General features: G+C 39.4%; 3 protein-coding genes across 3 annotated transcripts; 1 reads left to right on the plus strand and 2 right to left on the minus strand.

Moving 5' to 3' along the window:
- The first annotated feature begins 1,358 nt into the window (after nt 1–1,358).
- On the plus strand, nt 1,359–19,434 carry LOC101517500 (cytochrome P450 2K6-like). Its single transcript, XM_004590539.2, has 9 exons — nt 1,359–1,466; nt 4,032–4,194; nt 6,927–7,076; nt 8,784–8,944; nt 10,514–10,687; nt 11,243–11,384; nt 11,751–11,935; nt 14,273–14,414; nt 19,009–19,434. The coding sequence occupies exons 1-9, from the start codon at nt 1,359–1,361 to the stop codon at nt 19,194–19,196; spliced, it is 1,413 nt and encodes a 470-aa protein (XP_004590596.2). The 3' UTR covers nt 19,197–19,434.
- Nucleotides 19,435–28,212: 8,778 nt separating this feature from the next.
- On the minus strand, nt 28,213–29,339 carry C1H6orf141 (chromosome 1 C6orf141 homolog). The gene is made up of 2 exons (XM_004590538.2): nt 28,336–29,339; nt 28,213–28,256 (listed from the first exon to the last, which is right to left on the minus strand). Exon 1 carries the CDS (start codon nt 29,136–29,138, stop codon nt 28,518–28,520), a length of 621 nt encoding a protein of 206 aa, XP_004590595.2. The 5' UTR covers nt 29,139–29,339; the 3' UTR covers nt 28,213–28,256; nt 28,336–28,517.
- A 19,975-nt stretch (nt 29,340–49,314) lies between these two features.
- Nucleotides 49,315–60,743, minus strand: GLYATL3 (glycine-N-acyltransferase like 3). The gene is made up of 5 exons (XM_004590537.2): nt 60,642–60,743; nt 56,454–56,561; nt 55,235–55,361; nt 54,097–54,223; nt 49,315–49,998 (listed from the first exon to the last, which is right to left on the minus strand). The coding sequence occupies exons 1-5, from the start codon at nt 60,717–60,719 to the stop codon at nt 49,575–49,577; spliced, it is 864 nt and encodes a 287-aa protein (XP_004590594.2). The 5' UTR covers nt 60,720–60,743; the 3' UTR covers nt 49,315–49,574.
- Between the last annotated feature and the right edge of the window lie 7,382 nt (nt 60,744–68,125).

Raw genomic sequence — 68,125 nt, forward strand, 5'->3', positions numbered from 1 at the left:
TTGGGCATCTTCCAGTGCTTTCCCAGACACATTACTATGGAGTGGACTAGAAAGTGGCACAGTAAGGACTTGGACAAGTGTGTACTTGGTTACCGTCATTGTAGGCAACAGATTCACATGCTGTGCCACAAAACCAGGCTCCATCATTGTATTTTTAAAGTTGTGTATACATTGACTCCATTAAAAATGTTTTTTAAAATAATAATAATTTGAGACCCACGGTGATAGTCTAGTGGTTAAAGTCTTTGCCTTGCGTGTGTTGGGATCCCTTATGGGAGACGGTTCGTATCCCAGCTGCTCCATTTCCTTTCCAGTTCCAGCTTCACGGCATTCATTTCATCTTTAAGTAATAATCACTCAGGTATAATACTTGCACGCATGGGAAAATGCATATTCTTTCATCAAAAATCAGTATTCATCTCCAACTCACCACATCACCTCCATACACAAACAAGTTAATTCAATGAATGACAACGTAAAGAGTTGAGCTATTTCCCAAGCAGGTAGGGAAAGGAAGCAAAGAAAGGCAGAAAATGGGTAATAGAGAAAAAGAAGTTTTGTCTTACAGAAAAGAATACAGAGATAAACAGAAAAAAAAAAGCTTGTCAGTGAACAAAAGAAAATAAGGAATACCAGGAACTGGATTCCTATACATAACCAGGGTTATATACCTCTTACTCCTTTATTGATCACAATATTTCAACCATTTATAGCTCATTGTGGTTGAAGTTTAAACTGAAGAGTCTGAAACTCATTTAAGTTGACTGATTTTTTAAAAAATGTAAGCTAGGATCTATGGTCTGCACTCATCAGGTTTGAGATGTGTTCCTTGCATTACACGGAGACTGCCTTAACAGGGTTGAAGAGTAGACCACAACATTGTGTAAGCAACTACAAGTTCCACCTATGATTCTGTTACTTAACCAACCAACCACAGGTCACAGTGCACCCTGCACACATTACAATTCTTGGTATTATGAAAGTGTAGATTTCATATGAAGGATCAAGTATGTTGTATTGTTTTTCTGAAATTCTAAGATTAATCCATATTTTACATCAGAAAAAGCAATCCTATCAGCCTTTAGTAGATAAAACAGATTGAGAGAAAAAGAAAAGGAGGTTAAAAATGGCAAGCATGCAGTGTAGGCTTCATGACTCTAGAGTAAATCAAGCATTGCTAGCAGCATCTTCATCTCCTTGGTTTGCATCGGGAGCTTCTTGTTTTGGCTGTTTATAATCACAAATATTTCTATTTTAACAACTATTTCAACTTAAAGATAATGAAAGGTCTTGATTCTTCTATCATCCTTCCAATTATGGGTTTAATTCTTATTTTGATTTTAAACATTAAAATCTTCATGGTAAAAGCTTCCAAGCTAAGATCACCCCCAGGTCCCAGACCTTTGCCAGTTATTGGAAACCTGCATCTACTCAATCTGAAGAGGCCCTATCAAACCATGCTGGAGGTAAGAAGTAATCATCTGATACGTATCTGTAATTTCCTAGGGAATTGCTGCTCAGAAATTCATTAACATAAATGTATTAGCAACTGAATCATAAGTATAACAAGATAATCAAATAGTAGTCAACATTATTAGTTTCCTCAAACTGGATATATAGTTGATTTTAAATTTTCATATAAATAGAATTCTATTTTTAAAGTGGTATTTTATCCTGAAATTTTTGCAACCTATAATCTTTATCTTCAGTATTTTAGTCCACATGTATTTTTATGTATTCTACTATGAAGAAACTGACTTAGGTTAACTGTCGTGTCATGCAGAGTTCAAGTTAATATCTAAAAACACTGTAGAAAAAACAGTCCAGAGCACAGCTGCCAAAACCAAGAATCTGAACTTGATTCTGTTCTACCATTCATTTTCTGTGTAATTTTTGCCTCTTTCTTTCTTCATTTCTCGATTGAACAGACTGAACTAAGTATTGGACTAAATCTCTTCAATTTTTCATCTCAATGATTCTATGACATTGATTGAAAAGTAAGGCAGACCGAAAAAAAAAAAAAAGATATTATTCACTGAGGTAGCATTTGTGCCAAAAATGTTAGTTTTTGAGTTCAAAAAGGCAGATAAGTCTGCCATAATCTGTAGCATTTTAAACAGAAACATCATCAGTGAAGCTAGTGTTGTGGCACTGGACTGCACTAGAGTCTTGACTACTCTCCTCTCGATCCCAATCCCTGCTGATGGCCTGGGTTAAGGAACCCAGTGCACCAGCAGAAACCAGGCTGCAGCTCCAAGCTTCAACCTGGCTGGTCCCAGCAATGGGCCAGGTCCCAGCAATGGCAGTCATGTGGAGAGTGAACAAGTTTCTCTCCCTCTTTCTCTATAGATAGATAGATAGATAGATAGATAGATAGATAATCTGTTTATGCCTGTATCTATATATATACACATTCCCTCTTTCTCCTAAAAGAAAAATAAATATCATTATTTTATCTCATTAGACAACATAATTATACCTTATATTTGTATTTCATCATTTATTTTAAAAGTATGCCAAATAATTCATTTACTCCTCACAACCACCTGTTTTATATATGAGAAAAGCTTGACAAGATGTATTTTTAAAAACTACAATGTCTTCTTTTTCTACTTTATAGTTCCTTCTTATACATGCGAAAGTCACATTAGAGGTTAATTCTTCAGAAGAACAATACCTTCTTTCAGTGAAGTCTTTCATTTATCTCCAAGGACTCCAATTTAATTTGATTATTTCCGCAATATCTCTGTCCTTTGCTTATATATTAACCAATCTAATCTGTTTATGATTTAATCTTGTTTTTTTTTCACATTTCTGTCTCCATGCCATTTTTCTGAGCTAATCTCACAGAAAATGTCCTTTCTTTTAACCTGCATCTACCATTTTCTCTTTAGCTTTACCTCTGATTGTTTTTTCTTTGTCTGGCATATACTGTATCCATCAAGATACAATGGTTGTCACCTGAGACACTCAGTCCTTAAAGCCTCAGATTCCCATCTAAGTATCAAGGACCATTAATGTTAAGCCAAATTGATTATCTTCCTAACTCATTGAGTCCTTTTGTACCTTCTCCTTCTGTGTTAATACTTTTTTTTCCCAAGGTCTTTTCTCTCAAAGAAAGAAACATTGGAAATCATCATCTTTACTTAAACCTCAACAGTGTTAAAACAGACAATGCAATATGCACCAAGGGATACAGCAGTGTTGGGGATGTAATCAGAAAGTAATGAATTCTAGCTTTTGTTATTTGTCTTCAAAGAAAGTGGCAAGTAACAGACCCAAGTTGGGCCTACTGTGCTCATTAGCATCCCAAAGAAATAATGTGGTCTGGTGATCATTATGGTAGTCAGGACGTTTTTTGTTTTCAAAGCCCCTGGATAGGTACACTGAAGTCCCCCTCGGCGAGTGTTTTCTGAGACCCAGCAAATGTTTAGCAAGCAGGAATTATGGGTCAATTCTATGTCAGAGTGCTTCTATTACAAATTGGAAACAAAATAGAGCTGATTAATGAAATGTTTTTTTTTAAAGATTTATTCATTTTATTACAGTCAGAAATACACAGAGGAGGAGAGACAGAGAGGAAGATCTTCCGTCCGATGATTCACTCCCCAAGTGAGCCACAACAGGCCGGTGCTATGCCAATCCGAAGCCGGGAATCAGGAACCTCTTCCAGGTCTCCCACGCGGGTGCAGGGTCCCAAAGCCTTGGGCCTCCTCGACTGCTTTCCCAGGCCACAAGCAGAGAGCTGGATGGGAAGTGGGGCTGCCGGGATTAGAACTGGCGCCCATATGGGATCCCGGGGCGTTCAAGGCGAGGACTTTAGCCGCTAGGCCACACCGCCGGGCCCAGATTAATGAAATGTTAACCACAACAGTGGATTCAACCACAGCTAGTGTTCTCAGCAAACCCGCCGCCAACTTTCAGTTCACGAGATTATAAAACTTTTACTGTTTTGAAATTAATACTTTAATGAAAATCTAGCTTTTTATTACAGCATGATATTTTCAGATGTTTCTCTCCTTATACTAAAGCTTTCCAAGAAATACGGATCCATTTACAGCATCCAAATGGGACTAAAGAAGGTGGTGGTACTCTCGGGCTATGAGACAGTGAAAGATGCGCTCGTTAATTATGGTGAACAATTTGGGGAACGACCTCAAGTGCCTATATTTGAAAGACTTTTTGAAGGAAAAGGTAATTCACTTGGAACTCTAAACTTCTTCAGTAAATGATTAAATCAGTTGCCTTGAGTTCTCTTACACAGTTTTTTCAGGGCTTAATATTTTTTCCATCATCAAACATTACATAAGCAGTGCTTATTAAAGAGAAAACATAATTTGCAAGTTTGTTTCAATTCACATGACAATACTTCTATACAACAAATGAATACTAACCATTGACTTTTAAAAGCACAGTGTTACAGGATTGGGAAAGTGTCTGAGGCCATTAGCTTTGAGGTCATGAACTCACAGAACAGGTCTTACAGACCTATTAAGCCATGTTTTCTCCTGGGTAAAATTTTTGCAAATTTACCATGTGAGTCTTGGATAAATGTAGAGTGAAATCCTGATTCTCATGATTTATGATATCCCAATAATGAAAAATTCTTTAAAACCAGAGATGAATTTCAAATCTGACTGGCTAATATTTTGGTTATACATAAAGTTGTTTTTACTGTTGTCTGCATCAAATCCAGTAGTTTTTTTTTTCTTCACTCTGTCATGACTTTTCCTTACCTTTCTTTTTTTTAATTTATTTATTTTTATTGCGAAGTCAGGTATACAAAGAGGAGGAGAGAGAAAGGAAGATCTTCGGTCCATTGATTCACTTCGCAAGTGATCCTAATGGTCAGAGTAGAGCCGATCCAAAGCCAGAAGCCAGGAGCTTCTTCCGGGTCTCCCACTTGGGGGCAGGGTCCCAAAGCCTGGGCTGTCCTCTACTGCTTTCCCAGGCCACAAGCAGGGAGCTGGATGGGAAGTGGAGCTGCTGAGACATAAACTGGTGCCCATATGGGATCCCGGTGCATGCAATTCGAATACTTTAGCGTTTAGGCTACTGCTCTCAGCTCTTTTTTTTTTTTTCAAATGTCTTAACTTGAGACATTATTCAAAGGAGAGTGACTATATTTCCCCTTCTCTATATCTAATTATTCAAATAATTGTAAGCATGTTTATATCAATTTTGTATAAACAAAAGACAAAAGGTCCAGTACAGGTACAATGACTCAAATTGGTTAATACTCACCCTTCATAATGCCGGGATCCCATATGAATGCTGGTTTGTGTCCTGGCTACTCCACTTCCCATTCAGTTCTCTGTGGCCTGGGAAAACAGCAGTGAATGGCCCAAAACCTTGGGACCCTGAACTCATGTAGAAGACGCAAAAGAGGCTGTTTCCTCCTGGCTTTGAATCGACTCAGCTCCAGCTATTGCGGCCACTTGAGGAATGAACCAGCAGATTCCAGATCCTTGTCCCTCCTTCTCTCTGTAGATCCTGTCTTTCCAATAAAAGTAAACAAAATAAAAATAAAAAGTAAATTAAATTTTTGTTACTCGTTACACTATTTTGCAGTGTTTATTAAATCACCTTAATAAATTATTTTGATGCATAACAAATATATTTAATATTTTGATGGCAATTTTTAACACAAGCTCATTCCTTCATAGTGTAGAACTAATGTTCTCCACACTTACAGGAGCATTGTATTTGTTGAAAGATGCCATCATTTTCATGGGCCCTTTATAATTTTTTCTAGCCATACATTGTGAATTAAGCAAAAATATGAGATAGTTTGAAGAGTTACATATTTATTATGAAAGTATATTATGCAATTCAGGATTCTTGGCTAGAATAACATTCTGTTAGTGTTAATATAAGAATCAATGCAAACAGAATGTCATTGTTCACTGGTAAACTTTCAAAAGAATGGCTAGCCATTAAATGGCAATAACAACTCTGAAAATACCTTCCCTGTCTTTTGGATGTCTTATTGAGACGAATAAGGCTGGTACTACTCTAATATCTACATTGCCCTAGTCTATTTTAGGTTCCTATTTTTGTTTATCAGTGAAACTCAGAAATTCCTCTCATGTCTTCTATACCTGTAAAGAAAAATTGTTGTTGGAGGTAGGACTACAACTAGTAAACGTAATATAAGCAACAATGCCACTATCAAGACGAACCCCATCATGGAAAGACATAGGTGACCTTAACTACCCTCTCTTGCCTGTTTTATTAGCTACAACAATATGTGTAAAAATTATCACGTATAGCGCTAATGTGGAAGCTTAATTATACCATCAGTAATTATGTATTTCCAACTTTGCACTTGAATAGTCTTGAATTTACTCCGACTTGGTTCTGGCAAGAGATACTTTTTTACTACTCTTAATGAACTCCTCACCTATACCTAGTAAAATATGAGCAAATAATACATTCATAATAATTTTGTATTGATTTGGGGGAGGAAATATAATTAAAAATGCAATCTTTCGATTCTCAAGTACTCTTGCCACAGTTAATGGACAGAGAAAGCATGTATAACTCGGAGCAATGCTCTATCAAGGTTAGCCTCCCACTGGCACAGAAGCTGACAGAGGAGGGTATTTTGTGTGCCCTGACATTCACGTTTTAAAGAGATGGCTCCTAGATCTCTAAGAAAGACAGTCCTGGGCTCCGAAGCTGACAAAAGGAGGTCTGGCAGTCAGGTGGAGTTTTGCCCCTTTCTAAGAGATGAGAAAGTGCCATTCTCTGAAGTATAATGCTGGACAAAAAGAGGGGGAAGAAAAACTATTCTTAGTTTCGAGAAAAAGAATTAACCTTTCAAAATGTGTATCCTTGAGAGAAAGAATTAACCTTTTAAGTGTGTATCCTTGAAAGCTTTTAAATTTTGAAGGTAAAACTCCATTATATTTTCCTCATCTAAGGAATTGTCTTCTCTCATGGTGAAACCTGGAAAACTATGAGAAGATTCAGCCTGACCACCTTACGGAATTTTGGAATGGGCAAGCGAACAATAGAAGACACAATTATAGGGGAATGCCAGCACCTGATACAAAACTTTGAGTCTTATAGAGGTATGTAGAATAAATAAAATCATGGCTTATTTTTCATGAGAAAGAAATCAAGAAAAGATATTTTAATTTCTAATTTTGATACAAGTTCATACCTGTAGAAAAGTTTCTGATAAACTTAAGCCTTAATTTCTTTTGCTTTGTTCCAAGATTATTCTCCACTCAACACTTTGTATTTTGTTTTATTTCCTTCTCTTTCTGTGTGTATTGCATACAATAGACAAAAACATTCCTTCAGTAACTATGCTTTGATTTTCAAAAATTATGAAATTAATATTGACATGATAGTAACATCTAATTTGCAGACGTTATTCAGACTTTCCCAATAATGTCACTGCCCAAAAATATCTTTATTACCAAAAGGAAATGTCGAATTGTTCATTGCATTCAGCATCATGCTTTTTTTTACCTACTTTAGCCTAGAACTTATCAGTAATTTCTATGTTTCTGGTCTGTTTAAAAAATCAATGTATATTATTTTCATATTTTTTCAGTCTATGGAATGAATAGTCCCAAAACATTATTTTCATGTTGGTTTTCCTTCATTTCTCTTTTCAACTGATTCTAACCATTATTATTTATTGAAAATTAGCAAATTGAAATACTACCTCCACTGGTGCAAGAATATGAAGGGAAATGGTCAAAGGTAGACATCTTTGAGATGAATACAATTGGGGGCTTTAAGATCCATATGCTGTATTAACAATGTTTGTATATTTGAAAGGGTTTTTGGATGTATTGTATTCATTCAAAAGACAGAGTTACAGAGAGAGGGGGAGAGACAGAGATCTTCCATTGACTGATCCCCTCCCCAAATGGCCTCAATGGCAAGGGATGGGCTTGTCCAAGCTAGGAGCCAGGAGCTTGTTTCAGGTCTCCTATGTAGCTGTTGGGGCCCAAGCCTTTGGGTCACCCTCTGCTGCTTCCCCATGGCACATTAGCAGGAAGCTGGATGGGAAGTAGAGCAAACGGAACTCAAACCAGCACTCCATTCCACACAGTGACTTAATGTGTTACTCCACAAGGATGGGCCAAAACGAGAGGCCCTTGGACATTGCACGAACTATTCCTTCCCAAGAATTAAGTTCCTAATAGATGTTAATTTTTCAGAGTTTCATGTATACAGCATCCCCAAGTTCTCCCATTCGAAGGACAAAAGTGATTCTCCATTAGAATCCCCCTTGGTCCTTAAGTCTCTGCATTTGGAGGCTAGTGTACTCTTCACTTAAATAACCATGCCTGTCCACTGACCTATGTTTAATAACCTCAGTAGTGATGTTGAGAGAAACAGCATGCAGTGGCAGAAGAATGGAACAAAAAATCACCTTGCAGGAAATTCTTTAAAACAGAATTATGTCAATGTCTTATTTTAAGTTTGAACACAGTCTACTGGATCGAATGGCATTTTGTCAGATACACTCTCCACACTTCTCAAACACTAAACTTCTCTTCACCTGGTGTGTCTTTTCTGTTCTTTTCTTTTATTTAGCTAAATTATATGCAGATATTTAGCTTCCTTATGGAAATATTTCAAAAATTCTGAGTATTTTTCATGGCCTGCTCAGGTTATACGCCTCTTAAGAAAGTATGGTCTCCAATGATTTCTTTCTCCTCTGAAATCCTTTATTTGACAATCTGTTTGAATGCTTCATTAGTTGATTTAATACTGACTATGTACATATCCCTAACCTATTAATGAATCTCTTAAAGGAAAACCCTTCGAGATCAAAGCAGTGTTGAATGCTTCTGTTGCCAACATCATTGTTTCAGTGCTGTTTGGAAAACGCTTTGATTATCAAGACCCTCAGTTCCTGAGACTCTTAACCTTAATTGGTGAAAATGTGAAACTTATTGGAAGTCCTAGAATTACGGTAACTGTGTATTTCCCATTCATTTTTGAATCCTCTGAAATAAACTTGATTGTCCAATAGATCACATCAAATAATTTATCAGACAACTGTCCCTTCAGATATCTTGACTTTCTGAAACATTCTGACTACAGGAAATATCACAAGCTTACTTAACAAAAATACAATTAATTCTATCACAAAATACTCTATCAAAGCAATTGTCAACCACATCAATATTTTAATATTTTTGTAACCTTAAAATTTTGGTCATCTTTCTTTTACCTGTAGCACTAATTAAATGAGGAATAGGGTGGTGGGGAGGGGTGGACAAGGTTGTGTCATAGCAAGTAAAGTCACTGCGTACAGTACCCACATCCCATACAGGTACCCGTTCCTATCCTGGTTGCTCCACACTTTGGACCTAGCTCCCGGCTAATGCACCTGAGAAGGCAGCAGAAACGGACAAGTGCTTGAGACCCTGCCACTAATGTGGGACATCTAGAACAAGTTCTGGGCTTCTGACTACAGCTTTGCCCAGCTCTGGCCATTGATGTCAACTGGGGAATGAGCCAGTGGATGAAAGACTTCTGTCTGTAACTCTGAATTTCAAATAAATAAGTACATGTTTAAAAAAAAGAAAGAAACATGAAATGAGTAAATGAGTAATAAACAATGAGAGAACAAGAAGCAGTTAGCGGAATTCTCTTAGGAGAGTGAATTTTAACCAAGAACGACTGCTAAGTACTAAAAAGAAAAAAGCACGAAATAGAATTCATCAATGTCATTTTATTTTGTATCGTAAAAGTTTGTAATAGTGCTATAATATCATTGTAATCATTATGATATGTAAAATCCCTCTTTTCTAGAATCTGAAAAAAGCACTACTGGTAATCCATCACACACTTTCATGTCGAATAATTTATGCTATTACTATAAATATATCTACTCTAAGTGCAGCCCCATGAGGCAATGGAACAGGTAGCCATACTATCTACTTTAGATTTTTAATAAATCACTTTGGGGGTAATGAGCCCTTTAAGAATATGACTAAACGTATAGACCTTATCAGCCCTGCATGCATTTCATACTAACAAACACAAAATTGAGCAAGCAGTACTGTTAATTTCAAACTTTATTTGAGTCAGTGAATATTAGATGCAATAGTATTTCTCAATAGAGCTTGTAGACAACAAGTCTGGTAACAGTTTAACAATCCAACAGAAAGCTAGTGGTAAAGTGTAATGTGTACATCTATAATAGCTTGTTTACTGTGAGTTGCCAATAATTTCTCAAGAAAAATACAGAATTGTAACTCGGACTATAAAGTCAGTATTATCTTAATGTCCCATTTAAGTATCTCTGTTGCTACAGGCATGAGAAGCAACATGATCAACACACAGCACTTGCAAAGCAAACCAACATTCATTGTAAATGACTCAATTCTGGTAAATGAGAAAAATTTCATTGTGTGGTTCAGTCTGCCACTATTACTGAGGCGAAAATCAAAGTGTTATTCTTAGGATGCTTTCAGAAATAATGTCATTTTCCTTATCACAAGTAAAATACATATATAGTTTTCTTTTCTTTTAGCTTTTCAATGCGTTTCCTGTTTTGGGGTTCCTCTTAAAGAGTCATAAGACAGTCCTCAGGAACAGAGATGAATTGTTTGATTTTATAAAGATGACCTTCCTAGATCATCGTCATAAACTTGACAAAAATGATCCGAGAAGTTTCATTGATGCATTTTTGGTCAGACAACAGGAGGTAATGGTGTTCTTTTAAGAGGTTCTTTATTTTTTAATATTTAATTTTACTGGTATTCAAAAATAAGACTTTCCTTTTGAAGAGGAAACAATTAGATTCAAATTAACAATAAATTCATAATTCTAATAATGCTATTTGTGTCATTTGCATTCTCAAATTTGTTTTCCAATTTTAATATCACTCTGAAAAAACGACACAGAAGACCTGATATATGTTAGTTTTTTAGTTAACATTCTTTTTTATCATTTTAAGAAATTTGCTCCAATTAGTAAATAAGAAAAATATTTTCAACTAAAATTGTTTTAAACATTTCTGGGAATATTCTAATCACTCAAAAAGAATCAAAAGCTATCATCAAACTTCCTGACAGTGTCTCATTTTTAGAACTATATATCATTTGTATCTGGCTTATGTTTCATCCTAAATATTTTTATATTTTATCATAAAAATTGCATTTCATTCATGGAAGAATGCAATGATTTACTGTTTTAATTCATTTATTAAGATAGTACATGATAAAATCCTTTCATCATTAGTAATTTTTTTCCCTTTCAGGAGACAGACATATCTACTGATTTTTTCAGTGATGAAAACTTGTTGGCACTTGTCAGTAACCTGTTTGTGGCAGGTACAGAGACCACAGCCTCCACACTGCGTTGGGGAATTCTACTCATGATGCGATACCCTGAAGTCCAGAGTAAGTCTTCCAAAATACAGAACATTACTTGAAAGAAAAGAACCAAAATCTTTCTGACTAAACATAAGAAAATTCTGCAGCCTCCCTAGGCATCTGTAATTTGCACCCATAAGGATAGTTGGTGTGTTTAATTTCCTTTCGATGCGAGGGAGTAGACTTCACTCTTAGAATATCCTGGAGTGGTCTGAACACATGATGGCATGTATAACCCCAGAGAAGCCTTAGGAGTAGGCACCAAATGGCAGAAGCAACGCAATGGAAGGATGAACCAAAAATTGCTGAAATGCTTCAGTTTCCCTTTCATGAGTTTAAAAAAATGGGGAAGATATTTTAACACCCATTCTAATGTAATGGCACTTTATCCAGAAAAGGTCTGCGAAGAAATCACCAAGGTTGTGGGATCAGCCCAGCCTCGAATTGCACACCGAACTCAAATGCCGTACACAGATGCTGTCATTCACGAAGTACAGAGGTTTGCTGACATTCTGCCCACAGGCTTACCCCGTGCAACAACCACAAATGTTACATTTAAAAATTACCATATCCCAAAGGTAAGTGTTGAAGAAGTGAAAATAAGGGTGGGAAACAGATGCCTTACAATCAGAGAAGCTGGGGTAAACCGTCAATGTAATTCATGAGCATTTTCTCCCTCCTTTTTTCTTTCCCTCCCTCCCTTGCTTCTTATTTCCCCTTTCCAAAATTCTTTGCCTCCCACCCAAGCACTCAACGAAAGATAACCGAGAGTTTACATTGACTATGATAATAATTCTACAAATTTTAGAAGGTAGTACACTTTATAGTTAAAAGTTCGAATAGGTTAAGCAATTCCTGGAACTGAAGAATGAATGAACTATAAAGAGCCAGGATTCCAGGTTACGTGCACCTGTCTTCATCACCTGGGCCTCTCTCCAACAACACCTCCATCTGCATTTCCATCCTCACAAACATGTCTATGTCCTCTGCTTCCCCATACTGAGATATCCGGATGCATACCTCTGGTATCCACTGGCAAACTGCAAAAATATATGTGAATCTTGCCTAAAACTAAACAGAAGACAGGAACTCCCACAAAGTCATTGCACACTCACAGCACTAATTAAGTTCCTCAACACCCAGTCTGTTAGTTGCTTCTGGTCTACCTCTGAATGAATAGAGCTGCCAGTTAAGTGTGTCTCCTCCACAGTGTTACTTCTGCTCATGTAAACCTTGTGAACAAGGGGACTGCACTCACTATCAAAGTCTCCCCTCACCACACTGCTGGGTTGAATCAATCATATTGAGTGACATAGAATTTTGATTAAGTTCCCACCTTTTGTACGTGTGTACAAGAATCCTGCCAAAGGAGTAGTAATAGCGGTAGGATTTTAGTCCTATCTGCCTTTCAGTGAGCTAAGTTGAACATTGTGATTGACAGTTTTGTAGTTCAAGAAGGATCTAACTGACCACTACATCACAAGTTGTTAGGTCACTCAATCTCTTTTGTGAAATGAACATAACCTCAAGTAGGCATTTGGCACACACTTAAAACGCTGCGTGGGGCTCCCATATCCCATAATGAGTGCCTGGGTTTGAGATCCAGCTCCTGTGTTTCGAATCCAGCTTCCTGCAAATGCGCAAGCCAGGACGTAGTAGCAGATGGCTCAAGCACTTGACTCCCTGCCATTCCTGTAGAAGACCTGGACTAAGTTCCAGGTTGCTGGTTTCTACTTGATCCAGCCATACCTATAGCATGCATTTAGAGAGTAAATGCAAAAAATGAAAGATCTCTTTCTTTCTCTATTTTTCATACTAAATAAAAATAAATGATAACTTTTTTTGCAGTAAAGCAGTTTGTGCGTAATAGATGAATACAGAAAGAAAAGAATGTAATGTAGTTGTTATGAGGAAGAGAAAGTAATATACACACAGTTGCTCACAAATCGATGGGCAGTTTTAAAAACAAAATGTTTTTTCAGGTTTATCTATTTTTAGTTGAAGGGCAGATTTACGGAGAGAGGAGAGACACACAGAGAGATCTTCCATGAGCTGGTTCGCTTCCCAAGTGGTGGAAATTGCCAGAGCTGAGCTCATCTGCAGCCAGGAACCAGGAGTTTTTCCAAGTTTCCCACATGGGTGCAAGGGTGCAAGGATTTGAGTCATCCTTTGTGGCTTTTCCAGGCCATAAGCAGGGAGCTGGATGGGAAGTGTAGCAGCAAGGACACGAACCAGTGCCCATATGAGATGCCAATGCTACAGGTAAAGGATTAGGATGCTAGACCAGTGTGCTGGCCCAAAAGCAAAATATTTTTAAAAGTAATGATTTGCTTTTATGGTAAAATAGCTATCATTGAGTATAGATATATCCCCAAAACATACTTTAAGACAGCTGTGATTAATGAAGTAGTGAATATCTTCCCTAATTTCAGGGAAGTGCTTTTGTTTTTATTGTTAGTTTCATTTAGAAAGTTGTTTCAGAATTTGCAGCGAAAAATGAAAGCCGGGATCTTGTTTTTGAGTTTTTATTTTGATGTGTTTTCCCAGGATGTTAGCTTGTACTATCGTAGTCCCTGAAGACAAAATTGAAGGCTTTCACTGAGCTCTCCAGTTTGGCAGCAACTGTTCCAGGTCCCTGCCTGTGTCCTTTTATTTAACTCCCATCATAAAAACTTAGAAACTGAAGTTTACCACCGGAGTAGCAACATGCCATTATCATGCAACCACTAAGAATCTTTTCCCAGTTCTGATCTGAGGTACTTTTTTGGTTGAACACATCTCATCTCAAGTCCTGCCTACTACTTCTACAGTCCCTTCATCTTTTATTTCTTTTCGGAATGCACTGCTTCAAGAAAGTGACACATCATCTGAGCCTCCCTCTTACTAAGGGAGGTTTATCAATATTTTATTTCTAGGGCACTGAAGTCATCACCCTGCTTACCTCAGTACTTCGAGATCAAACTCAGTGGGCGAAACCAGAAGAGTTTAATCCTCAACATTTCCTCAACTCCAAGGGAAAGTTTATCAAGAGAGAAGCTTTCATGCCCTTTTCATTGGGTAAGGAATTCCATCTGAGAAAGGGGGCTTGGAGCATAATGGGAGATTTGAGGTTGCCCTGGTTTGCAGCGATCAGAATCTCAAATTACTTTGTGAAGGTCGAGCAAGCTTTAATCCATGTTCTCATCTTGTCGCAAGTAAGAATATAACCAGGAGATATAGATAGAGGTGAGCAGAGAAGCAGGATTTGTTAAAATACAAAGGGATAATACACACTCTGAGTTGAATGTGAACAACTTTATGTGGGAGAATTGCCCCAATTCAAGTTAAGATTGTTCTAACAGGCTAAAAGGGTGGTGTTTGGGACCCAGCCTGATTGAAAACTCAAAGGAGGCAGATTTGGGGGTTGGGCTGCAGCACACTTGGTGATCTCCAGGAAGGCATTATAACATCTGGTGTGTGATGGGCAGTGAGCCTCAGCTGTGTGCTGTTTTCCTCACCTTATTGAATTCAATTGGCACCGAAGGTGATGGGATTCGGGTTGTGCACACAGCTTGGGCTGCTGGCAGTCCCCAGCTCACTAGCTATCTGCATAGCCATCTCATTAAGACTGTACTAAGATTTTGTAGTTCACATTACAATAATTTTTAGAACCATGGCAAAATGGAAAGAACAGGACCTACCTCTTTCCAAATTTAAACTGGTTATAGGACATATTTTTCTTAGATTCTAAGAATCTTTGAAGATTCTTTGTGGCTGAGCTTGGATACAACTATGGGAATTTGAAGAATGAATGAGCTAAACAAGGAGACATGGATAGCTCACCTCACCCCAACCAGAAAAACTGCTTTGATTTGTGTAAACAACAGTGTGTTCTTACAAGATTTATCTAAGGGGGCCGGGGGTGAGGGTGGAAAAAGTATGCATTAATGTAAATTTTGAAATCAGAGAACTAAATGAACTTATTCCATAACTGGATTTTTAACAGCATACACAAACTTTGTGTTGCCAGTAGGGTCTTAGAAAAACTGCACAACTAGTAATTTGTTGTCTTGGCATCTCTTGTTACACAAACAGTGGATCAGCATGTATTTCCTCCATAGAGAATCCTGCTGTTGGGATGGATTTTCTTCACCCATAATCACTAAGTGAGATGCAGCTACAGAGCACAGCCAATGCTAGTAATTTGCACACACACACACAATGCATGATAAAAAGTTACATGTGATAATGGCTTTGAAAGAAAAATGCAGTGTCTCATCTGGAACAAGATTTAAAAGAAGTGGAAAATAATTCTCAAATCATTCAGGGTGTTATTGAGCTTAATTTCTTTCAACAAGTTTCTTTCATAGAACAGATTAGCTGTAGCCATGTAACAATTGTCTTTGGAAGGCATGTGAGCTATACCTAACTCCAAATCTCATTTTACAAGAGCAGAGATGGAGTAATGATTTTTATCACACCAGAAGTTCCTTGTAAGACTCTTATTACCTCGTATACTTAACCAGTTAGTATTATTAAATGAGGGATTGTCTTCTTATTGACCTTTCATTTTCACCTCAAAAAATTAGTTTAATTTTTCCTGACTTATGATCCGTATGGAATCTGGGCCTTCCCTGTGTTACCAACTGTCTCAATCCAAAATTGGCTATGGACTGAGAGTTGGGCAGCAAGTCTGCATTTTCATAGGGTTGCCAATTACTTCATGCATTAGATTTTTGTTACTGTTGTTGCAATTAAGCAAATTTAGAAGTGGTCATTTTTTAAAGATTCACTTGTTTTTATGGTAAAGACAGATTATTAGAGAGGAGAGAGGACAGAGAGAAAGATCTTCCATCTGCTGGTTCATTCCTCAAGTGGCTGCAACGGCCGGAGCTGAGCCAGTCTGAAGGCAGGAGTCAGGAGCTTCTTCCAGGTCCTCCACTTGCATGCAGCATCCCAAAGCTTTAGGCTGTCCTCTACTGCTTTCCCGGGCCACAAGCAGGGAGCTAGATGGAAAATGGAGCAGCCGGGAAACAAATCAGCTCTTTTATCTGACCTTAGACATACAGGGCAAAGATTTAGACACTAGGCTATCACACTGGGCCCAGTAGTATTGTTTTTACAATAGACAAATAAATTAGTCCTAAGACTGGACAATAAGAAAATAAATTTGCTGTTCAACTATGATTGCTACAGTCTCTTCAAATCATCACCTTCCTCTAGTTGTGTTTAAGGATTCTTGTCTTCATTCTCTTCCTATAATTTATTATTTCTTGTGTTAGAATTTTACTCTCTGGAAAGCTCTTTGATCCAAATGTCTTTTTTTTTTACCTCAAAGATCTTTCCTAGTTGTGCATACAGTTGTGCATCCCTTTCTTCTTCTTCTTTTTAAATAAGTGAGATCATCCTACTGCTTTCACCTATTCATGCTTAAGGGTCAACTGCAATAATATATGATTCATCTAGTTGGGTAGCTATCTTGTACTGTGAAGCTGAGTAAAGCTTAAATATACAGTAGATAATAGGTGCCTTTAAGTTGCTTTAACATTGAATTAGATAATGTCGCTTAATCATGCACTTATTCCTGGGAATATGGGATGATCTAAAATGGGATGAGCTACACTAAGTGCTCCGCCTCAGTTTGGGACACTTTATTATAATTACCTGTTTACTTGGTGCACTCACCCAGTACTCAGCACGCGTGTTGACAGCAATAGCCTCAGAGCCGAGCTCAGTACATGTATCATGTTAACATTAAGCCTATGTTTGTGGACTGAATGCTTAGTTTTATATAATAAACATTTTCTGTAGCAGAAGTAATATCTGTGGTCCTTTGGGGATAATGGGGGTGAAGAAAGAAATGTGGATAGGTTGAGAAGTATCAAAATGCTCTTAAAACTGCATATGTGCAATAAATGAAATGTATCCCCTTTGTAGAAATTCAAAATTTTTAAAAAGTCATGGCCTTTCACTTCCTAAAAAAATTGCTTTTGTTACTAGGCAGAGTACAACACCATTCCTCTAATTCTAGAGTTAGTTTACTCCCTGGAGTTCCTATAAAAACCCAAGTGCTAATTTGAGATAACTTTTTCTGTGTTGTGAAATATCTACAATTTAGTATTTTGGTTTGCTTTGTTTTTTTCTGGAGCTTCGAAGTCTATTATGATTCAGTCCATTTGTGACTTACATGGAAACAAAAAAGAAACAAAAAATAGCATGGGGAATGGAAACCAGACTTCCTGTAATACTTCAGTGGCCATACAAACAGCATCAGGAATGAAAAGATTGGATGAACTTCTGAAGGACCTGGAGTTGAAACTTCTAGTCATGCTATATTCCAGTCAAACACACTATCAAACACAAGCTCATTAAGATGAAAAAACATGCCATGCTCAACACAGCAAGTCTTAGGAAATAATTATTCCAGCTAGAAACACAACACTGTAAGATAAGCTACAGTTTGTAACACCCATTCCCATATCAGAGTGATTTGGTGCAAGCACCACATATTCTACTTCAAGTCCACTTCTCTGCTTATGCTCCTGGGAAGGGACCAAAAGATGATCCAGCTACTTGAGCCTCTGCTCCCTGTGTAGGAGACCAGACTAAAGATATGGACCCATGATTTGGGCCTAACCCAGACTTAGCTGTTGGGGCTGGATGTGAAGTGAACCAGTAAATGGAAGATACTTCAGTTAGCTTGACATTTTCCCAAATAATTCATGCCTCTAATGACTACTAACAAAGACCCTCTTTTCACAGTGCTTTGACAGCTTCTCTTCCTTGATTTCAGGTTCCTGTGAGTTAGTCTCTAGCCACCTGTCTGCCCAAAGTCTGAAACAACATACTTTCTGCTTTGTGCTCCAGCCAGATTCAAAATTCTTCTGGTCCTCATTTTCACTTACCCTTCCACCTCTTACTGAATCTTTACCTGGTTAACTCCTTCTCATCCTTTGTCTGAAAACTGAGGCGAACTTCGCAAAAGATGAGCCCTCCCAAAACCTCAAACCACATTAAGTATCTTTGCTATGTGTTGCATTGACACACTTGGCTTTATGCATCATAACATCTTTCACATTAAAATTTTAATGTTTAATTACCTGTCTCCTTCCTGGAGTTCATAAGATAAAGCCGGTATTTGTATTTAATTTTGTATCTCCAGTGATTAAGTTGGAAGACAAAGCACATGAGACTCAGCAGACATTAAGGAACTAATTCCCACATTCCAAAGTAGTAACAACCACGTATGTATACTCTTTTTGTAAAAATAGATACCCATATTTGAAAGCAATGTGCAGAGGAGAAGATGAGGGACAGGGGCAGGGAGAAAAAGGTAGAGTGGAGGAGAGAGAACCTTCCAAAGAGTGGTTCACTCCATAAGCATCTGCAAAGGCCAGGACTAGACCAGGCCAAAGACAAGTCGGGAAGTCAGTCCAGGTCTCTCGAGTGGCAGGGACCCAAGAACCTGAGCCATCATCTGCTGCTTCCCAGGCTTATTAACAGGGAAAAGAAAGAGCCAGACTCAAATCAGCACTCAAATTATTTATGTGATGAGGGAATCCCAAGCATTACAACATCTATTCCACAAATTGTCTATTCTTGTCTTGAAGATTGTTTTTCTAGGTTCCCCTGTCTCTAAGTCTTATAATCTACTAACATTTCCATCTTTCAGGCCGGCGGATGTGTGCTGGGGAGTCGCTTGCCAAGATGGAGCTTTTCCTTTTTTTCACAAGCCTCATGCAGAAGTTTACCTTCCAGCCACCCCCTGGAGTCTCCCATCTGCACCTGGACCTAACCCCAGATACCGGTTTCACCACTCGTCCATTGCCTCACAAGATATGTGCTCTATTCCACACCTAGAATATCCATGCATGCTGCCATCTCAGCTCTTGGTCTTGTTTTGTGGTGGTCCCTGGCATGAATGTGTCTCCCCAGCAGCCACAATATTGCATCAAGTATTTCAGCATTATTTAAGTAGTCAGCCACATCATCACAAATGTTCCCAGATCACATCAAGTTAAGTTCTTGTGCTATTTGCTGTAGTGAAAACTTCCCTGCTGACATCATATATAAGGTATCAAATGAAGAAGACACTGAACAAACAGAACCTTAATACTCTAGGCTTCTGTCCTTCAGACAGTAAAGTGGATCGGTTCTCAAAGGCATTTGAAACATCTGAGTATCACCCAATCAGTAGCTATGCCATTTATGTAGTGTTTGCTTTTCCCCCACCTTAGAACCAAACAGCAGTGGTTAGCAACAGGTAACTGAAAGTGGGCGCAGCCTGCTGGCTCAGAATGCCATGGAAACAAAGGACAGACAGGCCTTTCATTGACCCTGTCAGCTGTGGAGAGGTCTAGGGATACTTCTATCAACAATGTATGTCCGGAATATTGACTCACTTCTCTACTTACATGTTTTTCTTCCTGACCAGGCCCTCCACGGTTGCTAACTATGATCCACTGACACCCCTACCTCCTCAGAGATCACGAGTAGGGGCTCTATCTTCTCCGAAAGCTACAGTTCAAATGGATGGCTCCCAGGTCTTTAGAAAAGATATACCTGAATTGTAAAATTGGCAAGAAACTTTTAAATGATTTACATCTCAACAGGGCATAATGTAGAATTTAAAAATTAAAACTTTTCTAATAAGCGTTCTAAGAAAGGGAGATCAAAACCTACAATCAGAAAGAAAGCTGCATGGAGTTTAGCAACACTGAGAGCGATTTAGCCAATTTGGCTCATTCCCAAATCAGCATTTTCTACAGTGTCTTTCTGAAGTTACTCCAATGGGAAATACTCAAGTTGACTTCTCGTTTGAACAAAATGAAAATGTAAATGATAAAGAAATGGAATCTGTTAATGTTAATTCGCTATTTGAACACATTTAAGGGTAGTTTTTCTGAGTTAAATTCAGTTCAGAATATACAATGTTAAATTCAAAGTCAGAATTAATTAGTGGGTTTCTTTCTCGAACATAAGGAATTATATAAATGACTTTGATTAGATATGAGGAAATATGAGGTTTCTTTTTTGAAATATGAGTTTTACTTTGATCCTGTGAGCTTCCTATTATTACTATGACTTTATGACCACATAGTAGCAGTGGCAGGTTTAAGCAAATAATTATTAACACAAACAAGAAAATCTATTTACTCACAATTATAATGTAAAACAATTACTTCTATCCTTTGGTTACAACCTGATATAGCAATAATTCATACAATTGCCCACAGTAAACTTTACTAAAATAGAAATATCTGTGAAAGAAACAAGTCAACTAAATCATACACTCATACAATGTTTTACTTCTTTAGTCATTATTTGGTCACAAAATAACTTACATTATAAGAAAATAAATTTTTAATTTTATACATGATAAGTTACATATGAAGTCAGAACTGGACCAGCTTAAGGTTCTTGTCATTCACTATCACATGGTAGAACCAAAGTTTAGAAGAGCTGGAATCCTGGCACCTCTGCATGTTATGCTGTTTCTTTAACTGTTGGTTTAACACATTCACTTTCCTAGGATGCACTTGTGGCATATGATAAGATCCTGCCTTATCTGCCAATGTAATTGGGGTACTATCTCCTTCCTTCATAACAGGGGTGGAAGGCAGGAGAGAGCCTTCTGTCTGCTATAGACCCACTCATAGGTCCTATCCTCATTTCCGCTCTTTGTTCCTTACAACACACTCAGACCCACCACCTTTATGTGTGCTCTTCCCCCACGGAGCTTGGGGGGATCTTCCCCACTCTCCTGTTCTCCCACTTACGGTCAGATCTTCCAAGTTACAGGCACAATTTTTGGTTTTTCCTTTCTCTCTAGTTCAGAGTCAAGTCTTTGGGTATTTCAATGTTGGGTATTTCTTACTGTGAGGTAGCCAACACTCTTATGTGAATAAATGTTTATTCCCTCATTGCCAAATAAATTCTGTTCCTGTTTGCACACAGCACTGGTCTCTGCTTAATATTTTGTCTCTGCAGGAAGCAAGTACCTGGGTTCTAAAAAAATGATATCTATTAATTACCCACATCAACTACAATTGCAGTGTTATTGTTTACATGAAGTTTACTCTTGAACTGCAGGCATATATAAGGATTGGAGACTCAGCGTGTACTCAACAAGCTTGAAAGATTCTGAAACCAAAAGAAGTTGCTGGCAAAATGAATGCAGTTGAGCCTCTGTGCATGCAAATGTGTGCACGTTTGAAAGAGACAGAGGCAGAAAGGCGGATACTAAAGCAATAACATTGACAATTCTTTAAATGAGCTTCAAGACAGAAAAATAGCTAAGGAAATAAAAATATATTAATTTAAAGCTTATGTTTACATTCTTAAAATTCAAACAGTAACCACAGGACTCTTTAATTTTAAATGAACAAAAGTTTTTTTTATTTGTTTTTCAGAGAAGTATTTCATGTCTGAATACATAGCAATAAAGTTCAGATACACTTTTAGTCTGGATTCTTATCACTTTTAAAATCTCTAAAGGTAGTGTCATATTATGGTTCAAGGCATGGCTGATTATAGGCCACTGAATCCATTTTCTTTCACTCCAACATAAGCACCAATGAGAAGAACCATAACCAGTTTTATCACAAGATTACTTCACTTACTTACTACCCAACTGGGACAGAATGATTTTATAGCCTGATCCTTGGACTCTCTAGGATTGGGTCAACCTGAGCCTGTGTAGCAAATCAATGGCTTGTTCAGGGCTTCCTGTGAGGCATGAACTCCAGCTGCAGAGAATTCTCGTAGAAATCAATTGCATGTCTTTGTAAAAATTATCTGGCAGCTCTTGTGTCTCCCAAGTAAGGTGAATTGAAGCTATTCAATTATATCCACTTTTCCATGGACCTAGTAGACTCTCAAAGTCAAAGGTGCAAGAGTTCCTCTAAGTAGAATACATGCCTAAGGATGCTCCAGTCTACATAGAGCAGCTTCAACTTCAGGAATTTGTGTCAGGGAAAGGTATATAACCAAGAGGGTGAGATTCAGAAAAGAGGGTTCAGGGAACAGGGTCAGAGAATCTAAAAGAGCTTATTCATCAGAGCTTCTCTCTCTGATGACATTTCAGAAGGATTATCATGCAATACTGTGCTTGTAGGGGCAGGATGATTAGTCAACCAGGGAAAGTTGCAAGATACCATTCTGAGTCGATTTCAGACATACAACAAATGAAGGTGCTTAAAAAAGGAAGCACTCTTTTTCTCCCCACTTCCTACATGTCAGACACTCCCCTAAGCCTTATGGAAATCCCTGGCAAACTTGCTTCTCAGGAAGGCTGTTTAAAGTAGAGCACTCTATCTTTGCATGTGTTTCCTTTACCTTTCACAAGTAAATAAAACTTTGAGGACATATTCTGCAACACCCTGAGTAGATGTTCCTCCTATGCCTGTTGACAGTTATATGATTGAAATTAAACCTTGAAACCTCAACTGTGCCTAGGTGGGCTCTGAGATCTGTGATTTCATCCCCCAGAATTCTGTGACAGAGCTTTCTGGTACTTCACTCCACTGTCAAGGTTGTTCCAAAGCTAATGAAAGCCCAAATGTGGAAATAGTAGCTCATATATAGTAATACATGAGAAAGAACAGCAAAGTCTGAGTCAAAACCAATGCTCTGGGTTTGATACTATTTCTTGCAGGCTTACTTTCTGTCATTAAATAAAGACTGAAGCTTGGTTGGGAAAAGTGTAGCAGGGGCCAGCACAGTGGCATAACAGGCTAATCCTCTGCCTGCTAGCACCAGCATTCCATATGGGCATGGGTTCCTGACTCACTTCTCCACTTATAAACCCAGCTATCTGCTTGGGAAAGCGTGGAGGATGGCTTAAGTCCCTGGGGCCCTGTGATCATGAGAGAGACCAGGAAGAAGCTCCAGGCTCCCAGCTTTAGATCATCTCAGTTCTGGCCAATTACAGCCATTTGCAAAGTGAACCAAAAAATAAAAGACCTCACTCTCTGTCTGTCCTCTATATAAAATCTGCCTTTCAAATAAGATAATTTTTTTAATGAAGTAAATAATAACAGCACTAATACTTACTAAGAGTAGTGTTATTTTCCTGGCACTGTTAGAAATGCTTTTTCTCTAACGTTAATCCTAGGAAAAATATCATTTATTAAAGAATGACTTCTATGCAAAATAGCCTGCAAGGCCAAGCCACAGTCTCTGCAAGCATCAACCCAGTGAACAGGATTTGGTCCATGACCACAAGCTTCCTGTTTTTGCATTTTGTCAACTCAGGACCCACCTGGAGAATGTCCTACACCAACCAGGTGAGACACTGTTCTCCACACAACTCATCTGCAGATTCCCCCTGTAAACATGATGCAGTCGGAATAAGCATGAAACCTTTTCATTACTGTAAAAAAAATAATTCACAGGACAGCTGAACAAACAAGGAAGACTATTTAAGACTCACATTATTCAAGAGTATTGTTCACAGAGACTGCACTCAATTCTTTTGAACAAAAAAGTGGGAATGTTTTTTAAGCATTGGTTTGAGGACCCTGGGAAAGGATATGAGCCAATGTAATTATGTCATCTGTGTTTGCTAATTGGTATTTAGTGAAGAAGAAATTGAGAGAGTTAGGAGCCTTATCTTATTAAATAACTAAATTTCCAAGGGTTTGATCCTTGTTTCTTGAGAAAGCGTTCCTAGATTGCAAAAAAAACCTTAAAGTTTGAGGAAAGGTTTCCAATTCAGAATGCAAATCAACTAGTTGCAATAGAGTAAAATCTCTGAAGTTTCACAAAAAAAAAAAAATGGGAATGAGGTGCTTATAAGGTTAGGAAGGAGCCTATCTGAGGTTTAGTCAAGTGAAGTAAATTTTTAGGTATTTTTGCTATACAAGATGTGACATCCATTGAAACATTATTCAGCCATTAAACAGCATGAAACTGTTACATTTCTGACAATACAATGGACCCAGAAGATATTATAATAAAACAGGCACAGAAAGGTCTGACTAAACACTTGATCACATTCATATGTAAACCCTAAACCACTGCATTTGGTACAGCAGTTACTACACTCCTTTTGATGGTCACAAGTTGTACACTGCAGTGACTAGGTTCAAGTCTAATGGCTATATCCAACACAGCTTCCTACTAGAGCACACACCTGGAGGGAGCAGGGGATGGCTCCAGTACTTGGGTTTTTGTAACCCACATGGTAGACTCAGGCTAAGTTCTAAATTCATGCCTTTGTCCTAGCCCACCACTGACTATTCTGACATTTGGAGAATGAAGCAGAATATGGAAGACCCTTTGCTATGTTTCAAATCAACTGAAAGTGGTTACAAGAGGCTGAGGAGAGTAAAGGGTGTTGGGAAATAAGAAAAAGCTGGGCAATGAGTATAATATTATATTAGAAGAGAAGGTTTCTAGCATCCTATGGCTCATCAAGGCAAATACAATTAACAATAATGCATTGAATACCTCCAGGTAGTTAAAGGATTTTTAATTAACAACAATAAAGACATGACAGAAGTTTAAGATGACAGTCATGCTAATTACCTTGCGTTGATCACTATTCAATGTACATAAGAACAAAAATTTACCTCATACTACAAAAGCATATACAAATATTATGCATCAACAAAAATTATATATACATCATCTTGGTCATTAAAATGTGTTCTCACTACCCTGCCTACCTCTGTTTTCTCACCAGGCACAAACGATGCTAGCCGACTCACTACACCAAGCTGTGAAAATATTACCTGTTTATTTTTGTGAATGCTGCTTCTTAAAGTATTGCAACTCTGTTTTAACTTTAGGAGTCGGAGTTTAAATTTAAAGCTTATTCCACACTGTGAGCATAAACAAACCATACATCAGTGATAACTACAGGCTGCAGGGTGCATATGAACTGATCCTGACTACTGATTTTTTAAAAAGATTTATTTATTTTATTACAAAGTCAGATACACAGAGAGGAGGATCTTTCACCCAATGATTCACTCCCCATGTGAGCGCAACAGCCAGTGCTATGCCAATCCGAAGCCAGGAGCCAAAAGCTTCTTTCTGGTCTACCACGCGGGTGCAGGGTCCCAGTGCTCTGGACCATCCTCGACTGCCTTCCCAGGCCACAAGCAAGGAGCTGGATGGGAAGTGAAGCTGCCGGGATTAGAACCAGCGCGCATATGGCATCCCAGGTGCATTCAGGTGAGGACTACAGCCGCTAGGCCACGCTGCTGGGCCCCCTGACTATTGATTCTTACACAAGTCGTCTGGATTGTTTCTTTTCTTCACCCAGAAAATACATTCACCAGGATTTTCTCTCCCTAACTAAAGGGCAAAGTATCCACTACAGTTAGAAAGGTCTGCGCGTTAAAGAGTCATAGTTCGTTCTTTCCTCATCGGAAACAGACAATGCAGTCTGTGGCTCCGCCTTTTCCCTGCCCCCTCCCAGTTCATCAGGAGCGGCTGACAGACTGACTCACTCCAGGCGTGTTGGCAATTATGCTTCCTTTAATGATTGCCTGTTCTTCTCCGCTTGAGGAATTTTTAAAAATACATTATTCCACATTCTTAAAAAATGAAAGATGAACATTTCTGAAACAGTCTGAAACCCAATAACTAATCAATGGTTCATTAGGAAAAGCATTACAATATCGAGGTTGTTTTGGAGGATATTACAAAGCTTCTTGCCAATTTACACATCCATATATGCTGCAGTTCACCCTTCTATTCTGTTTCAAGGTTTCAAAATTTTGCATATTACTAACAATTAACAGAGAATATAAAAAAGTAACGACTTTTTAGTTTTAACAAGTGACAAATAATGATGCAGAACTAAATACAGAGTATTTGTAAGTGTCTAATATTTAAATCTTGTCGAAACAAAAATTCTGATTCAGTAGATCTGGAAAGCTCTATGCTGAAAACTATGTTGTAGATTGCAAGGTGCTAGTTCACAGAGTAGTACTAGTTCCTGAGTAGCACTGGTGTTTGTTATATAAAATCCATATTCAGAAAACACATAGAGGTTACACTAAGATTATTTTTATATAGTTGATGCTTAGGAAAATATACACATATATATATGGATACCCATAAAATTAGAACGTGAAAAACCATACTCACAACACAGAAAATTGTAAAAGAAATTTGGGGTCACGACGAATTTTCTGTTCTGTTATTATAATTTGTTTTCTTCACAAAATAATATTCATATGTTCTACAATGAATGAACTTTTTCATTTAATAGAAATCTTTCCCTATCTTTTTTTTTTCCTAAAAGCAAACAGTCACAATGAATTTTAGCCCCAAGAGCTGTTAACATCCAAGAAGAATAAGAGCAGCAAGTCAAACGGATTTCAAAGGTAATAAAGCCTGAGAACGTTTTAAAAGAGGTGAACACTTGATTGATCCAAGAGTTATGCAACTCACGGTCATCCAAGTTACTTCTTTTGGGGTTGTTCAATTCGCCGGATGGGTACTGGAATTCTTTGGTGTGGCTCATCCACTTAACACACTTTTAGATGATCATAATTTTCAGTGTCCTAGCAGTAAGACCAAACAGCAAAAACTTAGCCATCCTCCAGATTTGTTGGAACTGAAAATGTCCAAGATTCAGTTTGTATCGACTCCCAAGACATCCATGGCTGGGTGAAGACTCTTCATCTCCTCACAGACAGGATTGGCCTGGATCCAGACAGCCTGTGAAGCAAATGCAACAGAACTGCAGTTCACTAGGTTTTGTTTCCAGTGAGACACCTGTTCAAAGAAATCTATAAATCTGATGGTGGTGGTTATTAGAAAAGTTGACTAATCAGTGCAAAAATAAGTTTTCACTTGAAACAAATGAAATTTATCGTATTTGGATTAAAGGAGCTAAGCTTGAATAAATGAATACTTCTCTTTTTTTTCAACAGGAAGGAGACAAAATTAAACTTAAGGGTTCCCACTCTGCTGCTCTAAGACATCCGATTTAGAATAGGATTTAGAATCTCAGAAGGGAAATAGACCAACCTGACAAATCTAAACAAAGTATTGAAAGCTGCTATCTGCCCAGATGACCCAGGCGGTCTTCAAACCTTCCCCAGGCTCTGTAGAGCACAGAGCACCTCAGATCTTTGAGCCTCAGCCTAAGTTCTTCAACAGGTGTGCAAACTACTGTTAAGGAACTTAAAGAATTTAAGGAATGTACGTGCTGACCCATTGAATGCTAGGAAACACTAAAACTAAACCTTTACTTTCAGGCTACAGAAAAGGGTCTTAGTAAGAACACTCACTTAGTTCTAATTTTATTTTTTGTGTTACTTACATTTTGCTCTGAACTAAACAACACAAAATCATATTAATATAACAGATAACTGAGTATTCGTTGTACTGCACACTTACTTTAAGTATTTTCATTCAACTTAATCCTAGATGTAACACTATGAGATTGCTATTTATTATTCTCTTTTAACAAGGCCACAGAGAAGAGTGGAGAAAAGGCACTTTGTTTAGTCTCATGGATAGAAACACACCTGGTTTTGAAGCTAGTTTTAAATGCTAGCACTTACTTCCATGAAAAAAGTTAACTGAAAGATGTTAGAGTTCAAGATCATTTCAAGACTTTTCTTTTTGTATATATTCAGTGCTCAATTAATAAATTCAGGTATAAAATGCGTTTACTAAGAAGGTTAACCTCATATAAAAGCCCGGAGCAAGGTTGCTGGAAGAAAAAGGAATCCATTTTATGGGCCAATATTACCTTTGCCGCTTAACAAGCAGTTCTGAACACAAAGCTTTCAGGTGCTGAACTCCTCTCTGAAGGTGCCTGAGCCCTTCCGGAGGGTGAACCTCCAGCCAAGTGGCATAGTAGGATTTGGGGACTTCTGCTTTGGTTCCTTAACGAGAGGGATCCAGGAATGGGAATTAACAGCAAGCCTTCTCATTTCAAAGCTCCCGAATCTGCAGAGTTAAAAACAATTACCAGACCTTCCGGGTTTACAGAAGGTAGGTAAGCTCCCCCAAGCATTACTCTGCTCACAGTGATTCACGGTGTCTCAGCCGCTGTCTGCCTTCCCGGTGCGCCCAGCCAGCTTCCTCCAGGTTCTTTAATCTCCTTGGGGAATAGGCTGCTCCCGTAGGGCACATACAACTTTTCGCTGCTAAGACGCAGTAAGCAGAGTCCGGGCTTGGGAAACAGACCCGGGGTTCCCAAGGGCCGTCTCACTCCCTGCCGGTGCGGAAAGTGACCGCGGTCATGGAGCGCTCCTCAGTCTTGGTGGTCATTTGGCCCCTGGTCCACTCGGTCTGCAGCACTTCCTGCGTCTCATGATAATCCACGACCCGCACAAGCACAGACTTGGGGACGGCCTTGGGGGCCCGCGGTGGGAACCCGGGGGCAGCGGCTATCCGCGGGCCAGAAGTCCTCTTTTCTCCAGGATACGGAGAAAAGCCGTCGGGGTCCCGGTGGTGGCCGTCTCCACCCGAGCGGGGAAGGTCCTCCCAAGCAGTCACTTCTTCCAGGCGAGGGTCCCCGTGAGCCCCCATCCACCTCTCTGGATGCATTAGAAACAGCACTTTGTCTCGGACCCAGGACTCGCAGTTCGAACTGTCTCCCGCCCTAGGGCCTGGAGACCGATCTCGAGGACCACGATCCCTGGTTCCCTTCGCCCCCGCCGCCACCGGCGTCGGTGCGCTGGGAGCCCAGGAAGCCGCGCGCCTCACCTCGTCCGGAAAGGACCCCGTGCGCCTGGGGGGCTTCGTGGGACTCGCTGCTTCACGGGGCGCCCAGGTTCTCATCCTGGCGGTGGGATCGGTCATTGGGGCTTTTTTCCGCCGGTCCATGCAGTAGGCTCCAGCTGAGCCCGGGCAGAGTACCGGAGCACCTGGCCCTGGGTGTGGTCTCAGCGGCCCCGGACTCCCGGCCAGCGAGAGCAGGAGACCGGATCAGCCTCAGGCCCGCCTGGCGCCGAACCCCGCCCCCGCTGCTGGGCTGCTTTCCAGGTCCCTTCTACCTCGCACCTCTCTGCCCCATCCCTCTCTGCCTGCCTGTAGCAGCCCTAGCCCTGCTACACCTGTGTTCTTGTCCCATCTCAGCGCCGTCCTGGTTTCCCACCCACACTTAACATCCCTCGGAGGTCATGCGCAAAAGATTGCCTCATCCCACGCCTCTACCTCCAAAGCAACAGAACAAAGTCTATTTTCTTTACACGGATGTTCTCCTAATATACGACTGAGGAAGTTTACTGCTGTTTTACATTCATCTGAACTAATGAAAATTCCCCTCTACAGGACGTTTCAGTCCTCCGGACCTTCTCCCGTCGTGCCGCTGGAATTTCCCAGTGTAGAGCAGAGTGGAAAAGTGAAAGCTGTGGAAAAAACAGCCTTCGGTTGGCTGGATCTGTGTAGTGGGCAGCCTTGGCTTGGCTTGGTTCTAATCAAAGTTTATCTCAGGGCGGAGCTTGCTGTCTTTGGTTTGAAACAAGCCACTAAACAGAAGCAGAACAAGTAGAAATGAACTGCTCAATGAACTTAAAGATTTAAAAATGTTAAAAGTTTGCACATTTTTAAAATTGTAAAAGCTCTTCTCTGCTTCTACTCTGTAGGGGTCAAGAATGTAGATGTACATACAGGTGTCCCTGGCCAGGCCATGGGAGTGTGCTCACCCACACGGTAATCCTTGCCTTCAGGAGAAAGCTAGCTGAGAAAATAAGAGAAGGTCAGGTTGTGATTTAAATCCTTTCCATCCTTGGGAGCAGGTGGTGGTTGGGAAAAATGCCTTCTGCTTTCCTATCTCATTTAGGAAAACAACTACAATGGTGGAAATTTTTGCCCATATCTGAAAGACCAGGAAATACAATGAGAGATTTTGGAAAAACAACCTTTCGTGTCTGTTATATGAACAGCACATGGTGTAGGAGCAGTAAAAATAAATCCTGGTTGGAGCTGGCAATCTAGAGGTAAGCCTGGGTTAGCTGCTGTTAGATAACCAAGTTTTTCGATGTTTGAGACAAGAATCGTTCTAAGCATTCTGTAACAAGTAAGCATATATTGCTTATGACAAAGAAAGTGCTATTTTTGTTTTTTGCTTTTGTTTTGATAGTCTTGGGTCTTTTCAAGCACAAGAACCAAGTATTTACTCTGGATGGGACCTGATAAGCAGGCGTTCTAAGAGTCTGATGCATTTAAATGCTTGGTCCAAAATGACCTCTAGTTTACCCTTCTATTTCAAATCTATGATCGTGTATTTCAATGACCTAGCCTATTCTGAAAGATGGTGTTCTTATAGATTTGAAGTAGGGCTTACAATACAGATTTTTTTCAACTGTCACTTTTTCCCACTCAAGATTTATTTAACTGAAAGGCATAATGAGACAGAGAGAGAGAGAGAAAAGAATCTTTCATCTCCTGCTCACTCAAAAATGTGCTGAAGCCAGCCAGAGGTAGGCCAACCGAAGCCAGGAGCCAGGGACTGCTGGGTCCCCATGTGGGTGACAGGAACTTTGTTCAGGCAGCTAGGTAGACAGTATCTATGTGTTAAGGCAGCTAGGTAGACAGTATCTATGTGTTACGAGAGACCAGACAAAATGAGAAGAAAATTATTTTATGCTCAATGGTACAAAAAAACAAACCCTGGAAACAGGACCCCGCCTCTTGTCCGTCTCACCATGTCCAAGGTGTCCTGGCCTCTCTTATCAAAAGGAATTAATTGAATTGAGCAAGCAATACAGCTGGTTGAACAGGGTCAGATTCACTAGGCTTGGAAATCATTTGAACATGATAGGTAAGAACGTTGATGATCAGTATCGTTTAGAGGAGTTTATTTAGGAGAATTTGAAATTGAAAACTCCCCAACCCCAACTTTCCTGAAGAGGGAGGAGGAGAGAGTGGCATGCTTGTGTCTATAAAACCCTCCAGTCTGAATGCAGACTTCACACCCTCAGGCCTTTTCTGAGGTTCTTGCCTGGCCTGTCACATGTAGGAACTTGTATCTCTTCAGTTTTTCTGATGAGTTAAAATCAATTTTTCATTTGCATCTTTGTCAACCACGTTCTTTGACATTGATAGAACAAACCCCTGGGGTTCAAATCGGCACTTACAACTTGGGCCATCACCTGCTTCCTCCCAGGCATGTTAATAGGAAACTGCATTAGAGGCATGGAGTAGCCAAGATCAGACCACACCCTCCAACATGGGATGCGGATGACCTCAGCGCTGACATCTCTCTGACATAACGCCTGCTCACAAAGCTCCTGCTTTCCAAACATCTGCAAAGATAAACTCCTGCCCTTCCTCATTATCGTTTTCTTTTCTGTTTTAAAGGAACACTTCTTAAAGTAATAGTGAGAACGCGACCCATTTTCATGTGAGGGAATCAAGTTTTTGGTTTTGTTTATGTTTTTGTCTAGTACTTGCTGGACTTGGTTTAGTAGGATTTGTCAGTTAGAAAGCACACAATACCAGGCCCTCAAATGAAGTGGAAATATATATAAGGAGAGATCAAGTGGGATGGACAATCCAGATTTGTCCTTCAGCTACCAATAGGCATTAGGCGCCCTTGGCAGTAAAACATGCAGTAATACAAATGATGCAACATAGTAATGAAACGAATCAAAAAAAATTACTAAAACTTTACCTTAAAAACTTAAGAAATGCACAGTAGAGTGGAAATGCTTGAATTCTAGTATATTGGCTATAGGTTGTCTTTCTATATCTGGTTCTAGAATTAATGTGATCCTGTAGGTATCCTTATTGAACTGGCAGATTAGCTGCACATTGTGCGACTTGAACAACAGAATTTAAAATTCATAGTTTTCTTTTTCAGCAAAGACTCGTGGGTTTACTTACATACAGTAGATCAGTTGTAAGCAAATTTGTCCAGAAACAGTTTCTTTAGAGATAAATGAGACTGGCATGCTATGACAGTCTATGCCCGTTCACAAAGCCATTATTGTCAGCAAAATAGTTATTGGTAGTTTTAACTGTGACTGGACATCTTCAGTCCACTAGCTCTCGCGCCAGATGGCTATAATGCTGGAGCTGAGCCTGTCCAAACTCAGGAGTTTCTTCTGGGATTTTTTTTAAGATTTATTTATTTTTATTGGAAAGACAGATATACAGAGAGGAGGAGAGACAGAGAGGAAGATCTTCCGTTTGATGATTCACTCTCCAAGTGACTGCAACGGCTAGAGTTGAGCCAATCCAAAGCCAGGAGCCTCTTCCAGGTCTCCCACTCGGGTGCAGGATCCCAAAGCTTTGGGCCATCCTTGACTGCATTCCCAGGCCACAAGCAAGGAACTGGCTGGGAAGCGGGGCCACCGGGATTGAAACTGGCACCCATATGGGTTCCCTGCACATTCAAGGCCAGGACTTTAACCACTACACTATCATGCCGGGCGCTCTTCTGGGCCTCTTACTTGGGTGCAAGGACACAAAGACAGGCCATCCTCCACTGCTTGTCCAGGCCATTTTCAGGGAGATGCATCAAAAATGGAGCAGCTGTAACTTGGGCCTGGCGCGGTGGCCTAGCGACTAAAGTCCTCACCTTGAACGCCTGGATCTCATATGGGTGCTGTTTCTAATCCCTGCAGCTCCACTTCCCATCCAGCTCCCTGCTTGTGGCCTGGGAAAGCAGTCGAGGATGGCCCAAAGCCTTGGGACCCTGCACGCATGTGGGAGACCTAGAAGAAGCTCCTGGCTCCTGGCTTTGGATTGGCGTAGTAACGGTTGTTGCGGTCCAGTCACTTGGGGAGTGAGTCATTGGACAGAAGATCTTACTGCCTCTCCTCCTCTCTGTGTATCTGACTTTGCAATAAAAATAAAATAAAACTTTAAAAGAAATGGAGCAGCTGGAACTCAAACCAGTGTCCTTAGGGGATGCTGGAACTTTAGGCAGAGGCTTAGCTTATATTTTGCCAAGGAGCTGGCTAAGAGATTTTTTTTGCTTGATAGTGTTATCTGAACAATTTTTCTGAATTGGTCTATAGTAGAGCTTGAGGGATGAAAATCAAATAAATAAGTAATACATAAAAGTTTTTTAAAAGATTTATTCATTTTTATTACTGCCAGATATACACAGAGGAGGAGAGACAGAGAGGAAGATCTTCCATCCGATGATTCACTCCCCAAGTGAGCCACAAAGGGCCGATGCGCGCCGATCCGATGCCAGGAACCTGGAACCTCTTCCAGGTCTCCCACGTGGGTGCAGGGTCCCAATGCATTGGGCCGTCCTCAACTGCTTTCCCAGGCTACAAGCAGGGAGCTGGACGGGAAGTGGAGCTGCCGGGATTAGAACCGGCGCCCATATGGGATCCTGGGGCGTTCAAGGCGAGGACTTTGAGCTGCTAGGCCATGCCGCCAGGCCCAATAAAAGTTTTTTTAAAAAGTACCCAGAAGATGCCTGAAGCATTTGGTTTAAAACCCAGTGAATTATGATATCTTTAAGTCTATAGCACTAAATAAATACTTAAAAATAAAAAGTATATTAGAAAATTGAAAGTAAGGACATTTAGTGAAGGGAAGACAGCTAGTGTTATTGAGAAAAGCTTTTTGGAAAAAGTAGAATTCTACTTACATTGGTTTAGGTACTTGGAAGATGCAGAAACCAACTTCTACAACCTAAACTATCTTTCCAAGTTCACAGAATGACATTCTCACTAACCATATATGTGTTTTTAGATATTATCCACAGGAGATATTTAAAGTTGAATGAAGCCATGAGTATATTGTTTTAATTCAAAGGATTATGACATTTTTTTATATTTTTTTATTATGACTGTTAAAAGAAGAAGTGAGAAGATGTCCATGTGCAAGCTGGGAGGAGAGAAACTCCTCCATTCACACATTCCTAGCTCCGAATTCCATTCTCCAAAGCTATAAGAAAATAAACTCCAGCTGTTTAAGCCTGCCTCTAGTTGAGATGTTGTATGGTAGCCTGGACTACCCATTGCAACTCTAACTTGGGAAAAAGAGACTTTATCACAAAGAAGTTAGCAATGCAAATATTTGTTGGCTTTACAATGGTTAGAAATCCAAGCTGTGATAAAGGGCATTGGGGATATAGGAGCAATGTAATCATGCATTCCACTGCTGGTATGAATGAAATCCAACTCCCGCACTTACCGTTGAGGCACTTCCTTAGAATCACTACGCAATCCAAGTGAATCTAGTGTCATGGTGCAGTGGGTTAAGCCATGGTTTGAAAGGTCAGCATTCAATACAGACAACCAAGAAGGACTTTGCGGTTCCTGGTTTTGGCCTGGTCCAGTCCCTGATATTACAGCTCTTTATGGAGCAAACGAGTATATGGGAGTATGGTAGCAGCTTATATTATTAAATAAATAAATAAATAAATAAATAAATAAATAAATAAATAAATAAGATTAATGGGAGTCAGTACAATAGCCTAGTGGCTGAATCCTTATCTTACACGCTCTGGAATCCCATATCAGTGCCAGTTCATTTCCTGACTGCTCCATTTTCCACCCAGCTCCCTGCTTGTGGCCTGAGAAAGGCAGTGGAGGGTGGCCTAAAACCTTGGGACTTTGCATCCAGGTGGAAGACCAATAACAGGCTCCTGTCTCCTGACTTCAGATTGGATCAGCTCCACTCAGACGTTTGTGGCCACTTGGGCAGTGAGACAGTGGATGGTGAATCTTTCTCTCTGTCTTTTTCTGTATGTCTGCTTTTCCTAAATAAATAAACAAATAAAATCTTTTTAAAAGATTTATGCATTTATTAGAAAGGGTTATAGAGTGGGAAAACAGATACACATACATACAGAGAGAGAGTGAGAAAGAGAGAGAGAGAGATTCCATTCAATATTTTATTAGGGCTGGGTCAGACCCAAACCAGGAATCAGGAGACCTATTCTGGTCTTTCTTGTGGGTACCGGGGGCAAAACTCCTGGGTCATCCTCCACTACAATTCCCAAATAATAGCAAAGAGCTAGAAGGAAAGCAGAGCAGCTGGGACTCAAACCAGCACCCACATGGGAAGCTGACATCTCAGGCAGTATGTCTACGTGGCTATGCCACAAAGCCAGGCCCAAGTTGTATTATTAGCTCAAATAATTTGCTTCCTCTTTCTGAAAGAGAATCATACTTCCTTGTGTGTTTGCGGCATCATTTGTAAAGTTCCCTCTGTGGGAAAATAACTGCCAACGCCATGTGACTCATTGCAGCTTATAGAGTGCAAGGAGATGCAAAATTGAAGGCAACTGAGCAGAAGTTTGAAAAGTCATCTCAGAGCTGTCTCTGGGCATGGCTCAGATCAAGGCTTCTATCAACTTTGGTTATTGTAAACTGATGGAATTCAGAGGCTTTTAGAATCATTATTATTATTATTACTATTACTGGAAAGGCAGAAATACTGAGAGGAGGAGAGACAGAGAGGAAGATCTTCTCTCCACTGGTTCATTCCCCAAGTGGCCACAGCAGCCGGAGCTGAGCTCATCCAAAGCCAGGAGCCAGGAGTGTCCTCCGGGTCTCCCATGTGGGTGCAGGGTCCCAAGGTTTTGGGCTGTCCTCTACTGCTTTCCCAGGCCAGAAGCAGGGAGCGGGATGGGAAGCGGGATCACCAGGATTAGAACTGGTGCCCATATGGAATTCCAGCATGTGCAAGGTGAGGACTTTAGCCACTAGGCTACTGTGCCATGCTGGATTTTTTTTTTTTTTTTTTTTACTTTAATCTTGCTGTTAAAGATGCTCTGGGGTGAGCATTTGGTATATGGCTGGTTGGGATGTCTACACTTCACATTGTAGTACCAAATTTCAAATTGCAGCTTTGTTCTTGAATTTAGTTTCCTGTTCTTCCAGATCCTGGAAGGCAGCAGGTGGCTCAATTAATTGGGTCTCTGTGATAGTTGGGTCACCCCTGTTGTAGACCTGGATTGAGCTGCCACTCGTGGCTTCTGCACAATCTAGATCTAGCCATTTAAGGCATTTGGGGAGTGAATTGATACAGAAAAAATCTGTTTTAGTTTTGCTTCTTTGTTTTCCTACCTCTTAAATAAACACATTTTGGAGGCTAGCACTGTGACCCTGCCTGCCACACTGACATCCGATATGGGCACTGAGTCAAGTCTTGGCTGCTCCAGTTCTGACCCAACTCCCTGCCATTGCAGCCAGGGAAGCAGTGAAAAATGGTCCAGGTTTTGGGGTGCTCCTGGCTCTTGTCTTCAAACCAGCCCACCTCTGGCTATTGCAAACCATTTAAATGGAGAACAAACCAGTGAAAGGAAGATCTCTCTCTTTCCTTTTCTCTCTGTGGCTCTGTCATTCAAATAAATAATAATAATAAATAAATCTTTAGTATGATACATACACATGTATATATTGTTAAATTTTCTAGAGAAACCACTTTCCCACTAACTTGAAAACAGCATTCTAAATTTAAAATGCCTATAATTGGTTTTATTATTTACCCTCCCTAGATTAGATGAGATTAAATGTGTTCTTGGTGGTATGGCCATATATTAATCTCTTTAAAAATGCTTCCAGTTCCCGCATTTAGAGTTAGAGAATGACAAACATGACTTCCAAGTATTTTCCCTTTCCCGCAGTGGCTTGCTGTATCCCAGACAGCTAATGCTCCATGCCCTTACTTTTTTTTTCCTGTGTCCCATTCCTTTCAATTTCTACAACTACAAGAATAAAAGCATACACGATCCCATAATCCTATCCCAGTTAATCACTGTCTGTCACTGAAAGAAAAGATAAAAGGGACAAAAATCTAAAACATCACAAAACAAAGTTTTGAGACTATTGTGAGATATTCTATTTAAATAAAATCTAACCTGATTATAGACAAACTTTCAAAACACGGAGCCATTTAGGAGATCTTTCCATCATATCTCCTGTTATAGCTAAGGCTCTCATGACCTGGAAAACACAGACTGTGCAAAGAAAACAACACTGTGCTAATAAGCAGCAGGAGACTTGGATGTCCTGTATTATCTTGGGCAAGTCTCCCAATGTTTCCACACCTATGTTCTCACCCACGAGGCAGAAATCATAGCTTCACTGCTTGCTTCCAGTATTACAATGGCGTTAACACAAGGACACAATCCTGGTAGCCTTTTTTAAAATATAAAGCCTGTAAAATACTTCTAAAATTTTTAAAGGTGCATTGTTTTGATTATACCCAGTTTTATTTGAAAAGCAGGTTTACAGAGAGAGGTGTCTTCAGTCCACTGGTTTACCGTCTTAATGGCCACAATGGCCAGAGGTGAGCCCCTCTGAAGCCGGGAGTCATGAGCTTCATCCAGGTCTCCCACATTAGTGTAGGGGTCCAAGGACTTGAGCCATGCTCTGCTGCTTTTCTAGGCCTTAATAAGGGAACTGGATTAAAAGTGAAGTAGGAATGACTAGAACTGGCCAACATACTGGATGTCAGTGCCTCTGGTAGAGGATTAGACTGTTGAGCTACTGTACTGGCCTTCCTATTGTTTTTTAGAACCGGAATCTAAGGCACGACTTTTGCTGAGATTCCAGGGGAAAGATGCAGGAGTCGAGGGGCTTCTAGGGAATGAGAACCAAACTCAAACCTTGAGATAGAAAAATAAATGTGGATAGTTATAAATCGAGGAGCAATATAAGGAAGAGTGGGAGAGTGGCAGTTCAGTGAATAGCAAGTAGTTTAGCACAAGACTGTGAGATAAAATGAAAACAGTGTAATTTTTAAAGATGGAAATTTGTGGCATAAATTTTGATTGACTAGCCTGAATGTTCTGGGAGAAGAAAAGGTCTTAAATTTACCCAACACTAACTTGCATTTATGCTGTGAATGAAACTTAGGCCCTTACATTTCATGCAGAGTGGAAATTTCCAAACTAATGTAAGCAACATTCTGATATTTGAAATTAAAAGACCAAGATGAAGTTTTCCAGAAAACTGTAAGGAATGACTCACGTAGCACTCTGAGTAACAGCAACTGCTTAAATGAGCTTTTTAAAACTCTAATTCAAGATCAGCTTCCCAGATTATCAAAGTGTATTAATCATGGCCGTCTCCTGTCAGAGGTCAGGATTTGAGACTAAGCTCTGTGACTGAGTATGAATAAGCAACTTGCTAGACAGGAAATTACATCACCAGTGACAAGTCAGCATTTAATGATGGTCATAAAGAATCAGTGCCCTTTAGTTCATATCTATGTTGAGCATAAATATGTTTATCTGCTTAACAGCAGCACATTCTGTTATTTCAGTGAGGGTTAATCATTTACTCAATGGAGGTCAAATGTTTATTATGCATTTTGGGCAAAGCAATCACTCAGGTTAGTGGAATAAAAGTTATATCAGTACCGATCCTAATAAGATTATCATAAAAATATTAGGGAAGTAAGGTCATTTTTCTTCCTTAAATATTGTTATATAACCACTATGTACATGACCAGAATAGGGGTTGACAATTGTAAGAATCACCGATAATCTACCTTTTACATTGGTGGAACTTTCAACCCCTAACTGGCTAGCTCTATATAAACATTTATGAATCTGCTATGTTATATCAACAAAGCAAAAGATGGGTGGAAAACACTGTCTGTTGTTCAGCAGGTTCTCAAACAAGTTGATCTGGAATGTCCATAAGCTCAAATAAAATGGTTAGGAATAATCCCTCTTTATCTTTTATATATACATCATAATTCATACCTTAAGAACAAGGTTTTGGCAAAATGGGACAAATGGTAGTTGTTTATCATTCAACCCAACCCTCTCTAACTCTATTCCTCTTTTCTTATTCAACTCCCACATTTAACTCAACAGGAATCTTACAGAATGCAAGCTTCTGACCAAGTGTTCTATTTCTTTTTTTTTCTATATTTCTCTTGCCTTTTAAAATACATTTTTTTTGCATTCCGTGTACACCTTTCTTTATTTTCTAATGTTAGTGGAGAATGTATGTGTGTAGGTAACACAGACACAAACTCGCTAAATTTAATTACTGCTTGTGCTACCGACTAGCTCTAAGATGCCTTGGACAGGATACTTACTTTTTACTTTGCCTTAGTTTTATCAAGTGAAAGTGAAGATTAAAAAAGAGAGAGAGAGTACCAATCTAATAGGGCAAATTAAAATATGTCAGGATATGTAAAGCTCATGCAATAGTGCTGCCACTTAGTGACTGGCTAGTGCATCATCTGCACAATGGAGATGGACGGGGGTTGCTTCTTTTGTTCACAAGAGTGTAACTTTCATTGTTCCTAATAACTACAGCAGTGCTAGATACCACTGTTGAATTGATTGATGCGCTTCTTGTTAAGCTTCTGTCAGATTCATGTTAGTTTCTTCTTGTAGAAGCTGTCTTTCTTGAGTCTGTGAGATGGCTTTGTTTCTACTTGTGAAATATTTCCCTACTAGGTTTTCATCATGTTTTGCTGCCGCTCATGTCTCTTATGTCTGGGTTTAAGGTTTTGAAAAGACTAAAGCGTTGAAAACTCAAATTCGTTAATAATCATTAGTAATAATAAAATCAGTTAACAATTGATAATTAATTGCTTAAGTGACATTTTATATGTAATGTCTCGTCTTAAATGTACAATGGTTTCTGTTTCAATGCTTTGTACAAGGGTTGAACTGTTAATCTTCAGTCATTTTGTTGGTTTTACTTTGATTCAAATATAAAACTAGTTGAAATAATGGTATAATAAATTGTTGATTATTCCTCTGGCCTCATTATTAACATTTTGTTGCATTTGGCCTCTCTTCCTCTCTTCATACACATATACAATTGTATATGAATTTCTTTCACTAAAAACTACTTGAAATTAAGTTACAAATCTCACACCTCACCACTAAATATTTTACTTACTTACTTATTTATTTATTTTTTATTTATTACAATTTATTTCTTTAATTATTTTTGCTCCTATATATGCCTGCAATGGCTGGGGCTGGGTTGGGCTGAGCTGGGTTCAAGCTTAAGGCCAGAAACAAAACTTATGTCTCCCACATGGGTGGCAAGAGCCCAGTCACTTGAACCATCGTATTTTTTTTCAGCATCTACAATCAGGAATTTGGAGTCAGGAGTTAGAGCCAAGTACGAAAGTGAGGTATCGTAATGTAACATAAAGGCCTGTTAACCAGAGTCTTAATCTCTAGGCTAAATGGTCACCCCTAAGTAAACGTACTTCCTTATGGATGATATGTAGTATGATGTATGATATGTTGTATTTCTCATTGGATTGTATTAGAAGACAAAGTGCTAGGTTGTTTCACTGTTACTTATGCTAAGTTAATCATTGGGTTTAGATGGTAAGCTCTAATTATCTTCAGCATTAAGCTACAGTTAAGTAAATAATCTTTTACAATAGATAGGATGAGAATTTGATGTTGTTCTTTTTGTCCAATAGCTCTTCATCCATTCTCTTTAACAACCACTAGTATCACTGCCTGATCAATTCTTAAATTGGGTATTTTGATACTCATTAGCTATTTTCTATTTTTGCCATTTATTCTACATTTCTTAGTAAACATTATTCTGTAAAGAAGAGCTTTTGCTTGCCACCTGCTTCTGCTCTCATATCTCTATGGACTCAGTGATTTATTTTAACAATCAATGTGCTATGCATTAATATTTCTGTCATTTCAAAATGTTTATTTTTGTTTACTTGAAAGACATATAGAAAGAGGAATAGGAAGACAGGAAGAGACGGTGGGGGAGGAGCAGGGAGAGAATGAATGAGAGAGAGAAAATTTTCAATATACTGGTTTATTTACTAATTGTTCCCTGCAGCCAGATTTGGTCAGGTCAAAGGCAAGATCTACAGGTTCCATCCAGGACTTCCATGTAAGTACTTGAGTCATTATCTGCTGCCTCCCGGGGTACACATCATTCACAAGTAGGATTGGAAGCAGAGGAGCAAGGACTGCTACCCTGGAACTCTGCCTGGGAATGTGGCATCTCAAACAACAGCTTCAAAAACTGTGCCACATACCTGATCTTGATGTACTTTTTCATGTTGAAATTACTTCAGTTCTATATCCTTTAACATAACCAGATTTACTTTCTGAGCATCTGCTTACGTTTTTATTCAAGTTGATCCTTCCTTGCCACAGTCTTGGAATCAGCCTTTTCTCCAAGTTTCTTGTTTCTGTAGATGCCATTTAGGAATGGGAAGGATCAGGATAATAGCAATGCTCATTGCTTCCAGGTCAGCTACTTATAGGCCTTTTCAGTGGAAAGAGCTAAGCAATAGCTATTACTTTTTAATTTTAGGTTTAGATATTGTTAAAATTGTGTAAAATGAGTATATTCAGAGAAATTTTGCTCTAGTATTGTCTCCATTACTATTATTTCATTGTGTATGTAGTTAAATTAGTTTCTTGCTTGAGTTTCCTACATTTTATTTGCAAAAATAATCAGGTACCATTGTTGATATGGTTTCTTTTTTAAGATTTATTATTTACATTGAAAAGACAGATTTACAGAGAGAAAGAAAGATCTGCTGTCCACTGGGTCGCTCCCCTAATGGCCGCAATGGCCAGAGCTGAGCCGATCCAAAGCCAGGAGCTTCTTCTGCATTCCCTACGTGGGTTCAAGTTCCCAAGGCTATGTGTATATTGAAATAATGTACTGTAGCATATAAAAGTGTACAAGTATTATATGCTAAATAAACATAAAAGCAGAAGAAAACAATTGTAATTACTCTTTCATGTAATAGAGAACTTAATGTTCCATTTTGTGGATGAATGATCTATTCTGGTAGACCCTGAAAGATGGGAATTTAGGTTGTTTCCCAGTGTTACTATTACAAATTAAATTGTATGAATGGTCCTACATAAACGTTTATTTTATGAAGTTCATAGGGGATTTTTGGGGTAAATTCCTAGAAGTTGAATCGCTTGGGTAAATGCATATGTGTTCGATTAGATATTACCAGATTCATTTCACTGGCTTGCAGATATTGTATTGTGTTACCCAGCTATAATATAACCTTGTGCTTTCAAATTTTTGATGTTTATCAACCTGATTTGTATTTTGTCAGTCAGATATATAAGAAATGTTATCTCCTTACAGTGTTTTGCTTTTAAGTTCAGCATCTTTTCATGTGTTTAAGGACCACATTGTTTAATTCTGTAATTGTACATTTTTCTGTTGGGTTTTGAATATTTTTCCACATTTCAGATTTAGCGGCTGTTTACATTTCAGTTTTAGGAGCTGGGCTAGTCTGAAGCCAACAGGAGTCAGAACTTAATCTGGATCTCCAATATGGATGCAGGAACTCAGTTACTTGAGCCATCATCTCCTCCCTCCTTGGATATGTATTAGCGAAAATCTGCATCAGGAGAGAGTAGCTGACATTCACAGGGAGGCATTCAAGGCAGTGACAAAGCTACTGTATCACATACATACCCCAGACACAGGAAGGTTTACTAGTTGTATCCTTGAAAAGTAGCAGGACTGGGAGATAAGAGTATAGACTCACTATGTGCTTTGCATAGTTTTAACTTTAAATAACAATTTTCATGGTATTTTGAAGTACTTTAAAATAATCTTAATTTAAAAATAAATGTAATGTGAAAGTCAAAGAATAGAAATTAAAAAAACAAGTAATAAAAGGCTTTATATGCTCAACAAGTGAACAGTCTGTCCTAATTAATGATTACAAGGATATAGAAAGGGGTGGTGTCTAAGTGTCAATGCTTCCACGTTTGGATACCCAGGCTTGTTATCTGGTCCTGGCTCCGGGCTCCAGCTTTCTGTTAGTGATAACTCTAAGAAACCAGTGAATAACCCAGTAGGTAGAAGATCTATGTCTCTTTGACACTTGAAAAAGATTAAATAAATATTATTATTTAATTTTTAAATAACTGTGTATCTACCTAGAATTCTTCATCTCTCTCTTTTCCCCCAACTGTGTGTGTATAGGGAAGTGGACAAATCGACTCAAGTCCATTGGGTTCGGGTCACCCATGTGGGAGAGCGCGATCAAGTGTGTGGCTCCTGACTTTGGCCTCAGCCACCTTATTATCATTGTAGGCATTTGAAAAGTTCTTTGCCTCTGTAACACTGCCTCTTGAAACAAAGAAACAAACAAAAAATAGATATACCAAAGTAATTAGCAATATTCAGAGAATAAAAAATGAAGATAATTTTATTACAGATCAGATAGCATACATTTTAATAAATATAAGTGTCTCTTCCTCCATAACATTAAGAACATGTTTTTATTTGTTGCTTATAACATAAAGTGCAGCTACTCAGCTATGGGACAGTGGGGTCAAATGAGGAAACATGGACAAATCATTCGAGACAAGTTCCACATTATATAACAACATTTTTATATGCTCATCTCCGTTGATATGGTGCTTATCCTGACAGGAGTCTGCTTTAGAAAGAGCCTGAACTGAGCCATATATGAGCTATATGTGGGTATGGAAGAGCTGTGACTGGGCTGAAACATCCAACAGCAAGAACCAGAATGGGTTGAAGGCCAGTTAGGAAAAGCCACTGTTCCTGCTAGGATAGGAGGCAAACTGAGTAGTGCTGGCTCATGAACCCACTGGTATGCGCGAAATCTGGCATTGGGAGGGGTTCTGTTGGAGGAGCCTGGGCAACTCCTCTGACAGGACACAGACCCTGCTGGTAAGCGCAAGAGACATGGAAGGAAACAGCCCAGAAGAGGTCATGGAAAGGGACCCACTGGCATACATTTGGCATGGGTCGGGGGCAGACCAGGCTGAATCAGTCCACATCATCAACTGGCAAATCCAAATGCCAGAACAGAGTGTGGGTCGAGCCAGGTTCAGTCTTGATAAAAGCAGTACACAACACGGAATGCCAAGGTGAGGTTGCCTGTGCCAGATGTGACCGCAGCACCCAACCAGCACACGTGAGAACCAAAAATGGAGGGCGCAGAACCGGCAGGGGAATAAGGGGTGGTCTCCTTGCTGGACAGCTACTCCCACTGGAGAGCATGAGCTGGGATGGGGGCAGACCAGACTAGGCAGGGCTATAACACCTGTGTGCCTCATGTGGACCAGATCAGGGAAAAGCCAGGCTGGGCTGATTATTCCTACTGGTGCAATCTACAATTAGAGTGGGTGAGGGTTGTTGGGGCTTAGTCACAGCATCAGCTGGCAGAAACTGGCACTGGGGGCTAGTTCTGTCAAGTTAAACCACAGAACCACCTGGAGAGTGCATAATCTGGGAGTGGGAGTGGCCTGGGAGGGAAATAGTGGGCTCCTCTCTCTTGGGTTACCACCCCCCATGGGAGGGCACGAAAACTAGAACAGGGGCTGGGGTGGCTAGACAGAGACACCCAATAACATCCATGAGGGCTGAATAGTTGAGCTGGTTAGATGGAACAAGGTTTTAATACCCATTGACATGTATGAGAGCAGAAGGGGATGTGGGACAGACTGGACTAGTCTGCTATACATACTGGCAAACCAGGGTAGGGGGCAGGCTTTGGTGGGGGTTATTGTGGGTCGCTCTGACTAGGCTGCACCTCCCACTGATTTATGTGAGGGCAGAGTATGTACTGGGCAGAACCAGGCTGGACTGCAAACACCCATTGGTTCCAGTGGAAAACACGGATGGAAACAGAACCAACCCAGCAACTGCAACCACCAGCTGATGGGATGATGGACTGTGGCGGGCCCTGTGCTTGCTAGTACATACAAGAATCTGGTCTGGGAACACCTCAGACAAAGTTTCTTTGGGAATCTCCCCAATTGAGCTTTTGGACTCAGAACACTAACCATCAAATGACAGAGGACAGAACGAGTCAATCAACTACCTCAGCTATATATTAGCAGTGAAAATACTGAGCAAACGGAGACACTATGATGGACTATGTCAATCAGTGGATTCTCCAACGACCGCATCGTGGTTTGAGTGGTGAGAGTGGCAGCGATTCAGAACTGTTGAACTATCAAAACCACTTGAGCAAGCCCCTTGGAGCATGCCCCACATCCGGGACCTGGGGTGGGTGGGAGACTGGGTGGGGCTTCTCCCTTAAAATCTCCTTTTACCTCAGATATAATAAGGAAACAATATGGAACTAATTGTTTTGCCCATCTTCCTGTAGTGCTTGAACCTTTTTACTCTAATTATATCAAGATTGTCAAAAATAATAAAAATTAATTAATTAATTAATTTTAAAAATAGAAATAACCTAAAATCATCAAAAATTGTAATAAAATAGCTAGAAATAATGCAAATCCTCCTAGTATTAGGAAATAATAATCTAGATCTAAAATCTGACATCTAGTGTTCATTGTCATAACTGCATCATCTCAACTAAATGAAAGCCTTATTAAAAGCAATGCCTTGTGAAAAACAAAGAAAGAACAATACCTATTGGCAAAGAAAGGAGGAAGGGAATGTTCTCATACTGAATCCATGAGTTACGTTCAACCTGTTCCCTTTGTGTTAATATTCTATTAACATAAAAATATCAGGAAAAAAAGCAATGCCTTTGAAAAAAGCTTGATTAATTTATGTGAAAGCTAATGACAGAGGGGGAAAGAACAGCAATCTTGGATTCACTGCTTGACTGCTCAGATTGCCATGGCAGCCATCACTGGGCCAGCCCAGAACCAGGAACTTCTGGATCTTGCAAGTGGATCGTAGCGGCCAATCTTCTGTTTGTTTTGTTGTTGTTGTTTCCAGACCAGTAGCAGGGAGTTGGATTGGGAATGAGGCAGTCAGGATGAGAACCAGTGCTCATACAGGATGCTGGCTTTGCAAGCACCAGTTTCACTTGTTATACCACATTATCAGCCCCCAAGGCAATGTCTTCCAATAGGACCTAAGCTCTAAAGCACAGTTTGCCTTGTTAGCAAAAAAGAAAGCTGTGCTTTTTTTTTTTTTTTTTTTTAGTAAAGGGAACACTCAGATATATTTTTTTATAATTTTTTAAATCACAGGATAAGGAATAAAAAGTGATTTAAGAATTCCCCAAATAGGGGAAAAAAAACTTCACTTAAAAAGTGGATAAAAATGGAACAGAACTGGAAACATTTGTGGCACTGGTACAGCTGAGGTAGGAAACAGAAAGGAAAACAGGAGGGGCTGAGACTGGCTGCCTTTCTCTTTCGGTCCACCACTAGGGGACAGTACAGGGCCAATTTTTGGCCTTTTTTTTTTTTTTTTTTTTTTTTTTTTTTTGGTCCCCTCTTCTTGTCACTACCTAGAAATTTAGATTAGTTTTGTCTGGCTTTGGACTTTATATGAATGGAAATAGACTCTTGAAATGTATAATCTTATTTCTGGTTTATAGTTAGTATGTATTATTTCAATGAAAATTTTCACTCCTTATGAAATCCTTTTACAAGATTTATTTATTTTTATTGCAAAGTCAGATACACAGAGAGGAGGAGACACAGGAAGATGTTTTGTCTGATGATCACTTCCCAAGTGACCACAACGGCCGTTGCTGCTCCAATCCGAAGCCAGGAACTTCTTCCAGGTCTCCCACATGGGTGCAGGGTCCCAAGGCTTTGGGCCATTCTCAACTGCTTTCCCAGGCCACAAGCAGGGAGCTGGATGGGAAATGGAACTACTGGGATTAGAACCGGTGCCCATATGGGATTCTGGCACGTTCAAGGTGAGGACTTTAGCTGCTAGACCACTGCTCCAGGCCCCCATCATGTACTCTTGACCTCTCGATATTAATTTCACTTCACTGACCATTTCTCCAGATAACTTCTCTGTGCTTAAGTTGCAGGCATCTAACCCAGTCCCATCATTTGCATATTTCAAAGTTCAACATTCCTCAAATGAAGACTTCTCCCTGTTCCCAGCTGTCCTCGACCTGGCGCTCTTCCAGTGCTTCTGATATCAGTCAAAATACGACAGGCCTTGAATTTCACAACAGAAACATCTGAGGTCGCTAACATCTCCTACAGTCATCTAATTTCTAAGCTGTCAGTTTTTCATCTTAACCAGCTCAATAATCATCTACATCTCACTATCATCATTACTAGAATTCAAATCTAGATTACCATCATTTTGAATTGTGTTATAGCCTTCCTACTAATTTCCAAACACATTGACACTAAATAAAACTGATATTTATTGGATAGAGATTGGTTGTATATTATACTGGGGAATTTCCTTTAATTAGCAAATAACATAGACCCATTCTACTTGATGAACCTCTCTCTTTTTGTCTTTCCTATGCCAGATATTTCTCTGTGTATTTCCTAAAAGTGTCCAGCACAGTGTTAAAAGTTGAACACTTACATTCAGCATGGTCATCTGGAGGACAAAATGAATTAAGGTGGTAAGTGCAATTTGGTTAAAAAAAAAACTTCCAAAATACGAGATGCATTATTGGGGTGGAAAATTTAGAAAGCAATGCACTGATGGAATAATTACCTGCAAAGTGCACCAAGCTGCTTAAGAGCCAATTAGCATAACGACTAATAGCCTAGTACAGTTGTACAGTTTGTTTGGACTCTGACAAACCCGGTTATGATCATGACTTGACCACTTAAAAGCATACATACCTATTGATGAATCATGACACCTGTAAGCCACAATTCTCACAGTAAGCAGTTACCTTAATGAGGTTTAGGTTATGTTAAACAAATACTAGGCTTAGTATCCCTAGGAAGAATGTAAAGCTACCATATCACCGTATGCAAGGTAGAAGTAACTTGCACTTAAGCAATGCTAAAGATAATGAGCATCCCTAGAGCAGAAACTAGAGCACATTCTCCCCAGAGGTTTATGGACTGGTTACTTAGAGTCACTCCACTCTGCCACCAAGGAAAAGTTTCCAGGTAACCACTGGCTTGGGATGACGTGAGCTTATGTTTCTTCTCAAAGTGTTTTCATTTTTAATGAAAATGCCCCCTACTTCATCAAGTTTGCTTCTTTTTTTCTCAGAGTAAATACTGGATTTTCCATTATCACAGTCACAATTTTATGGTCTCTGTGGAACTATATCGTTAAGTCACACACTTGTCTCTAGACCAGACAAATCTAATCATTGAGTTTGTGCCTTTTATTCCTACTTGAGAGCACATTTTGGGATATTTTTCTTCCTCTACTGTCTTTGACAGATATAATACAAACAATTGAAACTCGAATTAGAAACAAGCGCTGGTAAAAATCACAGAATAATATAATAAAATGTAAATAAAATTTAACTTTTTAAATTAAAAAGTACATAATTTGGTGAAATGAGAAATTGAAATAAAAATTACAGACTTCTGGCTTGACCCTGACACTCTGTAGATTATGATTTTGAAGAAATTCTTTGTTCTTCCTGGTCCTCAAGTTTTACATGAGAGGATTAAAGTTTATTACTTCATCACGAGTTTATGAATCTATGCATATGGAAAATATGAATAGGATGTATATGTAAATACACTTATGTTTATTGGTTCATCTTCACACCACAAAGTGAACCTGAGTTTTTGATGAGAAAGCCCACTGTAAGAGCAGGGTCCTGAAACAGGTTATTAGGAAGGGTTTAGTCCCCTGCTGAATTTGTTTATAGCATTACAATGTCTGTTTCTTCACCCATTCAAGGCAACTAAAAATGAGAACCTCTCAGAGATGCAAATTATTTGGCTGATTCAGGAGCCATGGTGGAGGAGTCTATTCTTCTGTGCTGTAAGTAGGCCTCCAGGCGACTCAGGGAAACACTGAAAGGTGAGAGCATCTAAACAGCCCCAGGGGAGAACTACTGCTGAGTGCCTAACCCCCCGGGGGAAGTCAGTAAGCAAGTCTCTAAGAAAGCTTAGAGAACTTGGGGTGGAAGTGATAGGAACAGAGGTGAGGTAGAGCAGCAGGAGATGCATAGCTTTTCTGCGGTGAAGAACTGGTGTGGTGGTGAGAAGCAGAAGCCCCAAACTCAACAGTAACACAGAAGCCACAAAGTCCTTTGTTACTTATTAGTGTGCACTTATTTCTGCTACTGTGGTATGAACTTCTGACTTGATAAATAAAAGGTGTTTTCCTATATTGGATCCTTAAGAAGGACAATGATACGTCCTTTGGGACAACTTGTGTTAACCCACATAGCAATTTGTTGGGGAAACCTGCAAGGCTGTGCAGGTTAACCCAGCATGTCTTTTCCACGTCCCTTTCAAAACCCAAATGCTTCTGATTCTAGTTTTAATTACCCCCCATTGCCATGTAAAAGTGTGTTTATGGTCAGGCAAGGAAAGAAAATTGCTGAAGGACTATACCATTGTAGCAAAATGGGGAAAATATGTCGGGGTGGGAGTTTCCTGGGGGATTCCCAGTCTATACGAAATTGTACCAATAATTCAAAAATTCAAAATAAAAATGTATTTTAAACAAGAAAATTACTGAAGTTTCACTGAGTTAGACCAGAGAAAGCTGCAGGGGTAAGAATAAGCCTATGAAAACGACAGGGCAAGAACTCAGCGCCAACACTGTTTAGGAGGCTAATCGATGCCTTGTTGTCATCCAGGACATTTCCCTGAGAAGGGAATCCCCGGCTTTGCAATTTCCTGGCTAGTGTGAGGGCCACCAGCCGGCTGTAACCTTTCCTACGATGATCAGGGAGGGTATAGCCGTGGCACATGGTGGCAAACTGGTCTGTGAGAGCCCAGGAAACTGGGTTTCCCTTGTCATCGCGGACACACACACTGGGGAAGCAGGAAATGAGATTGGCAATGTACCGGAGACATTGCTCATTGCCACCCCTTGACCAAGTCCGGTTGAGCAGATCAGCATCAGCAACACTCAGGTAGGTTAGTCGTGGCGGAGACTCTGTTCTAGAAAAAAGAAATGACATGAGAATAAGTGCAAGCACAGAATTGTGTGACTTTAAACAAATCTCTCTTCATACTGATTCAAAACTGTGATACTATTCCCAGAACCATGCCCAACACTTTTCAATGAGTTAGAATCTATCATTCCTCTCCTTTTTCAGGGTTTCATTTCAGATAAGAGAATATTTGGTTTAACCAAATTAAATATTCCTTCTGATCTTATGACCGCTTGTTTTGCTCTCAATACAGATCAAGGAATGTGGTTCTTTTGTTAAGTTAGGGCTAATGTTTCCTGCATACCAGGATTCCATACTGGTGTATAGTCAACTGCAATTTACAATAATATACACCAAAACCTAACTGGGACTAAAACAAAGACCTGAGTTTCACGCAATCACAAGCGACCAACCTAGTGTCACTCACAAGCAGCTAACTAATCAGATTGTGATTCAACAAGGTAAATGCCTCATGACATCATGCCCAAATAAGGCAGACATCCACCTACTGGCAATCAAGTGGTTTCTCTATATTTCTTTTTGTTTATGTACAACTCATCAGATTTATTATAAAGCAAAAAATTGGATTATGAGTTGACAAATTTAATAGCAACACAATTATATTATTTCAGAATTTATCTAGAAAACCATTTGAGAAAACTATACTCAAAGATGCAGAGGTTTATCCTGAGACTGCGTTAAGCTAAATTCTGCTTATGCGAAGCAGTTCTGGGTCTACAGAAAATCTGGGTGAACACGCTAATGTATGTCTCTCCTACATTCTGCACTGCTGGGGATAGCATGGAGAGGGATGGAATCCTGTGAGGACACTGGCATTAGCTGAAGTCTGAACTTGGCTCAGGCACCAATCTGGGAGCCTCAGGATTCCATAGCCTTGCCCTAATGCATAATGGCGTGCATGCGCCATGACTGTATGCACTTAACAGCTCTTACAGCCCTCGCTGATGTCCTTCATGGCTGTCCTGTCAGCTGTCTGCAGAACCCTGCGGGGCTGGACTCATGCCTCATGCACAGTTCCATAGACCCTGATATTTCCCCTAATCCCTCCTCTTCTCCCTCCCTACCACCTCACCCCCAGCGACGACTGAGGTCTCCCCTATCATTAAAACAGCATAGTTCCTCATAAACAGTCCTAAATCCATCATTGTGGGCATGGACAACGGCAGAGAGTCCAGCCTCCTATTGTCAAGATATAGTAAGCAGTTTCATTGGGAGTCTATCTTTGTCTGGAAGTAGAGCTGCATACTGCATTGTGTCCTCACTTCTGAATATGATAGTCTCCATTACACAGTTATTATACAGCCCCTTAAATGAAAAGCCACAAAACAAAGCAACAGGAAGAAAAAATAGAAGCAACACCATGAGGTTGTAATGAATGATTAATGTGTCACTGAAAAATGAAAAAGAGAATCAAGAACCTTCCTGAAGAAAATGATGCTACTGTATGATCTATGAGTCAGTGAAGAATTTAATGAGAAAAAGAATGTGTTTTGAAGAGATGAAACTAAAGACAAAATATCAAAATCCATGAGATATAGTTTCCACTGATCTATGGCCAGAAAATAATTACAAATTGCTTAATATGCTAGTCGTAAACACATACTTTCTAGAAATGTTAGTTTTTTCCCAGAGCACTTTGCCTGGGTGTGTTCTTCTTGGTTGAATATTCACAATCTCCAGTTTTTCCACTTCTTTTTTATAGGCCGCTAGCCTTCACTCTAATGTTATGCAAGTTTCTGTTAATGTACTGCATACAATTAGTTATTAAGATAAAAAGGGAATTGCTGCAACTTCTAGAAACTCAGACTACTTAGTTGAAAACCTGCAACCCTGATAAAGCTTCAGAATTTTTTTTCTTGAAGTTTCCAAGTACATAAGATCCTCTTCAGTGACTTATATCACTGGATATAATTTATAAAACTTTCAGTTGCATTTTCTTTTCCTTCACAGCTTTGTGTTGTGAGCTCACATTTCTAGCATACTGTCAGCTTCGGCACTGGGCTAGTCAGCTCTCCACTTAGCAAGGGTGAAAACAAACATAACTGGTTTGATAGCATTTTTTAATTCAATTTTCAAAAACAAACTTTAAAGCAAGGGCAGTGAAGCCTCAGGCAGAAATGTGGCTACAGATCAAATCCTTGTCAAAGAAAATGTCTTAAGATGCTTTGACCTTGCAGCTAAACGAAGTGGTATTCAAGAGTTCACAAATTTGAGTAGTGACAGATATTAAAGCCAAATTGCCTAACCTTTTGCAAAAGAGAACAATTCAGGTTAAAATTAGACTTCACATGGTGATGATAAGTGTTCAAAGAGATGACAGTATCAGTTGCCCAATTTTATCATTACACATTATGCACCTGTATTGAAATAGCATCATCTATACCACACATAGATAGTATGTGTCAATTCAAAATACGAATAATTTTTTAAATAAATAGAAAAAAACAACAAAACCCAATTTAAAAGTCCTGATTAGGGAAAGAGAAACATTTTAGATTAGACCTTCGGGATAAAACTGTTAGCGGACTGTGGGAAGCTCAAAAGGACAAGTGGCCTGGATTCTTCAACAAAAATAAATAAATAAAAAAAAAGATGAAGGAAAACTGATTCATTACAACAAACTTCAGAAATATTAACCAATCCCAAATTGTGGACAATATTTGGATGTTTATTCAGAACAAACTCTTAAAAACATTATGCGAATTTGGGAAATGTAAACGCTAAATATTGTCAACAAAGTTTTAAGGGCTTGTGCAGAGAGAGTTAACATAACAGGCTTGAAGTCATCATCCTTAGAAGGGCCTGATGGCAAGTTCCTGGAGTGGTGTCTGGAAACTTGGACATGGAACAGTCTTTCTGTTTCCAGACTGACATGATTAAACTCTTTAAATCACATGGCTTGCATTGTACACCTGCTTTCTATCTTGGATTCTAGGAAATCAGTTTGTGCTAGGCAGAAGGTGCTTCCGAGAAAGATCTTGGACATTGAGCCTCTAATCAACTTCTCTGGTAGCCAATATTTTACATATGTTGTCCTAATTACTGTCTGAGGAGTTAAGCACATTCTGTGGAGAAGACTTTTAAAAGCCTCAGTAGAGTTTCCTTTGAACCAATCCATCTTTTCCTTGTGTTGGTTTTATTTGCATGGTTTCATTGTGATCAACCATAGCAATCACTATGACTTTATTTTCTGAGTCTTATGAGTCAGTGTCCCCCGCAAAAACCCATAACCTTTAGTGACACTATCTAGTCCTGAAATATTTAAGGATGATGTTTGGAACATTTCCTTTTAGATACAAAAGGAGACAGGAAAAAAAAGTATATAAGGGTATGAATTAAAGAAAATCTACCAAATAATGGTGGAAGGTTCTTTATACTGTTCTCTCAGTTTTTGCAGAATTTTTTTTTCAGTTGTTTAAAAAACAACAAGGAGTAGGTATTAAGACCGGGGGAAAGTTGCCCATGTTGCACATTGGAGTAATTGGGTCCGGTTGCCGGCTCTGCTCCTGGTCCTACCTTCTCATCAATGCAGACCGCAGCAGGCTGGTGTGATGGCTGCAGTGTGTGGCTTTCTGCTCCCTCATGTGAGAGCTGAATTAAGTCCCCTGGCTCCAGACTTTGCCCTTGGCCCCATCCTGGCTACAGGCTTTTGCAGAGTGGATTATTGAGGAACAGTATACTAAGCAATAATTTTCTCTATGTAGATTATGAAAATCCTGATATTTTGAGTTCATTTCTTTTTTTCCATTTTTTATTATATTTTTTGAAAATCTTTACATAGTTAATTAGGGTAAAAAGGTTCAAGGGATATAAAGTAGGTAAGACGATTATTTCCATATTGTTTCCTTCATGTAAGAGTTCATTTCTAATTATAGATGAAAATACCGATATTGTTTTTAATGAAATTAAGCAGCCAAATCCAGAGAAGAAAACAGTGGTATTCTGTGTGTGTCTCTCTCTCTACACACACACACACACACACACATTCAAACACAAATTTAGGCTCAGTGACACAAAATGACTTTGTACTATATTTTCATAGCTATAAATCCCACCCTCAAGTTCAGAATGCAGTTATACATACAGAAAATGGGTGTCTGGAGGAGATGAAACAGGAGAAAAATGGACAGCCATAAAGGAAGTTAGCTTTGTAGTCAACTGCTTTGGGTCAGCAACAGCTTTAGAAGCATCATATAATTCATTTTGAAGCCCTATATAAAGACATAATCAGAAACATGACATTTTATTTGAGAAAGCATTTGCAAACATTTATCTGAAAAGAAGATAAATTTGTTGTATTTTTACATGGGGTATCATTAATAAGATAATTATCACCAATGTTATTTTAACTACTTTATATGTAGAATATTAAGGTATTCCTTGCCTTATTTCAAAACTTCTGTGGAATTTTCAAATTCCAATCATGATGCTCATTATGATAATCTATCATCTTCTTTTATGGAAATTTTTGATAGGACCATCCCATAAGACATTGTAATTTCTCATATGGATTTTATTTTATTTTTGATTACTCAGATTAATCTTGAATTTTATGAAGAATCATATTTCATAGCTCTAAAAGTCTATGCTCTACCATATGAGTAGAAGTGTAAGAATATAGACTTCACTGCAGTAGCAAACCAAATTGATAGACTCTTCCAGCTTGCTGATAAAAAGTACATTATAAAACTGGAAGTGGGTGGGTGCCAGCATTGTGGCTTAACAAGCTAATCCATGGTGCTAGCATTCTATATTAATGCCAATACATGTCTACGCTGTTCCAATTCTGATCCAACTGGCCAACTGATGGCCTCAGAACACAGCAGAGATGGCCCAAATCCCTGCGACTCTGAATCCATGTGGGAGACCCACAGGAAGCTTCTGGTTCCCAGCTTTGGACCAGTTCTGCCATTGTAGCTATCTGGGGAGTGAACCAGTGGGTGGAAGAACTTCTGTATCTTTCCTCTTTGCAAATTTGCCTTTAGATTAAAAACAAATCTTAAAAAAAGAAACACTGCAGTGTAAGCTTGTTGCTTGTGAGATTTATCCAGAACTTAATTCGTTCAGATCCCACTTGTTTATTATAATTATACTACATTATCTAGAAATCTTTATTCAGCACTAGTGTTTAACGCCCTGTGTTGGACACTACTGCACATGAGTACATGATAAAAAGGAGAAACATGTGACTGGATAGTGTATGCAGCTGTTCTTGATCTCACCTTGTATCTGAAAAACTTGGTCCCAATTAATAACGTCATGATCTTCTATGAGTTGTCTGTAAGCCAGGGCATCCTTGTAGAACACAGCATAGGCATTAGTATAATGGTCAAGATTATCCGTCTCAGCCTAGGACAGAAGATACAATCATAAAAACAAACATGTTGTCTGGATAACCTAAATTCTAAGTAGATTAGATATTATTAGCTGGACATGCACGCCTAATTAGGTAGCAATACCAGCTACCTAAAAACAAGCATGTGGGTATAAGGCTAATGAATTGTAGTGAGGGTAGGAAGGAAAATTTTACGCTTCTGCTTAATTCCTTTTTCTGAGGATAAGAACGGTTTTAAGATATTTCACATTAAAAAAAAGATTTTTTTTTTTTGAAATCAGATTTTCAGAGGGAGAGACAGAAAGAAACCTTCATCTGCTGGTTCACGCCTCAGAGCCCACAATGGCTAGGGTTGAAGCCAGGAGCCAGAAGCTTCATCTGGGTCTCCAATATGGGTGGCAGGAGCCCAAAGCCTTGAGCCATCATCTGCTGCTTTTCCATGTCATCAGCGAGGAACTGGTTTAGAGGATTGGAGCCAGGATATGGGATCTTGGCATCACAGGAGATGGCTTTACCAAGTGCCCAAAACATTGTTCCCTATTTCACATTTTGAACTATTTTATTTACCTAAAAACATATAGCTCAATGAATCTGCCTCTGAGAATCAGAACTCTCAGAGTCTTCCCAATGTGTCCAGGCACGACAACACTTCTTTGATCTCTTGAACTCACCTCCAGTCTCAGAAGAATAATGAGGTAGATGTTTTACTTTTCATCTTTGTTTCATATTTCTGATTTAACCAAAGTCATGAATCCAAAAGAATCATTCACTCAGTGGAAAAGTATCTACTTATTAGCCATGTGTGCTCCATGCTTCTTCTAGGGATTTTTGAAACACTAAGAAGATATTTTATTGTTTCAGCCTCAGGTCTTTCATATCCCTGACACCATGAAGTCAGTCAAATTAAGAAATCAGTGATGAAATGTGTAGCACATTAAAATAAGGCATACAGCTATGGTTTCACTATGCATTTACAGGAAACTGGAGCCAGTCATTAAAACCAGGCCCTCCAATGTGGGACATGAGCATTCCAATCCGCATTTTAACTGCCAGGCTAAATACCCTAAGCAGCTCATGCTCAGTTTTATTTCCTTTCAAAACTGTACCTCTTTCCGTCTCCGAGTGATGACAGCCTTGAAATCTGGCCATGAATCCAGCACCACTTCCTTTTGAAAAGGATTCCCACGGTTTATGTTCATCACTGCTCCAAACACCTAGCCAGGGATTCCAGAGAGAACACAAATCACACCGCTGCCTCTTACCTTCCTTAGTTCCTGTCCTTCTACACAATCAGAGCAGAGACGAGACCACAAATACATTCACACAGAATCTACATATTCCGCTGTTGTTATTTTAATGGCACACATGAAAACGGATAGAAAGTGTACTGGGATTTATGAAATTCTCTCCACACAAAAATCTGCTTTTCATTTTTTTGTTTTTATTACAACAACAAAAGCTACCAAATTGATAGGCTTCTTAGGGGGTTGCTGGATACTTAGCCCAGCACTAAATACTTGCAGTATTAACCAGAAACAGCTGTATGAATTTAAGGCTCATGCATACTTAAAAAGTTCCACAGATAACTCTGTTGCTCAGCTGTTTTTGAAGTTGACAGTGCTATCTGAAAACAACCTGCCCTATGCAAGTACTCCAATTCTGAATTAAATTTAAATATGGGCAATATTTCAGGGCTTGAACTGGTATTATGTGGGAGGCCAGTGTTGCTGGTTGAGGTTTAGCATACCACAACACAGCACCATCTCCCATAGTAATTTTACAATAAACATGGAAAACAATCTTTATGAATACCAACACTGGGATGACTAAATAAAGTGTGGTATATTCATACCATGGATTATAAAACTGTAATGCAAAACAGTAAACTAAAGGCACATGGATCACTATGAAATTCACTGAACACACAAGAAAATGAATTTAAAAAGCTAGATACAAAAAGGACACTTTTTTATGTTTCCTTCAACAAGTAGGTCTAAATTATGGTGTGGAAGTCAGGGTTTTGATCAGTTTTGGCAGAGCAGGAAACAGTAATTAGAAAAGAGCATTGTAGGTAGGAAGAGATGGCATCTGAAAAAAAGGTACTGAATATGTTTGTGAAAATCATCAAACTGAGATTATTTCACGTACATTTTTGAACGTGTTTAGGCACCAATGGAAAAGTTAAAAAAAAATTTTAAGGGCATTGGAGTCTACTTCTTACTTAGTGTATTACTGCCTTCTATCACTCACCTCTTCTCAGTCTAAACATTACTTAATGCTTTTACCTCACCAAGCCATGACCTCACTCAAACACTCACAGAATGGGTCTTAAAACAGCTTGGCCTACATCAGTGTGCAGCATGGATGACCCTCAGTGTAGATCTACGAACTGAAGTAACCTGGAAGGGCTCGCCTTTTCTGTTATTCATTAAATTCCCTGGCTGTTACCATAAGGAGGCCAAGTGATGTTTACCAAAATGGTTTCAAATGAGGAAATTAGACATTTATCTTTTAAGAATGTGGCTCATATCTCAATGGAGTGTTCAGCCAACTGGGAAAACATTCAATATTTAATTAAATAATGTATTTGTGTAAGATTTGGAATGAATTGAAAAATTTAGCTTTGATTTAAAAAGGGAACTCTCCCAATTCTTATTTATTCAAAGAGTAAGCATTGATTGAGGAGTGAGAAATTAAAATCCAGGGAAGGTCACCAGATTGGAACATTTAACACTTAAACACTGAACCAGTTACAAAATATAGTTATAAACTCCAAAGAAAGGAGGTGAACACAGAATGCAGGATTTAGGCTCAAGAGCAGGTGTGTTGGCACAGAATCTGAAGCAAGCAGTTTACTCACTTGATTTTTTCCCCCAGAAGTACAACAGACATATCTTTGAGCACAAAATTTGCTCAAGGAGAGAGAGACATCCCTCTCCCCCTTTCTATGTACTGAACATTCCATTAACTCTTGCTGCAAAAGCCATGGCAAACTACTTCTTGGAGAGGCATTTTCTTTAGGAAAATATCTTCCCCCTGTCTCCTTTGCTTGTCACAAGCAAATACAGCCTTCCTTTGAGAAATTCCTGTTTGAGGCTTATCATTTGGTGATATCTTAAATGAGTGGACCCCGTGCCTGCTAATGAGAAATATTTTTAGCTATCTCTTGCAGAATTACTTAGACATATTATTTAAGAAAAGAAGCCTCTTACCTTACTCCATTAATTCACTTCAGTATCAATACTGAAAATGGAAAATTTGGGTCATATGGTTGATTTAGTGCCATTTTAAACACTCTATAACATCCGGATTTTTAATATTAAAATTAATTTGAAAGGCAGAGATATGTAGAGAAACAAGAGAGGTAGAAATATCTCCCATTCACTGATTCATGTCCCCAAATGGCCTCTATGGAAGGGCTGTTCTAGGCTAACATCAGCAATCAGGAGCTTCATCCTGGACTCCTACGTGGCTTGAAGGGGACCAAGGATTGGTTCTATAATTCACTGCTTTCTCAGGCACATTAACAGGAAGCTGGATTAGAAATGGAGCAATCAGGACTTGAATTGGCACCCCATAAGGTGAAGCTTAACCCATTCTTCTGCAACAGTGACTCCCTCAGATTTTTTTTTTTATAACATACAGTTTAAGTGCTATCAGTAAACCAAGATGACCATATTTGATCACCATAGCACACCGTACTATATGGCTCCATCTAGGTCGCTTATTCAGGGTCTCAAGGCTTTGGGCTATCCTCTACTGGTTTCCCAGGCCACAAGCAGGGGGCTGAATGGGAAGTCAGAAGTCAGGACACAAACCGGCACCCATATGGGAATCCAAGCACATTCAAGGAGAGGATTTAGCCACTAGGCTACCTTGCTGGGCCCCCTGATGCCTATCTGTACAAATTCTGATGATTTTTCTCCTGGGATATTTACATTTCACTATCACTGGAAAACACCATCATAGCACTGTGTCTGCTAAGGAAACTCAGTGCTTAGGAGCAATTTTATTGGACTCTGCACTTTCTCCCCCATCAAAGTGGTTATATTCCAATCTTACATTTATTATATTCGATTAGTGACATCTTCCATAGTAGTGTTGCTATCGGTTGGCCCTTCTGAATTTTAGAACAGATGGAGGCTTTTTATCAAATAGAGTCATTCAAAAAAATTTCAAAACAGATTTTGAAATAAATGGGACCATCATTTTATAAAAACCCCTCAGGGCTGGTATTGTGGCATGGAGGTAAAGCCTGCATCTGGGGCTCCGCATCGCATATGAGTGCCAGTTGGAGTCTCCTGCACTCCACTTCTGATTCTGCTCCCTGCTGATGGTCTGGTAGAAGCACGGAAGGCAGCTCAGGTGTTTGTGTCCTGTCCGCCACAGGGGAAACACGAAAGAAGCTCCTGGTTTCAGTCTGGCACAGTGTTAGTCATTGCAATCATCTGGGGAGTGAATCAGTGCATGGAATAGTTCTCTCTCGGCAGCTCTGACTTTTAAATGATTCTTTTACCTCTCCCTCCTCCGCCCTCCAAACACACACACACACACACACACACACACACACACCCTAAACTTCAATTCTATTGTGTCCCTACATTGTCCCTACATTTCACTTTTAAATTGCAAAATATCTTAATTTTATCACCTGCCACTTAAAACATCTTAAAAGTTGAATTTATTTCAGAAATAAGCTAGTTCAGCATTACTTAATTTTTTCTTTCTTTTTTTTTTAAAAAGATTTATTCATTTTATTACAGCCAGATATACACAGAGGAGGAGAGACAGAGAGAAAGATCTTCCGTGCGATGATTCACTCCCCAAGTGAGCCGCAATGGGCCGATGCGCCCCGATCCGAAGCCAGGAACCAGGAACCTCCTCCGGGTCTCCCACGCGGGTGCAGTGTCCCAATGCATTGGGCCGTCCTCTACTGCTTTCCCAGGACACAAGCAGGGAGCTGGATGGGAAGTGGAGCTGCCGGGATTAGAACCGGCGCCCATATGGGATCCCGGGGCTTTCAAGGCGAGGACTTTAGCCGCTAGGCCACGCCGCCGGGCCCTACTTAAATTTTTCTAGGAGTCATCTAGTGTGACTGTAAAAATTATAGTTCCCTGGCCCTTATTTTCAATCTACTGGATTCATCGCTAGCAGGGAGAGCTGGGAAGCTGTGAGTTTAACAAGTGTCCATAGTCTGATCAGAAAAAAAAACATGGAAGCAACCACAAACCTGACATTATGTCACATTATTGGTACAATAAAGAAATTGAATGATGTTCTTAGGGTCATGGTACCTTGAGTGACTCAGGAAAATGACTCTTCAACATCTTCTCCAGTATCAACAACTTGGTAGAACAATTTAACACCAACATCTTCTCCACAACTCTTGCAATGCCACACCTAATTAGAAATTTGGAGTGCACATTTAATTTTTGCCTGTTAACATTTGTTTTAATTTAGGAATATTTTTGTCATCCTGCTCTCATTGGGTGTAATTCAGACCATTATTGTTCCTGCTGAATGGAGACGGGGGGAGGATAGAGAGGCCTTATAATGGGAAACCCAGTACATTGGAAACCGAGAGACAGTGATATAATTGTATTCAACTCTTCCTTCAGAGCACTTACAACAGTTCTAATTTTACATTTTCTTCTATCTGAATCTGTTTTAGGTAGCCACTGAGCTGCCTGAACCTAGCCTTTATGTGTTTTTTGTTTAACTATGTCAACAGCGCCTCCTACAGGGCATGGTGCAAGGCAGGAACATTCTAAATGGTTGAACAGCTAACATGAAGCTCAGGATAAAAATGATGAGGTGGGCTAAATGGGGAACATTTCCCCCCACAAGGAGGGGCAAATACTGGAAAAAAAAAAAACTTGAGAAACGCAGGTGGTTACATGGCACAGATCAAGAGTCAGACGCGGGCAGTCTCATTCCACATAAAATTGAAAAGCGGAAAGACATAATAAACATGATTTACACAGGCACATCTATTCTCGTACATTTACATTTTCTAGATAGTGCATTCTCTGTTTTCCCCTGAAGTGCTGTTCTCAAGAAAACCTCTCCCTCCAATTCCAGTCAGGAGTTGACTGATTTATAGGGGCAAAAAAATTAAATAACCCCGACCTTCAGCGTAGTAGTGATAGACACCTCTTGGCAGCTGGCACTAGGGCGGTTAAGTTAACTCAGATAGATATGAAAACGTGATGTTCCTGGAATTATTCCTTTACTGTGGATTCTGCCAGAGAAAGCTACTCTATCTCTCTCGGTGGTTTATCTATGTGATTGTAAGGCACTCAAGTGTTCGCTTGCTATCTACTTAAAAACCACAGCAAAACTATCTTGAAATTCATGTGAATATGAACCTTAAGAGGTTCAATTGAGTCTTGTGGGAACGAGTTCACTGAGCAGTTTAACTGCGGTGTCGTGTTCTGTGCAGAAATCAGAAGAAATGCGAAGAACCAGGGCGGCACTAGACGTACCAGAAAAAAGGCTTTGAATCCTCATATTCACAGTGAAGGCAATGTAACAAACCTTGGAAAGAGCAAGTTTCCAGATTTTAAGATGAGCAAAGAAAGGGGGAATATTAGCTATCATTTTTTTATTCTTGTATTGTTTGATTTTTTCACTCACTTGAGTAATCTCTAAATAAAAATATTACCCCTTTTACTAGGTACTCTTATGAAATCCATTCTGAAATAAAATTGTTTCAAAGAGTGGTTGATCATAAATCTCTAGTAGGTTTGATGTATACAAGATGTTTTATATTCAAATATACTGTAAAGAAGCTAATGCAAAATATAGGAATAACAAAGACTTGATGATTTGCTTATTTATTACCTAGTTTGTCTCCTAAAAGACATAACACTATAATGAAAATGGATAAAATGCATCAAGGAAGAACAAGCTAAAGCTAACATCCAAGTCACAGTAAAAACACAAATATAAAATAAATCTGGAATAAAAAATGACATTATCATGCAAAACAAATGGAATAGACTGCCATAAATGGTTGTTTTTCTTTATTCCTGGATTTCATAGTTGACAATTCACCTTCTTGCTAAACTTGTAGCCATCAAATTTGTGACCATCAAATCAGTACCTGCAATGCTTTGGTAGTCACTTGCAGTTATGTGCAGAGCAGCAAAACACAGCAATCTCCCAGTACGCATTTTCTCCCAACACACATTTTCGGCTGAGTTTTAACAGGGCATTCATTATGGTTTTTCTTACTTCAGTTCTTACATTGTAAATAAGCATACTTTATATGGTCTATTTTTTGCATTTTTGTTCTTTTGGTCAGTGATTTTGCTGGTTAAAATGCCTCCCCAAAGCTAGTGTCTGATTCTGTTTTGTTGCTTCTAAACGCAATAAAGCCTTGATGTGTCTTAAGGAGAAAATATATGTGTTAGATGTAGTAGGCATGAGTTAAGTTGTTATTGTCATGAGTTCAGCAACAATTATTCAGCAAAATCTATTGTGTCTTTATGTAAAACACTCCCAAAAAGCTAGGTTATGGATTCAGTTTTTGGTGAAACCAAAGGTTTATGAAAATCTAGTCTTGTATTTCCACATGGTGTGATGTTTCAATACTGGCAAAAATCAATGTTTGGTGTGATTTTATTGGGTGTGAGCAGTACAAACGGTGACAATCTACTATATTTACAGTGGGGAAAAAAGCCACTTTTAACTCAAGCTTTCTAACAGCTGATAGGAAAAAACAAACATGATTTCTCTTCGCTTTTGGTTACTTTCCACTGTGTCACCACTAAAGCTTTGTTGTCCAGTTTCTTAACGGAACAGATCCTTCGTGATCAGACATCAGTGTATCTTTCTAGACTAACATACAAACAAATGAGTCAGCATGACAAAATCAAAAAGGTGTCCCTCCCATGGGTTCACACAGAAAGGTTGCTATAATTAACACTCAACATTTGACAAATTAACACAAACTTGTCAAATTTTCCTTGGTCATATTAGAGTCTTTAAATGTCACAAAAGAGAATGCAGAAATTCTCAGAGGTAGAGAATATTTTGTATATTCTAAAATTACATTAAAAAGTCATAATAGTATCAATTATCACTGACAGTTACACGGTCATAATGTCATATCCTCAGCACTCAATTAGATTCCTCATGATCAGAATGCAGTTCTAGAACTGAATGGTAAAGGTTTGCAACTCCCTTAAACAAACTGTTGTCAAATGTGTCTGTCAAGAAAAGGAAATAGGTGATGTAGAAACCAACATTTCTTTGGGATATTTGAGTATTCAACAGCACAGAGCAAGTGCCTAAAATATTCTATTAATAATACAATGAAAGTGTGATCTTTCCTCCTTGAGAAAATTCTAATTCTTAGAAACAGAAGATCTGTTTTCGTGGTGTAATGTGCTGTTTAAAATACAGTCATGAGCATTTGTTAAGGAAGAAAGAAGTAAATATTTCCAATCAATACTTAGAATTATTTTTCAAACTATCGGCTTCTTCGTTTAGAGTTTACTCTCTTCTCCAAAGCTTTGGCTGTGCTCCCATCACAATAAAATTAATCTAGGATTGTGTATTGTCTGTTTTTCTTAAACAGCAAAATTTGAATATAAGATGTTGATTACTAGAGGCTGGTAAGGGTGGAAGGCATGAAAGGAATTGGGATAAAAAAATAGGAAAAGCTGGGTGTAGTTCATTGCTTGCAGTAAACATTATAATACCAGATGTTAACAGGTAAAATGAGTGGAAGGCTATATAATTTGCTTTGTTACTACCTCAAAATTGTTGTTTTGTAAGTTTAAAATTAATAATAAGAAGCCAGTCTGAAATGTTTTTAAAAAATCCCCAACAAAAACAAAATCACACCCATATAAGACATTCATCCTCTTATCTTAAATGTAATTAAATTAAATGTAATTTATTCTTTTCTATAGATGCTGAATTTTACTTCTCTATTTCTGTATTATTTGCTGTGATTGTAAACTAAATCCATAATTTGAATTTATTATTTTAATAAAAAATGTTTACCTGATGTTGAGATTGCAGCCTGAAACTGAGGTCCTTTAGTAGTGCACTAGTGTGCAATAAAGCTCCTGTTGTATAAGTGGTAAATTTATACTTCCCTAATTAGTCCTTAGTGAAATGAGTAGGGAGGAGAGAGAAAAAAATGTCCACACCTGTGGATGGGGAGGGATTTATGATATCGGTTGGGTGAAAAATCCAATCACAGCACAGGCATTTTATTCCCGTCTCTTCTGTCTCATTTAGGTTATGGTGGGAAACTCAGTCAATCCTAATCTTTATTTAGAGAATCACATTTTCTGCACACACACACAGACTCAGCGACTATTTGCCAGGATCTCATGTGATGGAATTAAAAGGCATGGAAGTACCAGGCAAATAGGGAGTACCATCATAAAATAAGATAGAAATTCTGATCTCTAATGTATTCTTGCATTCTTATCTATTCTGAAGGAAATTATTTTGTTGTCCTAAATCCCCAAGGCTTTAGAAAGGGTATAACTTCTAAAGAGTTTACCTGAAGAATTGAGAATAAGTAGGAGAATCTTAATTCCTTCTTTCACACACACTTGATCTTAGTCAAAACACTGAACATTTATTCAGAATTTATTCACTTCCCTTAAATGACTAATATCAACAACCATATAGGCATTTGCTTGGGCATCTCAGCATGCAACACAAAACCTGAATCTGTCTTGGATAATAATATCTCTTCTTCGTATTCCTCTTTGTTCAATCTTAACAACTACATCTTAGGCCACTTCTAACCAATCTTTGATAAGTTTGCTACAGCAAATTTACAGCAGAGATCACTGTAATGAGGGTAATAAAAAGCAAGGCTAAAAACTGAAGTTCTATGTTGCCTTTGTAGCAAAGAAGTATATATACTGGTCACAATGCTTAAGAAGAAAAACACACAAAAATGCCCACTTTAGATAAGTTAAAACTCAACCAAGAAATCTGAATTTCTTCGTGCTTTTGCTTTCCATAGTTCATTTTTCTTTCTCAAAGTTGAATTTTATTTCATAATGAGTGAAACATGAGAGGATTTAGGAGGCTTGTGCTTAGAAACCAAACCAAACTGAACGAACCAAATACTAATTTTGACAGGTGCAATTGCATATTTTTGGTAAACAAAGAATGCGAAGAAATTCTATCCAAACCAGGAAATAAGGTAAATCCCTTAATTATAGGATCCAATGGAGGTGGCTCATATTTAAACAAAATCCGTTTGTTAAACACATATGAACTGGAGAAAATAAAAGGCTCATACATAGAGAGTTTTAGGTGACATTAACACTAAGATCTGCAGTGAATGCCTATGCAATGTCTCATCATATCATTTCCCTTCCTTCAGGATTACCAGACATCCATTTTAAAAATATATGCAGCAATTTTCCCTTTTATCATTACTATTACTAGGACTGATGTATTTGAGAGTCAAGAGTTAGAGACAGGCAGAGAAATCTTGCATCTGATGGTTCACTCTCCAGTTGGCCACAAGTTGGGGCTGTGGCAGGCCAAAGCCAGGAGCCGGAATCTTCATCTGGTTTTCTCACACAGTGGCAGGGACTCACACACACTTGGTCTAGCTTACTTTGCTTTCCCAGGCCACCAACAGTTAGCTGGAACAGAAGTGGAGCAGCCTGGACAAAAAACTACACTCATATGAGATGCCAGTGTCACAAGGGTGCTTTAACATTTTTTTTACACAATCTTTGTGTCTCTGATAGGTGAAAACATATCATTGCTTTAGTTCGCATACATGTGATTACTATAGGGTTGGTCATATTTTAAATACCTTATCGATCATTTATAAATATTCCTTTGAGAATAATCATTCTGCTATTCATTATTGATACTCCTAGGACCCTTCATTAATAGGAATTTGCTTATTTTATATATATATATAGTAGTTATTTTCCATTCTATATTGTCTTTAGTGTGGCATAGGCATTTTGAAAATTTTATTGTTTTAAAAATTTTTATTCACTAAACAATTTATTTTGGAAAGTTAGATTTATGGAAAGGAGACAGAAAGATCTTCTGTCTGCTAGTTCACTCCCCAAGGGACCACAATGGCTGGAGCTGAGCCAAACTGAAGCCAGGAGCCAGGAGCTTCTTCCTGGTTTCACACGTGGGTGCAGGGTCACAAGGCTTTTGGGATGTTCTTGACAGCAAATTGACCTTGGAAAGATTTCCTCATCCTTGGATCAGTGAGATCAACAGCATTTCATAACATCAAAACCACCTGAGCAGAACTCTCAGCGCACACTCCATATTGGGACCCTTGGATGACATTGGGGTAGCCATTCCCTATCTCTGGATACTGGGGTGGTTGGGAAGCTGGGTGTAGCTGCTCCTGTATTTTCCTGCTTCCCCAGATATAGGAGGGAGAAAGGGAAAATTTTGAAACAATAGTCTCACCCACTCTCCTCTAGTCCTTGTCTCCTCCCAGCCAGGTCAACTAGGTAAATATCATTATGAACAAAAAATAAGACATTAAACATTTTTTTCTGTGATTAACCCAAAATTAACCCCCAAAGAGTCTATCAAAATGTCACCTTTAAAGAAAATACTGTAGATTCCTCAAAGTTAGATCATACATACGAGGCCAGCATGACCAGTTCATATAAGGCAGCAACAGCAAACAAACATTTTGCTTGACTCTCCATAACCTGTTAAACTGAGGTTCTGAGACACACAAAACATACAATGCAAATCCTTCCTTTAGACCAAAAGTTACTAGAAATGTCATCATTAAGCTTAGAATAATCAGCTAGGATTTGACTATTCACTATAGAAACATGGAAGCGGAGACTCGCAAGATGGCTGACATAGGAGGATGGTTGTGAGGGAGCTCACAGAGAGGGATAGAACACGACAAAAGCGTAAGTGGAGCAGCATAGAGCTGCAGGGAGAGGAGCATGAAGTTCCCTGGACAGTGTGGAGCCAAAAAATCCACACAATTCGGAAGAGCAACCAGGAAAAAAACAAAACAAAATAAAACAAAAGGCAGGGAAGACGGTGTTCTGCTCCAGACCTGCTGCACGTTTAAGTGAAGCCGCCAGGAGCCACAGCCGCAGGAGACGCAGGAGCCACAGAAACCACCAACAGCCGCCGCAGCCACTGCACCTGCCAGGAGCCGCACCCGCGGTAGGTCCTCACCAGCAGCAGAGGCAAACTGCAAGAACCTGAGGTTTGAGTGAACTGGGTAAGGGTGGCAGTGGTTCAAGGCTCCCAGAGTTAACCCTCCAGGGGCACGCACAGAGCCTGAACATCCTTGGTGCTCATCTCCCCACCCCTCCCCCCCAGAGATTCCAGCATCTGGGGACGCAGGACAAGTGCCTTGAAACTGCCAAAGCTGTGTCTTGGAGGTGACGCACAGCGGTCCTGTGCGCTGAGGAGAAGGGCAGAAGGTGCACTGAATGCTCCCCCGGGCCTTGCGGACTGGCACACAGCTGGGTGGTACTGACCCACAGGAACATGCCCACGCCTCTGGGCTGTGTGGACCCGGGCGGGCCTCTGGGCTGTGTGGTCCCGTGCTAGCACTGGGGTGGGCGGTCCCATGCTGCTGGGGTGGGCGGACCTGCACAGGAGGCACTTCCAGAGAGCACCTGGAACACACAATGCCCTACAGTCCGGTGCTTGGGAGACATACCAGGAGGGCACTGCGGACCCGCATGCAGGAGTGTTCCCAGAGAGCGCCTGGAACCTCCACACCCTGCAGTCCCTGGCACTGTAGACACACCAAGAAAGCACCTAGAAT

The sequence above is a fragment of the Ochotona princeps genome, chromosome 1, assembly GCF_030435755.1.
Source record: "Ochotona princeps isolate mOchPri1 chromosome 1, mOchPri1.hap1, whole genome shotgun sequence".
Classification (NCBI taxonomy): Eukaryota; Metazoa; Chordata; class Mammalia; order Lagomorpha; family Ochotonidae; genus Ochotona; species Ochotona princeps.

Excerpts from the sequence above, each read along its gene's own strand:
- C1H6orf141 (XM_004590538.2), bottom strand. The coding sequence starts at position 29,138 with ATGGACCGGCGGAAAAAAGCCCCAATGACCGATCCCACCGCCAGGATG.
- GLYATL3 (XM_004590537.2), bottom strand. The coding sequence starts at position 60,719 with ATGTTGGTGTTAAATTGTTCTACCAAGTTGTTGATACTGGAGAAGATG. Across the intron at positions 56,562-60,641 it reads ATTTTCCTGAGTCACTCAAG|GTGTTTGGAGCAGTGATGAA; the intron begins GTACCATGACCC and ends ATCCCTGGCTAG. Across the intron at positions 54,224-55,234 it reads CCAAGTTTTTCAGATACAAG|GGCTTCAAAATGAATTATAT; the intron begins GTGAGATCAAGA and ends GTCTTTATATAG.
- LOC101517500 (XM_004590539.2), top strand. The coding sequence starts at position 1,359 with ATGGTAAAAGCTTCCAAGCTAAGATCACCCCCAGGTCCCAGACCTTTG. Across the intron at positions 4,195-6,926 it reads AAGACTTTTTGAAGGAAAAG|GAATTGTCTTCTCTCATGGT; the intron begins GTAATTCACTTG and ends TCCTCATCTAAG. Across the intron at positions 8,945-10,513 it reads TTGGAAGTCCTAGAATTACG|CTTTTCAATGCGTTTCCTGT; the intron begins GTAACTGTGTAT and ends CTTTTCTTTTAG.